This window comes from Petromyzon marinus, unplaced genomic scaffold, assembly GCF_048934315.1.
Source record: "Petromyzon marinus isolate PM22_M1 ecotype Great Lakes invasive population unplaced genomic scaffold, UKy_Petmar_22M1.pri1.0 PM_G_Scaffold_54, whole genome shotgun sequence".
In the NCBI taxonomy this organism is placed as follows: domain Eukaryota; kingdom Metazoa; phylum Chordata; class Hyperoartia; order Petromyzontiformes; family Petromyzontidae; genus Petromyzon; species Petromyzon marinus.
In genome coordinates this window covers 1,392,368-1,464,456 of record NW_027423007.1, presented here as the reverse complement: position 1 = coordinate 1,464,456, position 72,089 = coordinate 1,392,368, and the positions used below count along the sequence as shown (strand labels likewise).

The 72,089-nt window shown below is 45.1% G+C and overlaps 1 protein-coding gene and 2 long non-coding RNA genes across 3 annotated transcripts; all 3 read right to left on the bottom strand.

Moving 5' to 3' along the window:
- Positions 1-17,255: 17,255 nt before the first annotated feature.
- On the bottom strand, positions 17,256-24,282 carry LOC142917891 (uncharacterized). The gene is made up of 4 exons (XR_012937258.1): positions 24,004-24,282; positions 21,832-21,960; positions 19,453-19,503; positions 17,256-18,085 (listed from the first exon to the last, which is right to left on the bottom strand). It is a non-coding gene; the product is annotated as an uncharacterized LOC142917891 (long non-coding RNA).
- Positions 24,283-25,178: 896 nt separating this feature from the next.
- On the bottom strand, positions 25,179-41,763 carry LOC142917865 (uncharacterized). The gene is made up of 3 exons (XR_012937251.1): positions 41,641-41,763; positions 28,340-28,431; positions 25,179-25,297 (listed from the first exon to the last, which is right to left on the bottom strand). It is a non-coding gene; the product is annotated as an uncharacterized LOC142917865 (long non-coding RNA).
- Positions 41,764-60,781: 19,018 nt separating this feature from the next.
- LOC142917890 (beta-1,4-galactosyltransferase galt-1-like) lies at positions 60,782-64,650 on the bottom strand. Its single transcript, XM_076062234.1, has 2 exons — positions 64,125-64,650; positions 60,782-62,628 (listed from the first exon to the last, which is right to left on the bottom strand). The coding sequence occupies exon 2, from the start codon at positions 62,320-62,322 to the stop codon at positions 61,165-61,167; it is 1,158 nt and encodes a 385-aa protein (XP_075918349.1). The 5' UTR covers positions 62,323-62,628; positions 64,125-64,650; the 3' UTR covers positions 60,782-61,164.
- Positions 64,651-72,089: the final 7,439 nt, after the last annotated feature.

Genomic DNA, 72,089 nt, shown 5'->3' with positions numbered 1-72,089 from the left:
TTCCCGCTCACAGCCAACACCCAGTGACGATTCTTTAGGATATGTTTTTCAAACGAACGGTTGTTTGGGTTGCGTTGTGTTCATTAAAGTTACTTGCAATTCAAATACAGGTGTGTTGTTGGTGGTTGTGATGCCAGACGATAACATTGTGAGGAGCAATGCCTGAATCCTTACCCTTGGGGTTCCTCTAGAAATGGCAAAAAGCCACTGAGAGTGGCCACGTGGAGGAGAGGCTGCTACTCTGTACAGAGCTGGACCGGTACCACCTGGATCTCTGTGGCATTCAGGAGATCCAGTGGACCGGCTCTGACTCCATCATCATGAGGGGTGCAGAGTCCTCCACTCGGGGCAGGAGACTGCCAAACAACAAGGAGTGGCTCTTATTCTGAAAAAAAGAATGAAGGCGGCGTGGGAAGGTGGCGGCGAGGTGTGGGAAGCTGTATGCCCCAGGCTACTTTGGTCTCGCCTCCCCATCAACAGGAGGCAGAGAATGGTGGTGGTGGTGGCTGCTTACGCCCCCACCGAAGACGAACATCAGTGGAGGGATGCAGGCAAGCCCGTGGATTCAGATTCCTTCTATGACCTCCTGTAACAGGTGTTAGCTAAAAGTGGCCCCTCGGGATAGAGTCATCCTGTTGGGTGACTTCAATGCCCGAGTTGGTGATGATGCTGGCACCTGGTCTGGAGCGATTGGAAGGCATGGGCCAGATCAACTCAATAACAACGGTAGGAGGCTGTTAGACTTCTGCGCAGCCTGTGGGCTTGTCATTGCCAACACGCTGTTCTGGCATCTGTGCATCCAGACAACATCATGGATTCACGCCGGGTCCAAGCAAGAACATCCGCTGGACTATAGAGCAGTGGACCAGCGAATGCAGGCCCATGTCCTTGACACCAGAACCTACAGTGCTGCTGACCTCACTGACCATTAGCTTTTCATATGTAAGATTTGTGTGCTGGGTAAATCTGTGAGCAGGAGCGAGAGACAATTAAGCTCCCAAGCATTCACTACGTTATAAACAACATTTGCACTCACAAGTCGCTTGCCTAATTGCCTCAGCAACTCGGTGTTTCGTACCGAATCTCATCTCAAACAATGGAAGGGCGCCCCCTAAGTGGCAGCTGCCCCTGTGTGGCACAAGGTGGCCCTGCACCGGCCTGCACGTGGCATGAGTCTGTCGGTAGGGGGCGATCATTGACGCGTCATTTCCGTTGTAGAGTTTCCGGATAATGTTTTGGAATTAACCACAATTTTGACCGTGACACCAGCATGCAATGACCTGTGCGTTGTGAGTGACACAATACTCTGTTTGACATCCGCCGTGAAGCAGAACAGCGCATATTGTGGTGAATGTTACTGGGGTAGCCAGGTGTGCCTGTCGGGTTTGAACTTTGAACCTCTGCAACAAATAGAGAATGCGCTACCATATTCCTGGTTCTTTCGGTAAAGTCACGTAGATAGAAAAGAAAAAATAAACTAAATTAAAGATTAAAAAATACAAATAAATAAAAATAATACATTTTTTAAAATAAATTGATGATAAGATGCCATGGGTCGACTGACTGAGATGACTGGCCAATGCACCGCCTTTGTCCCCCATTACACACACACAGTGTACACACACTGTGTGTGTACGTACACACACACACAGTGTGTACACACACACACTGTACACACAATAATGTCCACGTTGTTGCTGAGTTCACGCACCCAAGGGAGGGGGCAATGGAAAATGAATCTAAATCAACTTAAACTCCATACCCGCTCAGTGACATCACCACTCAGCATGACCTCATCGGCATGAAGTGCCAGCGGGAGATGTACCTCGCTAGTGACGTCATGTCACCAGGGTATTGTATATATAGGTGTTATGAAAATTGATGAAAATAATGAAAATTAAATGAAATTTGAGATTCGCATAATTTTCCGAAATTATGTTAATCAGTGTAATTATGCGCATAAATTATGCTGAATCGAGAGATAATCGTATTAATGTATGCGAGTGGGCGTGGTTATGATAATGCAGGTTGTTATGGATTATCAGGTCGAGCCTCGGTGACGAGGATTGTGTTATGAATTGGAATAACGCAATTAATCGTATGCAGTGATACAGGCGTTGTGAGCGTGAATGAGAGAGAGAGTCGATTCGACTCTGCTCTTTAATTCCATATTATCGATAAGGATACGATTACTCTCGATTGAACATTATTAATTATGTGTGTTAAGGATTATGTGTGGTGATAGTGTGCTTATGATAGGTCCCCAGGATTCAGATCTCATATGCAGAACAATATTATGCAGAATTTCAGGAAGAATCACACACAAACCTTCTGCTTTGATTTATTTTCTAGCTAACTTTAATTTTTGGATAATATGAAACTCAATCTCGGGATTTTGGAATTTCAACACAGTGTTAACATGATACCATCACGATTGCGTTGTTTCACCTCGATAGCGGCACCTGTAGTTAATTCCCGACGCGTAACGCAATCGATCGGTTGTTGAGAGAGAGATTAAAAACAAGCGAACTATTCTATCAAAACCTTAACCTTATAATATGCAAACTCGTATTCTTGAATGATTACACAACACGGCACTCGGTCTTTGATTCGTATCCAATCCTTAACACATTCTGATATGCGAAATTATTATGCTTGAAATTGTCAGCACAGTACCACGGCGATGTTCGTTCATTGATTCATCAACGATTATGCAATTAAAGCGTTCGAATGAAATAATTCTGATTGCCTCATCAACGTAACTCAATGGGTGGCGATGTTTTTCGTTATCAGCTAATAGTTGACGCAGTTATCATGAGTCTTGTATGTTTAATGGGAGGGTTGTTGATTTCTTGCGTTGAGCAAAAGCCTAGGTTGATTTCCTTGTCAAAAAAATGTTTGTTCGTTGTGTAGCGGTGGGGGAGTGAGGAGGGAGTGTGGGGGAGGGGCATACGAACGGCTGCCAGTTTCTGTCCACCGCTGGCTGGATGAGTCAGCACGACGCTCGCCGTCATCGCGCCGATGGGTGTTGAGTGCGGGGCCGCTGCCCTCTCAGCGCTGGTGACGCGAAGTTGCGCGCTGTGGCACGCTGGTGGCACGCTGTTGGCACGCGCTGGTGCTGGTGGCACGCTGGTGGCGCGCTGTTGGCACGCGCTGGTGCTGATGCTGGTGCTGATGGCACGCTGGTGGCGCGCGCTCCCTCTCCTTGAAGATGCACGAACGCGCCCGTGCTGGTTCGCTGACAGCAGTTTCCTCCACTGCTGGATGAGCTGCGCCGGTGCGCGCTCTTTCCGCTGCTGTAGTATCTGACGCTGCGCTCGTGGGCGACAGGTCAAGTTTTTCTTCTGCTGTGTAAGCCGAGTATCACGCGCTCTCTTTGTTGAGGTTGTTGGCGGCTCTCTGACAGCAGGTTTCCTCCACTGCTGTATGACTCAAGTCGCACGCGCTTGGTCACTGGTTTGCTGAAGTTGTTGGCGGCTGCTCGTGCTTTTCCGCTGCTGGTCGAGCCACGTTGCACGTGCTTTCTTTGTGGAGATGCTCGAGCGCTCTCAGCGCTGATTCGCTGATACTTTGTTGGTGGCTGGCCAAGCTTTTTCTTCAGTTGAGTGAGTGGAGTCGCACGTGCTCTCTCTGTTGAAGTGCGCGAACGCGCCCGTGCTGGTTCGCTGACAGCAGGTTTCCTCCACTGCTGTATGACTCACTTTTGTTGATACATCGCGACTCGGCGATCCTCACTACTCAGCGAGGCTCGGAGCCAGCCACTCCATGCGACTGCTCGTCCTGTGGACGTCTTGACTCGCTGATCTGTCTTGACTCGCTGCTTCACTTCACTGACTGTTGAAAATACGGCTGACCGTTATATTCAAAGACAATTCTCTCTGCGCAGTGGAAAAGGGGGGGGGGGCGGGGTCTGTGTGTGTGAGTTCGTGTGTGTACAGATGGCTCCTGCGATAACGATCTGTTTGCCCTGGCGTGAAATTCCTCTCTCGCGCTCTTCGGGAGAGACAAAGGTGGTCGGGAGTACCTATCTCTTTATACTTTCGACTTTATATTTCTCAAATACAATTTAGTCCCATGTTCGCCAAGACTCGTGTTTGTAAGTACGTCCTCCCGACACCCCTCTCGGGTTACCGAGGTTCGCATTGATATGATGGAGTTATTAGAAAGAAAAATAATTTTCATCCTGAGTTTAAGAGGTCCGTTTCCAGATTGTTGGAATCCATATCCCTTGGTTCTGTAAGGTTCTATAATGGAATATCGTTTAAGGTTAACACGTTATTATTAATGTTATATTGCAATTTTCTTTAAAACTTTGTTTGCCTGGTTGCCGTGTGTGGGGTGGGGTGTGTCTCCTCATCAAACCCGGCTGGCTTTTCCAGATGGCCCCTTGTGATAAGGTGTAATTCCTGCTTCTCCGCGCTGTGAGAGAGACAAAGGTGGTCGGGGTTGCTTGGGATATTGTTTAAACTCTTTCGTAAGTTTGCCCGTTCGCCTCATTCCTTCTCGATAACCTTTGATGTGACTCGGTATTCCTGCTCCAAGCTTTGTTTTAACAGTAAAAGTATTAAAGGTGAAAATCATTTGATAGCGAATTAATTATTGGATAATAATTCACTGATGTATCTGGTGGCCTGGTCTTGATTGGAGTGAGCGCGAGGACCGCTAACTTTAGCTTATTCTTGTTATTGCATTTTAAATTTGAACCGTTGTTTTAATGACAAAGGAAAAAATATATATGGTTTAACTCGTGGGCGTCCTCGTTTCTGGCTTGCGGAGGGCTTCCCTCTGCGTGACCTCCCTTAGGGCACATCAAACTCTTGTTCATCTGGAGATCTTCGCAGATAGCTGCTAACATCCTCGCCTCGAGAGTTTTATTATTTCTTTATTTTTTACTGGTCTGTTTATGATCGACATCTGGTTTTTCGTGTGCCTGGCTTACGGGTTTCATTGATTATTTTTTTGTTTGTTAAAAAAAATATTTATAACGCAAATATTATTGTTAATATCAATTTTTGAAAAGGCTCATATACAACACCAGGCAGCGCTCACAAGAAATGCAAAGTTACATTGTTTCCTCATAGGTTTATGTCATAAAGTTTATAATAAAAACAACAATGATAATTATTACATAATGCATTGGATTGATCCTAACTCTTAACAGAGTTAGTCTGTTGGCAGCAGTCAGTGTCCAGTGCAGTCCTGGCATCTGCTGCTCAGTTTCCTTCCCCGGCTGCGGTCCCAGTGGCACCTCCATCACCCCAACTGTGCGGTCGACCGGCCGCAACCAAACAGCATCATGCTGCGGAAGAGCGCACGGATCGCGTTCGCCACACGAGCCGGGCCCTTTCGTTCCTGCACTACCACCGCCTCCTGCCACTCTGTCTCCTCCTCTGTCTCCTCCTCTGTCTCCTTCCCCGTCGCCTCCTCTGTCTCCTCCGTCTTCTCTTTCTCCGTCTTTTCGACCTCCTGCATCACCATCTCTTCCACCACCACCACCACCATCTTCTCCTTTTCCTCCTCCACAGCCATCTTCTCCTCCATCTCCTTGTCGTCCTCTTCGTCCTCCACCGCTATCTCCTCATTTGTCTTCTCCAACTCCCTCTCCACCTTCTCCATTTCCTCTTTCACCTCCTCCTTCACTTCCTCTTTAATCTTCTTCTCCACAACCTCTCTCTCCTCTTCAACGGCCTGCGAGGATTGCTGCGCTGGCTCCGCTCTGTGAAGAGACGCGCATGACACCGTTCAACCTTCCTGCTACGGCAGACATCGCAGTCGTCTCCTTGCAATCTGTAGGTGGACTGTGTGGCGGATTAATTCGAATTTAATGACCACACAAAACATCACAATCAGTGAGTACGCTTGGCATTGCAGTTGTCATTCTCTCGATGCAAGGCTAGCACGAAGAAAGGTGCTGCTGAATCTGACACAGACTGCTGTAGTTTCACAGTAGTGGCTGAGCATTGCTGTGTAAATCCAATCGAATTACTTGCAGTGACATTTGTATATGTGTATTATAATTGATCCCTGGCACACAATGGCATACTCATTTCCAATGACATCAGGGGAGATTTTTTACGTCTGCTACGAAGGGGAGGGTGTGCGTGTCTTTGTGGTTAACGCAGCAGCAGCAGTAATACCCAGGGCAGGACACCAGAGCTGAACTGTAAGCAGTGAGTGATGAACCTGCTATCGCTGGCCCGCTTCACGCATGCACGATTGTGGAAAAAAATATCTATGGTGATTCGTGGTCGACCGAGTTGCCCCCTTTGACTTTGATGGCATCTCAGAGCGCTTTACACGTGATGAGCCACTCACGTCTTGGAATTTCTCGTCTCAATGCATTTGAAAGGGGGCACCCCCCTCCTCCCAATGGCAGCTATCCTTGTGCAGCAAAAATACACTTGGTAGTTGGCCAGGAAAGGGGCATTAGTCTGGCAACAATATAGTGGATGTAGGGTTACATGGTGAATGTATGGCCGCATTGTTACGTGGTCTCACCCAGAAACCAATTATGGAGAACATTTCTATCGCCGAATGTACATGTGGGGTTTGCATTGTCTGTGTGTTTGTGCGGGTGGCAGAGCTGGAACATCTTTGCCTCATAACTAGAGGGATCTGGGTTCGATTCCCAACTTGGGCCACTTTCTCTGTGCGGAGTTTGTTCTCTCCCCCTGTTCTGGGTGGGCTCTGCAGCTTTCTCCCCATAACTGAACCCACATAAGCAAAGCAAATCACTCAATTGGGATCGCAAACAACAGTCATTTTTATATTATTAGTTCTTTCGGTAAAGTCACGTTGAAGGGAAACAACAACAAAATAATAAAATATATATGAAACAATACAAATTCTCACGACGTTTCGACCATAACACAAACGGTCGTCTTCAGGTGTGTTGGTTTACATAAATTTATTTGTAAACGGTGTATTTATTTATTTATAAAAAACGTTAGCGCCACGCGCAGCGATTTGGCAGTTTATTTAGGACTAGTCCATCTATATTCTGAAAAGAGGAGGGGGGAGACGATTTTTTAAATTATTTTATATATATTTTATTATTGTTCTGTTGTTTCCCTTCAACGTGACTTTACCGAAAGAACTAAGAATATGAATTACTGCAGTCACGAAAGCTTTAAATCAAAACGGTAATTTTGTTCTCGATTACTAACAAAACTTGGCAGGACCCTGCTGAAAAAAGGTCTTGAGACTCAGTGATGCTTATCCTGCGTAAACAATATTAATAAAAATAAATACACACAGGACACACGCAGAGTTGCTTACCCTGGCTCAGCGGCTCCTTCTCTAAAGACATCTTCTCCAATGTGCAGTGTGATTGGGCCCTGCACAGGAGTGGTAGTGGTGGTTGTAGCGGTAGCGGAGGAGGTGGCGGTGGTGCTGGTGGTGGTGCTGGCGGTGGTGCTGGCGGTGGTGCTGGCGGTGGTGCTGGCGGTGGTGTTCCGCAGGCAGTGGTGCTTCAATTTGGTGATGCGCTTCTCCTCCTCGAGACGTTTCACTTCCATGAAATGCTTTAACTGATCGAGGCGCTTCTCCATGAGGTGGTTCACATCTTTGAGGCGCTTTTCCACTAAGCGCTTCACTTCCTCGAGCCGCTGCTCTGCAAGCCGCTTCTCCTCTGCAAGGTGCTTCTCCTCTGCAAGCCGCTTCTCCTCTGCAAGGTGCTTCTCCTCTGCAAAGTGCTTCTCCTCTGCAAGGTGCTTCTCCTCTGCAAGGTGCTTCTCCTCTGCAAGGTGCTTCTCCTCTGCAAGCCGCTTCTCCTCTGCAAGGTGCTTCTCCTCTGCAAGGTGCTTCTCCTCTGCAAGCCGCTTCTCCTCTGCAAGGTGCTTCTCCTCTGCAAGGTGCTTCTCCTCTGCAAGCCGCTTCTCCTCTGCAAGGTGCTTCTCTTTCTCGAGACGCTTCACCTCGCCGAGGTTATTCACCTCCCGAATGCTCCTCTGGTTCTTGGGGCGCCTACACTTGAGCTGCTTCTATTCGTACATATGTGCAACGATAAGCACAGGAACATTCAGACATACACACACATGCACAAAATCATACCCACACGCACGCAAACATACATTTCCACCCATACACAAATGCATACTCACACACCTATGCATGGACGCAAACATGCATATTGACTCATCCAAATATTCTGAGCACACACATACATATACACAATCACCCGATGTTAAAACAAACCTTTACCAATCAGTACTTTTGAACACAGAATTAATGTAGCCCTAACCCCTAATTCACCTAAACCCTACAAACTAATGATACATGTTACACCCTCATATATTCCCACAGACACCTATCGACCCCACAGACCTCATGAACCTCATTGAGGCCTTGATCAACTGCGATAATTTAATGGCGATTGTTATCAACATTCATCATGGGCAATAGGTGCCAGAGAATGTTCCATTGTAAGGATCTAGCTGCCCATAAGCTAGAAAAATCTAAAAGCAGCGCTCATAGTGGGCAACTGGAATAGCACCTTCCAATGAGCTCACAGACTGAGGTCGCGTCACTGCCTGAAAAAAAGGCCGATTTATGTGCAAGCACAAGTGGAATATGGCATGACATGGTGGCAAGATGGGGTGATGTCAGGAGATGATGTGGTGGTATTTAGATGTGATGTGCTGGAATGTTATGGAGAGATGGTGTCATGTGATGGTGTAGACACATGGTGAGGTTCTATGATGGGTTATTGACTAGATGGTGGGGTGGTATGATGGGAAAGGTGGTGTGGAGAAATGGTTTGATGTGATGTGTAGTCATGTTGTCGTTTGATCGTGTGGTGGCATGGTGTGCTATTGTGTAGAGACGGTGTCTTTGACCCTCACCGACCATATACACACCTTTTGGTCGCCATTGTTGTCACCTTGGTTCGGGAAAGGGTCAACTCTGTCCATAATGTCCCCCCACGTGGTCGTTTGGAGCTGCGACTTCCGGGCTACGGAGCACAGACATTTCATTCAAAGGATGAGTAATGGATTAGAGAACGAAGCACATGGAGATTTCACAGAACTCATTCTGAGATCCCTCTAGTTACCTCTTATCACACTACAGGCCCTGCTATTGAGAAATATTCATCACATGGCATTAACACTTTACATGTCATATTTTTGTGAGCATGTTGAGATCATTCATTCCATAAACTTGAGACCCTAGTATAATTATAGGTTGCTGAAACCCAGAGCTTAATCAACGTTCTCTGCCATGCTGGATCAGTGTCTAATCCCTTACCCACCAAGCCAGTTCTACTGAATGTCATTATTAGGGAGTTCTCCTCTGCATTTCGTAGTAATTTGTGAAAAGTAAGTTTATAGCTCATCAGAATCCTCCAGAATATATAAATATTCTGATTCTAACAAACTATTTTATGTAGGTATATGTAACTTACTCTCATAGTGCTCCAAGATATCAGCCCACTTAAGTTGTCTGTCCATGGTGTCGGTGTTGTGTCTGTTTGATGGTGGTGGCCTGGAGGGGTTGGAACAAGGATCAAATTTATCAACTCAACGAATCACTCATCCCCTCAATTATTACCATTTCCCACTCACAGTACCAGTTCACTCACTCTTGTGCATGTTGATTTACAAGCCCCTTCATTTACTTGCTTACTGCCAACTCACTCACTTGTGCACCCGCTCACTCACTCATTCACTCACCCACTCACACATGTTTATTCCAATCCACTATTCCATTGAACATAATCGTCAGACTTAACCATGTTCATGTAGAACCCATTTGTATTAATCCACTTGTTGATAAAGGCCTCTCAATGCCTCATGGATGATGAGGGTTATGTAACCATACTTTAAAACGCTGGTCAGTGTGGGTTGGTGAAGGTCGGGGAGACTGCAAAAGAAAATATATTTCTGCACTGCCCTCCAATGCTCACAATGGCTATTATACCATTTATAACACGTGGTGGCCACCCAATGCTATCACATCCAATCACTCCCCAAGCTAGACCCTGCTTAGCTTCTGAGACCTGATGAAATCAGGAACATAACGGGTACTCTATTCATAGGTCAACCAATCATAGTTCATAGTTCATTTATTTGGTATAGCCCTGTGAGCCATTCGGCTCTTGAATCGGGTGCAACCGCAACAAACAAAAAACATGAACAAGAAAACATATTAAAGTGATTATGTGACTGTGCAAACAGAAAATACAGGAAAAAATATCAAAATATTCCTGAAATAGCACCGTACACCAACGCTGTGTGCAATCGAATAACCTGAGCAATATCCCTCACCCAAACATCAAAATACTGTTACTCAAGCATAACCCGAACACCTGATAGGCAACCCTAACCCGTCATACCGAACACTAACCCTTAATACACAAACCCTAATACACAACCGTAACTCTAACTCTTAAACCGTAACTGTATCACACTTGCCCGTATGGCAAACTCCAACCTCTAATTATAACTGTGAACTCTAACCCTTCACTCTATCCCCAAACACTAAAACTCAGCCTGTAGCCCATAACCACAACTTTTCACCCCTAATAATTAACAACAATCCCTGATCATTTTTAAAACGCCCGTGTCAGGCTCACTTTTCAGATGTGATGAAGACCAGGCTCACAACTGACGAGATTAACTTTACTTTTATCACCGGTTGTGCATCTTTTAAAAACTAGAATGTGAAATAATCGCGTCCAGTTGCACATTATTTAATTGTAAATGCATTTACATAATTTTGCTTTACAAACAATGTTTTCCATCAATAAAATAATTGTTGAATAACAAGACAAAATGCAGGAGCATCTGCATTATTATGAAAAAACTATCGTAACATTTACAATATAGAAATAAAAGAGAAAATAATCAATTGTGTCAAGCAGATGATCATACACTGCAACACATAAATTAACAATTGAGGATTGTTTAATGATTAATGTTCACTTTTTTTGCATGCCATTTCTATTTGAAACTAATTTTTACAACAATGTAAGAAATATCTACATCAATATTAATTCTACCATCAAGAATCCAAGAATCACAATATCCACGACATTGTAGTTTGATTTTCTGATAACATATGCTAAAATTGTATATGTAAAAGTATTTGTTACAGCACGTTACCATAAGCTGAGCTAAACCCCCAAACCCCTCATGCTCATGTAGTGAGTGAGACCCCCACACCCTTGAAAGCTTCAATAATAAACCCCATTAACACGCAAACAATCCTTAAACCACCCCTTTCAGGCTCACCGGTTAAATGATGTGCAGGCTGACAACTGCTGAGATTAATTTCAGTTTCATCAACAGTAGTGGAGGCTTTAATAACCACGAGGCTAAATAATATCACGCTTATTTTAGCTGAGACAAGAAACACAGCCACCAATAAACACAGCTCTTCCAATATGAATGACACGTGGTGCATGACGTCATAGACATCATGATGTCAAAGGTACCACCCACATGACTGTGACATCACAGACTGGAGTCAACTACGTCATCAGCCAGGATCTGAATGTAATGCAACTCCTATTATTTAGGGCACAATTGTCCCAGAAATAAGAAAACGATGATGGTGAAAATTGTATTCATATTCTAGATGACATAAACAAGCTAGTTAGCAAAAGTTTAAATGGATACACACTTGCGGTCTAAACAAAACATCAGGGAATATGCGAAGCAACGAAACTAATTGTAATTTGGTGGTAGAAAATCAAATTATCACAATATCATAACCATTATAGCCTAGTTTGTGGTGAAAATCTAATTATCACAATATCATAACCATTATAGCCTAGTTTGTGGTGAAAATCTAATTATCACAATATCATAACCATTATAGCCTAGTTTGTGGTGAAAATCTAATTATCACAATATCATAACCATTATAGCCTTGTTTGTGGTGAAAATCAAATTATCACAATATCATAACCATTGTAGCCTAGTTTGTGGTGAAAATCTAATTATCACAATATCATAACCATTATAGCCTAGTAAATGGTGAAAATCTAATTATCACAATATCATAACCATTATAGCCTAGTTTGTGGTGAAAATCTAATTATCACAATATCATAACCATTGTAGCCTTAAATTTTGATTTAAAGCTTTCGTGACTGCAGTAATTCATATTCTTAGTTTTTTCGGTAAAGTCACGTTGAAGAGAAACAGCAAAATAACAAAATATATATAAAACAATAAAAAATTCTCACGACGTTTCGACCGTTTGAGTTATGGTCGAAACGTCGTGAGAATTTTTTATTGTTTTATATATATTTTGTTATTTTGCTGTTTCTCTTCAACGTGACTTTACCGAAAAAACTAAGAATATACATTGTAGCCTTGTTTGTGGTGAAAATCTAATTATCACAATATCATAACCATTATAGCCTAGTTTGTGGTGAAAATCTAATTATCACAATATCATAACCATTATAGCCTAGTTTGTGGTGAAAATCTAATTATCACAATATCATAACCATTATAGCCTAGTTTGTGGTGAAAATAAAATTATCACAATATCATAACCATTATAGCCTAGTTTGTGGTGAAAATCTAATTATCACAATATCATAACCATTATAGCCTTGTTTGTGGTGAAAATCTAATTATCACAATATCATAACCATTATAGCCTAGTTTGTGGTGAAAATCTAATTATCACAATATCATAACCATTATAGCCTAGTTTGTGGTGAAAATCTAATTATCACAATATCATAACCATTATAGCCTAGTTTGTGGTGAAAATCAAATTATCACAATATCATAACCATTATAGCCTAGTTTGTGGTGAAAATCTAATTATCACAATATCATAACCATTGTAGCCTAGTTTGTGGTGAAAATCTCACATAATTTTTCTTCATTTTATTTTTATTGCACTACTGTAAAATGTACAATAATATAGAAATAAACGTGAGATCCTCAGAAATTGAGTCAAGCAGACAATCATACACTACAACACATAAATCAACAGTTGCGAATTGTTTCATAATTAACTGTAACCTTCTTTGCATGCCGTTTAATTTTGAACCTATTTTTTACATCAATAATCAGTGGCATAAAACGAGAATATAAAAAAATATTCGCAAAATTATTAATTCTACCGTCAATAATCCCAACAACACAATTTCCACGACATTGGAATTCGATTTTTTAAAAATAAAATATGCTAAAAAATAACCCGTACCCATGATCCAAGCCGAAACCTACAACCCCTCACTCTTCTGTACTGAGAGAGGCCTCCACTTCTTTGAAACCCTCAGCAACAGACCTCATAAACATCCATGAAATCATATTCTTTGGGTCTTTCGGTAAAGTCACGTAGATAGGTTGAAAGAAAATAATTTTAAAAAATATCAAAAAACTACGACATTTCGATCACAACACAAGCGATCGTCATCAGGAGGAGAAAAGAGGAAAGCTGCCGAGGCAAAACAGTCTGCGACAATTCTGTAAGCAGCCAGGGCCTTAAACGAAGGGCAGACCCCTTCCCAATGTTGAATGAAATGCAACTCGTATCATTTCGGGAACAATTATTTCGGAAATCAGAAAACGATGACTGTGGACATTTAATTCATATTCTAGATGTGAGTGGGGATCGGTGGCACAGCGGTGGAGATTGGTGGCGTAGTGGTTTGCACATTGTATGTGAGGGGGGAGTGGTGGCACCGCGGTTAGCACACCGAGTGAGTGGGGAGCGGTGGGCACAGTGGTTAGCTATAAATGCTCCGATACGTGTGGCATTGCCTTTGTACTGTTCGCCTTTTGGCGATCTCTGGTCTGACACTGGTGGTGAGACTGGGTCATAAAGAAGGCTGTCTCTGATGTAGGCTAATCAGTTTCAAAGACAATTAAAATATGATCAGAGCATGTTTGTTTGCATGTTCACCACAAGTCACGTGTGTGGTTAATGCAGTAACTTGATTCCTTGCAACAGGTTTCTATTTGGTGTTTGAACATCTTAACACAACTTCCAGCTTTACTGCCAGAAAGGGTAAAACCTTTTATTATTTTTCATACTTTGATTCTGGAAAAAGGTCCCATGATACAGCTTGTTTGGCTGCATGGGGCTAAATGGATGTGTCATAGGCTAGAACAGAGATGGAATTATGTGGTACAGAAGGATGTGGATGGAGCTAATTGGACTTTGATGACTTGTACCAACAGTGTCAAAATCGGCCTCTGTGGAGGAGGTTTTCATATAAAGTCTTATAACTTTTTTCACAAGATCCCTAATCTCAAGCAAAAGCCACCCAGAAACGAACATGTGACACATTTCAATGTTTATTCAACCGATTGCAACTGAGCATGCATCAATTTCCAATTGCAGTCGACAGACACATTATGGTTTGATGTGGAAAATAGATTGTTGCAGAGTGTGAATACGATCTTCAAAAAATATGTATTTTTGAAAGCAGCTTACAGTCTTTTACATGATGAAGGATCATTGCCATTTATCATCCCAACGAGTAAACCATCTTAACCAATCAAATATGCTAAATATGATTTTTGGAATACCATGAAACACTATTAACGTGTTCATTTTTGTACATATTTTCATGAAATGTTTCCAATAGATGTTTATATAGTTTTCTTACACACGTCATGTAGTTCACTATGCTAATAATGGTTTTGATATCACGCCATTTGCACAGGGGCGTCTCAAATAAGGGGCGTCTCAGATAAGTGCCATGCATCACATTTCATGAGGTTTTCTAAATTAATTTTTTTGCAGGCTCCTTGTGCAAGCCAGTCTTGTTTTCATGTTGTTAGTAAAGCAAAACTCACAAACTCACATTTACTGTGTTGACCGGGGGAGGTGAAGGTAATCACCAATAACCTTGCCATGGACATACTCTAAGACAGGGGTCGGGAACCTTTTTGACTAAGAGAGCCATGAAAGCAAAAAATTTGGAAATTTATTTCAGTGAGAGCCATATAATATATTTTAAAAGTGAATTCAACTAAATGTCAGTATAATAAGCCTCTGAATTTATTCTTTTAAATAATGTTGTTATAACACTCACCATTAATGCGACTTCTGGTGCTGCATGGATTTGCTGATGTCTTTGTAGTCGGGTTGGTACTTTGTAGTCGGGTTGGTACTTGGTGAGGTTAAGCTTCATGCAAGCGTTGAGGCTTTCATCCGTTAAACGTGATCGTAGGTTGGACTTGATGTTTTTAAGATGTGAGAATGACTGCTCACATGCATACGTAGATCCAAACATGGTCAATACAGCAATACTCACACGCTGCAGTGTGTGGTATGTGACAGGAAGCGCGTTCCAAGTTTTGAGAATCAGCTGGTCTTCGGGTTGGAGTTTTTTCTTTTCTGTCCACATGTGCTTGCTCGCCAACTCCGCTTTCTGTCGTGTGATTCTTTCCAAATCTTCATTCAGTGACTTGAACTTATTCACCCACATGTCTGAGGCCTTCAGGTCAGCCACTTCTGCTTCAAAATCTCTGACGGAGACACCAGGGATGTAATTCAGGTCGGCTGTGTTCAGTGAACACTCGTTTGGATGGGTGATGAACTTAAAAAGACGAGTGTGCTCACGAAATTCTCCAAAGCGTGCTTTGAAGGACTGTAGGAGACTGGATGTGCAGCCAGCTAGCTGGTGGAGATCAAGGTTTTGAATGGGCTCACTTGCTGTGCATGCATCTTTAAATTGGCTCAGTTTTTCAAAATGTAGTAAACGACCTGTTTCAAGATCCGTGATGAAAAGCTCCAGCTTGTTTTCAAAAGCAAATACAGCTTGTTGAAGGGATAACACTGTATTTCCAATGCCTTGCATTTTCACGTTGAGCTGGTTCAGATGTTCAGTCAGATCTACGAGATAGTAAAACTTGAGGAGCCACTCGGTGTCGGCTAGCTCAGGATGCCCGACGCCTTTCATTTCAAGGAAAGTCCGGATTTCGTTCAGGCAAGCCGCAAAACGGCTAAGCACCTTCCCTCTTGACAACCAACGCACATTGCTGTGCAAAAGCAGACCAGGATAGTTATTTACAACTTCATCCAGCAGTGTTTTAAACTGGCGATCATTTAAGGCTCGGGCAACAATAAAGTTGATCACACGAATGACCAGCGACATCACTTCGCCAAACTGCCTGTCACACATCTGAGCACAAAGTGCCTCCTGGTGTATAATGCAATGGAAACTTAGGATGGGTCTATTTTCATGTTCACGGAGAAGCGCCACAAATCCTTTGTTTTTCCCCACCATACACGGAGCACCATCAGTACACACTGAGAGAAGTTTATCCATAGGTAGACTTTTTTCTTGAGCAAACTCCATGAAAGACTTGAATAAATCCTCACCTCTTGTGGACCCTTTTAATGGCAGAACAGCAAGACTTTCTTCGCGCAGTGTGTCACCAACAGCATATCTTGCAATCACGCTGAACTGCGACAAATGGATCACGTCTGTTGACTCATCCAAAGCCAGAGAAAAGAACGGCGCTGCATTTATGTCCTTCACTTGCGTTTCCTCCACTTTGTTTGCCATCACGATGGTACGATCATGAACAGTTCTTGCCGACAGAGGCATGTCTTGTATCCGTTTGATTATCTTGTCTTTGTTCGGAAGATCATCAAAAAGTTCATTGGCTACATCCAGCATGAACGTTTTAGCATACTCGCCATCTGTGAATGGTTTTCCGTTCCTCACTATTGCTAAAGAACCAGCAAAGCTAGCCGAATTATAGTCACCTTGCCGGGTCCATACGCGGAGTTGCTGCTGGCTAGCTTGCACCCTGCTCAGAAGCTCTTGGCACGCTTTCTTTCTGCTGTCTCCCGCAGGGTATTTTGATGCAAAGGTAGCGTGGCGCGTGTCGAAGTGCCGCTTTACATTCGACCGTTTCAACGATGTAATTTTGTCATTGCAAATTAGACACACCGCAGAACCCGCTCTCTCCACAAAGGCGAATTCTTCGGTCCATTCGTCCTGAAATGTACGATACTCGTCGTCTTTTTTTCTTTTCGCCATCTTCTTCGTCGAAGGGTTAGCTTTGAGCTAATGACCGAGCAGACGCAGTCTCAGACTGATTCAAAAGGGGGCGTTTACCTGTTTTACCCAGCAACGGCAAACGTAGGCCAGTATCATCCAATTAAAATAATGGACAATTGCTCCTGCAGCCCTGAACAGGACATGCGCAGTGAAAAATCGATGGATGGATTAAAACAAGTGAGAATATTTTGTTTTATCTGCGAGCCATATGCAATCATCAAAAGAGCCACATCTGGCTCGCGAGCCATAGGTTCCCGACCCCTGCTCTAAGACAACCTCTGTGAAGGACGTTCTCCCTGTGGAACCCATCATCCCTTCTGGATGCCCCGATCATTGCAGTGGTCCCCTAGAAGGCCAATAGACCCCCTCCGAGTACCCCTACTGCTCAACATCCATGGCAATTAATGTATGGGAGATGCGAGTTGATGACCCAGGTCAAAATATAACAAGAATATAAATGTATCATACATAGTTTGGACAACACGCACTTTGCTATCATGTATAACCAAGTTGGGCCAAATATTTAGACAGTGCATTCATTGTCCATTGTGTCAGTTTTGAAAGAATTAAGCAACATTGAAAAATATCAAGCTCTGTCTTCATCTCCTGCCAATGCCAACATCATGCTCATGTTTGCTTTGCCAGGCCCGTTGACATGTGTGGCAAACCCAAAAGATAAAAACGCTATTGACAATGCATGTAAAAAAATACTTTTCTGATTTGACCCAAAATCCGTGTTCACTTGGAAATCTTTTTTGCATTATGGTGCAGTTAAAATATAGTATTCAGCTCATTAAATTAACCTTTTAACATTAACTTTAAATCAGTTTTTGAAAAATAGATTTATTGCCTTAATTAATTATTTTGATGTATAGTTCCCATAATATTTATATCCCTGATCTATAGTATTCTGCTTGTGCAGAAATGTGTAAGAGACTACTGCATGTTCTGGTGAATCCAGTCCATGAACTTGGCGACTGTGCGTTAGACACCTGGCTGGTAAGCCCGTGCACAGCCAACGCCCCAGCTGGTGATTCCAGAAAGGAACCAGCGGCCGTTTGAGTCCTGGCAAACAAAGGGCCCCCCAGAGTATCCCTGCAACAGACACACACGACACCAATGTTAGAAGTTTACTGACTGACAAGGAGGCATGATGGAGCGATGATTACAATGAGCCAGTATAGGAAATGGCATGTCATGATACCAAAGAAGGCATATCAGAAGGCCCAATAAGTAGGTTTAAATGTTCAGTGCAAAGAGCAGTAGAACTGAGAGGCAGGCTTGAAATGTTGTGGGACTGGGATCCTGAATGAGGACTTTGTTGTGGAAGGCCCATTCAGGACATGGCATTAAAACTCCGCTCTCCTCTTACTTAAAAACAAACAAATTTCACAAAGGGTGATTAATGCACTCAGCAGTGACTTATCTGTGTGCTCCAGTTTCCTTCCACATATATACACACTCACTAATTGGCTGGCAACATCTGAACATATATAGAAATGCAGGGCAATTGTTGGCGCAGGCTCACCTCCCTTGCAATATTCCAGCTTGGTCTTTGGCTCCTCAGCAATTCTGAGATGCAACTATCATGAACGACGCTATATAAAATGAATCGCTATATATTTTTTAAATAGCATAGCAAATGTGCTAAATTATCAGTGACAATTTGCTTCATTCGGAAAAGCCACATAGATCAGAAGGCTGGCAATGCGTTCACGTCGTGCTGAACAGGGAGCTGTGCGAGTGACTCGAAGCGTGGCTGCCCCTGTGGCGCCCAGCTGATGCCCGCATCGCTCGTGCCACTCTCCTGGACCACCGAGTCGTGGAACTACCCGCGGGACCCTGAGTCGATGCGACTCGTGTCATTGAGGGAGTGGCCGCAGGGCAAGTGAATGTCGGGTGCCCACAACTTAATCGGCATTATTTTCTATTGGCGAGCTTTAGGCAACCCTGTGATGAATTTGTATGTTTGTCTATAGGATACATTCATCATAGTAACAGGACCTTTCTTACCAAAATCTGTTCGTCAATAACAATGACCTTAAAATTAAATAAATATGGAAAAATGTAGACTTTTGGGCAATGGCCCTTTTTCATTGTACAAACGGGAGACGGACCATGGCCCGAAACGTTGCATGTAATGTCGTGTCTATTGAGGCCACAACATTACTGACTAATGTGTTGAGCTTTTTAGTTAATTGTTCTTGGGCACCACTGCCAACGCAGCAACAGCATTGCCAAATAATAATGTATCATCGGGTTAACTTATTAGTACTCCACACTGCTCAGTATCAGCGAAGCATTGAACCAGTTCAGATTTTGCTTTCCACTGATACTAGGCATGACTGGTTATCAAACTCATGTGGCTGGCTTCCACAGCAGGGCACGCTGAACAACACTGCCATTGCCGTGAATATTACATGTTTATATTATTCTTATAACATACGATACTTGTTTCGTACCACGTGTGTTGATTTCGATTTAAAGCTTTCGTGACTGCAGGGATTCATCTTCTTGGTTTTTTTCGGTAAAGTCACGTAAAAGGGAAATAATAAAATAACAATAAAACATAATACAATAAAATTATCACGACGTTTTGGCCACAACACAAGCAGCCGTCCTCAGGTGAAGAAACAGAGCTGTCGGAAAGACGGCGCTCCAATGAACACTGCTAAGCTTGGCAGCGTATTTTAAGCTGGGTGGGAGGAGCAGAGCGCCTTGACAAAGGAGTTTACATATCAACAGAAGGATTTAGCATTGAAGTAGCTATGTTAATGTGAGAGATTAGCAGGATGTTAAAGTCAGAAATTAGCATTAAACTGGGAGATTAGCATAATGTTAATGTGACGAATTAGCATGTAACTGGTCACGGAAGTGGCTATGTTAAAGTCACAGTTTACATATCAACAGAAGAATTTAGCATACATTGAGGGAAAAAAGTATTTGATCCCCTGCTGATTTTGTACGTTTGCCCACTGACAAAAAAATTATCAGTCTATAATTTTAATGGTAGGTTTTTTTGAACAGTGAGAGACAGAATAACAACAACAAAAATCCAGAAAAACGCATGTCAAAAATGTTATATATTTGACCCCCTCTCAATCAGAAAGATTTCTGGCTCCCAGGTTTCTTTTATACAGGTAACGAGCTGAGATTAGGAGCACACTCTTAAAGGGAGTGCTCCTAATCTCAACTTGTTACCTGTATAAAAGACACCTGTCCACAGATGCAATCAATCAATCAGATTCCAAACTCTCCACCATGGCCAAGACCAAAGAGCTCTCCAAGGAAGTCAGGGACAAGATTGTAGACCTACACAAGGCTGGAATGGGCTACAATACCATTGCCAAGCAGCTTGGTGAGAAGGTGACAACAGTTAGTTTGATTATTCACAAATGGAAGAAACACAAAAGAACTGTCAATCTCCTTCGGCCTGGGGCTCCATGCAAGATCTCACCTCGTGGAGTTGCAATGATCATGAGAACGGTGAGGAATCAGCCCAGAACTACACAGGAGGATCTTGTCAATGATCTCAAGGCAGCTGGGACTACAGTCACCAAGAAAACAATTGGTAACACACTACGCCGTGAAGGACTGAAATCCTGCAACGCCCGCAAGGTCCCCCTGCTCAAGAAAGCACATATACATGCCCGTCTGAAGTTTGCCAATGAACATCTGAATGATTCAACTCGCCGTGTTTGGAGGAGGAGGAATGCTGCCTATGACCCCAAGAACACCATCCCCACCGTCAAACATGGAGGTGGAAACATAATGCTTTGGGGGTGTTTTTCTGCTAAGGGGACAGGACAACTTCACCGCATCAAAGGGACGATGGACAGAGCCATGTACCGTCAAATCTTGGGTGAGAACCTCCTTCTCTCAGCCAGGGCATTGAAAATGGGTCGGTCATGGATGGGTATTCCAGCATGACAATGACCCAAAACACATGGCCAAGGCAACAAAGGGGTGGCTCAAGAAGAAGCCCATTAAGGTCCTGGCGTGGCCTAGCCAGTCTCCAGACCTTAATTCCATAGAAAATCTGTGGAGGGAGCTGAAGGTTCGAGTTGCCAAACGTCAGCCTCGAAACCTTAATGACTTGGAGAAGATCTGCAAAGAGGAGTGGGACAAAATCCCACCTGAGATGTGTGCAAACTTGGTGGCCAACTACAAGAAACGTTTGACCTCTGTGATTGCCAACAAAGGTTTTGCCACCAAGTACTAAGTCATGTTTTGCAGAGGGGTCATATACTTTTTTCCCTCATTAAAATGCAAATCAATTTATAACATTATTTACATGCGTTTTTCTGGATTTTGTTGTTGTTATTGTCTCTCACTGTTCAAATAAACCTACCATTAAAATTATAGACTGATAATTTCTTTGTCAGTGGGCAAACGTACAAAATCAGCAGGGGATCAAATACTTTTTTCCCTCACTGTATATATAAATAAATAGTGCATATTTAGTGTATCATTGAGTGCATGTTTACGTGCTCTAACCCAAAAATCTCGATTATGGACTCAAAAAACCACTGGGAGACTTCTCACTCAGACCCGTAGCAGGACAATATCGCCCCAATATTCAAATTGTTCAAATATCCACCGAACGAGTCCAGGATCAATTTAAAGATCATACTCGGCATTCTGAAGGTCCTCCGTGGTCTGACAATGATCACGTTGCCATGTTTACGCTTCTTACAAATATTTTTGCCCCATTGAATCGATCGCCAAACCCAAGTGACGGTAATGTTACCGTAAAAAAAAAACTCAGTGGGTGACCTCTGGGCACAGCATGACCTTGCAAACAGACGACCAATCGAGTGAAATAAACATGGGAAACGCACCTCGATGAACAGGCTGACTTCCCTGTGTGTTCGGACAAACTCATTCGTCGCAGGCAAAACGAACATGTCCCGAATGCCCACTTCCTGCAGGAACTGCATCTGGAGGTGTTGGCACACCAATTGCATCACCTAGCAAAAGAGGAAAACAGCAGGAACGACGCGAATACATCATCGCCATGCAGCAGTCTACGCCCGTCAATTTCTCACAGCGGTGGTAAGGTCCTTAGGTGTCTGGGAGCACAAGGCAGGTGCGGGTGGGCGAGTCATAATTTCCTTCCCTTACGCCAAAACTTATTTCAGGCTGTGCAAGAGATAATGACACGGGTTAATTGTCACACAAGCCAATTAGAAAGCTGCCATGCTGTTAATGGTTAGTAAACTGAACTCACAGGCCAGAGGTCGCTAAATGGGCACACCACAGTTAGCTGATCGGCAAGTCACGTGCGATGCAGCAAAGTGTGGCTTTCAGCCGGCTCTTCCAACACATCTGGCCAATGTGGAAAAGTAGAATATGGGACCTTCCTGGTGTGGACTAATCAGTTTTCAAAGAATGTTCACCACAAGTACGTGTGGTTAATGCAGACAGGATTCCTTGAATAAGGATTCTGTTTGGTGTTTTAACATCTTGACACCTGTTGTATTGCCAGAAAGGGTAAAACCTATTGTTATATGGAAAAGCAGACCAAATACTCGTAAAGAGTTCGCTCTCATGAAGGTCTTTTCACCAGCGGTGGTGTGACCAAGCAATTGCAGAGCTGCACTTTTATATAAGTCGGGTCAGAGCCAGATACACATTGGAGGATAAACATCCCACGGTGGCTGGGCAACTGTTGTGCAATAATGTCAGGTCAAGCTTACTTAGGATATTTACAGGCGCGTTTTATTCATGCCGTATATATTAATGCACACATTGTGTAGTGGTATTATTACTATTAAACTCACCTTTAATGACGATGACCATAAACATGTTCTTAGTTCTTTCGGTAAAGTCACGTTGAAGGGAAACAACGTGACTTTACCAAAAGAACTAAGAATATGAATTACTGCAGTCACGAAAGCTTTAAATCAAGACCATAAACATGATTAAGAGTGTGACTACTAATGAATGTGCGACTGTACGATGTGGACGTAGCGGAGGGGCCCCCCACAGCGTTGACTCTCAGCTGTTGCTTGTGTAGAGGGGGTCAGATTGTCCAGACATTCGGTTGATACTAATAGGGTTTATTTGCCAGTATTGTAGACTATTTGAATTACATTTGTTTGGGCGTCAGGGTGGTGCAGTGGTCACGCCCGTGCATGGCATCTTCTGAAGGAGTGCCTGGCTTCGCTTTCCTAATTCTGGTCCCTTTCTCTGCATGGGTTTACTCCCATAGCAAAACAACAACAAAAACATACACTGTAACTGGTACTAGTCAAACATCTGGGATTGTTTTTGTTATGCTGCATTGCCCAAAATGGCATTTGGTGATAAAAACTATTAGGCAGGAATTGATGCACTAATGCAATTTGAACTCTTATATATTTTTACTTCATGACTTGCTTAGCGTTCATATTCTTGGTAAAGTCACGTAAATAAAGTCACGTAAATAGAAAACAAGAAATAAAATTCAAATTAAAAAAAAAACAAATAAAAAATAAATTGAAAATAATAAAAGCAAAAAACCCAGGACGTTTCAATCGCAACACAAGCGGTCTTTATTTGATTGTTTTTGTTTGTTGTTTTCTATTTACGTGACTTTACCGAAAGAACCAAGAATATGAATTCCTGCAGTCACGAAAGTTAAGTCAAAATTTGCTTTGCGTTCCTTTACTTTGCCCTCCCATCTGTTTGTACTGTTGTTTGTTGTTGTAACTTTCTGACTCGCCCCGACTGGACATCTGTGAAAAAAGAGCTTAATAGCTCATCAGATTCGTCCAGCCTAATTAAAGATTCTGATTCGGACATTAACTGACCCAGTTTTCGCGTGGATATCGCGGCCAGGATGCGGAACAAAGGGACCCCCGGTCACACTCACGTGGAATGCCTAGGGCATTGCACAGCATTTAAATGGACTAGTTTTGTGAGATTTAGGGGTGGCTTAGGGAAGGCCTTTATTCAACAATGTATATCATGCATATCATGGCCGATAAGAATTTTTATAGTCATACACCATAGCCCACGATTTCCTGCACCGTTCATTCACTTGAGGAGACTGCGCATGGTGGAGATGGATGACCCTCGGTATCCTGTCCCAAAGTGATTCCAGTGGTTCAGGTAGTGGAAGAGTTGCTAGAGCTTCTGGCTCTTGCCGTAGCCTTGTGACTTTGGGATGAGAGCGTGGTAGGATGAGTGAAGCGTGGAGCTAAAGCTCCTGGAACATCCTGTACCCAAACAACACCAAACATTCAAAATCTTACAATGCTGCTGTTCCAGCACGAACAACATAACAATGAACAACATTTTCACAAATTCAACGTAATGCAGGTAATTGAGTGGCTCGAGGTTAATTTCAATGTCAGAGTACCGAGCCAATGCCATTGAGGTCCTCCATTCAAAATTCAGTGAGCCATCTATCAACAAACGTTCCTGCGAATTGAGGGCAGGAATGCTGTGGTCTCAACTTGGTCAGAACGCTTCTGGCAATTGCTTGATGATGCTGGTTGTAATCACCAGCGAAAGGTCGTACTCGTTTGAAAATGTTCTGCGTTTCCTCTCTAACACACCAGAGTGCCGAAGCAATAACATAAATGGCACGTTCTGTTCATGTCAGAAGCATTACTAATGGGCTGTGTTGGGTGGATGTGGGTGTACGACGCATTTACACTGACACGATCTAAGCCAAAAAAAACTTGATCATGAATAATATTGGTCGCGAAAGCCTGCGTGTGAAACACCACTTTACCTTTAAAGTCGCCTCGAAAACCCACTGCGATCAAATGGGTTTCCCATATGGCTGTGCACATGATGAGCTACACTGCTGCATGTATTAACTCTTTCCTGCTCCGAGATGACTGCAAGTTGCGGGGTGCATCCCGTTCACCGCTGAATCTCGTGTACGTCATCGGAACGTAATAGGAAGTAAATATTAAATAACTTTATCGGTACCGAGGATCCCACAAGGCCGTGCGGGAAGGTGTGTAGCACAGTTTGCTACCAGCTATAATAGAGTGCTGTCATGTCGCTACGGTGCTCTGCGGCGAGTACAATGTCTTTAAAAACAACGGCGCTATGCCTCTCTAAATAAAATTACCGCTGAACCGCTTGCGCGTTCCGAGATTCGGTGGTGAACGAGACCCATCCTGAAATGAGCAGTCGTCTCGGAACGGGAAAGGGTTAAGGGCGAGAGCGAAACGGCTTACGAACCTCAAGCCGAGACCAGAGCTCGCGGGTTTCCCGTACACCGTAGTCCTTCTCCATCGTGTCCAGCTGAAGCTGCAGTCGCTGCCGTGAGAAGAACGTCACCCAGTCCTCCTGCCACTCATTCGGCTGGTGGCATTAATATAGTTTTATTACGGACATTTAAAAACATAAGTTAATAATACCTACTTTATTTGGCCAATCCTTGACCTAAAACAGTGATATTCACTCATTTTCGGAAGGGGGCCACTTTCGCACATAAGACATTATCAGTGAAAGAGCCACCTCACATTTGAAACCATTGGGGGGTTTGACAGCATGATGGGGGTGTTTTCACTTGTGTGTATTGTCCGGGGCTTGCACGTCAAGGGCCGCAGTAAAAAGGACACCAGGGACTGCCACCGCCCCACGGGCCTTGCAATGAAGAACACGGACTTAAGATGTCACCCAGAAACGTTGAATTTTTACGTACAAATGGCTGGGTAATTCTTAAGATGTAATTCGACACTCATGCTATGTACCGATTATCATGCTGTAGTCTTTGAACATCTCATTTTAGCCACCAATTGATATCCTCATAAAAAAATTACAACAGCATTGATCCTAACGATAGGTTCTGCGCTTAATTCCCGCACCTCCGTTTAGCACGGTCGGCTCTGTACGGTGGAAAGGAAGTTCAACATACATTCATACAAGTCTGTCAAACCCGGCTCTGAGTGTAATTGGTAATTAGCGAAAACATAACTGATTATGTGAACACTGGTTATGCAAGATCGATCTCTGAGGAAACTTGAGTGGCATCTGGTGATGTCAGTTGTAACTGTGTGCCCTGTTATCAATGGTACAACTGGGTGCAATGAAAGAAAATATATGCATTTTTTAATCAAATATATTGTTTTATAAATTTGTGTACTTATGCAAGATAAAATGTACGCCAATCTAGTTCTTCTTAAAATGTAACCTTAAACCAATGTTACCATCATCAGTGGTTAATAGACTATTACACAAAGGACTCTCATATTTCTACGATGTAATACTAATTAGACTGACATCTGAACAACAGCTGATTTCACCGCTCCATGATAAAACTAATTTAATCAAGTAAACATTATTGCCGTTCCTATAAAACTTTGGTCACCCAGGCTGTCCTTCAACAAAAGGGTATATTAAATCTATAATATAGTTTTTTTCTGGGTTAGATCGCATAAAAATAAATGAGCCGTTAAACCTACCACCACCTAACAGCCAATTAGTAAGGTTGTCACGTAAACGAAACATGCCAATCCGCTACTTGTACAGCAAACCGAAGTGTTGGAGAGAAAATCCACAACATTTACAATCTGAGTATGACGTTTTGCCAGTAATTACCACTATCATCATTAGGTGGACAGCCAAATTCGTAGATAAATCCTCCTGTTTCATTCCTTGGAGGGATAGATGTGATGACGTCACTTGTGAGCCCTTCACGAATTGGAATGTTCTGTTTACGTGACAAACCTTACGAATTGGCTGTGTCGGTGGTGGCGGGTTTAACGACAAATTTATATTTCAACGATCTAACCCAAAAAAAACGATATTATGGATGATATTGGCCGCGAAAGCCTACGTGTTAAACGGGTATATTAAAATTTAAATGGGCTACAACCAGTTTCATGACTTTAAAGCGGAGATCACATGTGGGATGTAACCACGGCATATAGCCGTATGAAACCCACATACTCCACATCCTCCTGCCCAGGGTCCATATCTGTTGGGAGAAATTCAAGACTGAAATGTTTTATCAAAATCTGTAAAGCACATGAGAACCTTAATTTAGCAGTCCCAAACTGACTGGGACCCCTGTCGTGACGGAGCAGCTGAACATTGCACAAAATCATCAACGCATATACAGATATATACCAAGGGTGACCAACTTTCCTGACCTTACCAGCAGCATACCATAATCTTCAGATGGCCGCGGGAGCCACAAGAGATCAAGATCAGCCATACAGAAGTTGACTCGTGTGGACTGGCTGTGGAATTTTGAGTTTAGAAATCTGAGTGCCCTGGGAGTACTCATGGCCTGCCTCCGATACCAGATTGTTCTCACTTCATATAAAGTTAAATTGAAGAGTTACAAATTAGCAGCGCCTCTGCAGAGCCACACTTGAACTGCCCAGGAGCCACATGCAGATGCCGAGCGATGGTCTGGCCAACCATGGTATTTTCTGTACATTATAGACTTGTAAATCTAGCGTATATAAAAAAATTAGCAGGAAACATTTATTTGAGCATTTACTCTATTGCCCTTTAATGAATGAATAGCAAAACTACATGAACTCTCTCCTAAAGCCTTCTTTTGGCTAGCAGACCTTGACATTTATCTCCTGAACGTATCGCGATTATATTCTTGGTTCTTTCGGCAAAGTCACGTAGAAGGGAAATAATACAAATAAAACATAATATAATAAAATTCCCAGTGTTCACTGCCCAGTGTTCATTAAGACGCTGTCTTTCCGACAGCTCTGTTTCTTCATCTGAGGACGTCTGCTTGCGTTGTGGCCGAAACTTCGTGAAAATTTTATTATATAATGTTTTATTTGTATTATTTTATTATTTCCCTTCTACGTGGTGACTTTACCGAAAGAACCAAGAATATGAATCCCTGCAGTCACGAAAGCTTTAAATCGAAAAATATTGCGATTAGCAAAAATATAAAGGGACACAATGTTGAATGCTCTAAGTCTCCTTTGCAGAAGAGTTTGCCCTGATGGACTTAAATACAGATACTTTTAATAGCCATAATTCATATATTACCGAACATAATTCATATTCTGAAAAGTACATTGCACACACATGAACAATACAGTTCCCTTCATCACAAAGATGGCTAAAACAAAGAGATGAATGTGATTAGGTGTGGAAAATCATGACCGCTGGCTGGCTAGTTGTGTTCATGTATGAAATAATGACATTATGTGTCTATCTCATTCACTAGCTCAATCGCTTGATTTTTACGATTAATAAACAGCTGTATGAAATGTGTGTTTGTTTACACATATTCATTAGATCCGATTAGCATGCCTACTCTCAGTGCGAAGGAATGTCAACATAATACATAGTTGACATGATGCTAGGGTTGGATCGGTGGGCCTAGTTTTCCACATGTTTTACATTTTCATGATTCAATACCGATAGTTTTCTCTTCCTTGTGAAGCCTCTCTCCAATCTTCCTGTTGTGAAGGTGCATTTCAGCCAGATGCTGCCCCAACAAGCCTGAGCCCCTGTCAGAGTGTACAACACAATAGACCTGTCAAAGAAAACATTAACTTTATCATGTCAACAAACCCCAAGCAATAATTCATATGCAAACTAAACTACATCATATTTATTCTTAGTTTTTTCGGTAAAGTCACGTTGAAGAGAAACAACAAAATAATAAAATATATATAAAACAATAAACAATTCTCACGACGTTTCGACCATAACTCAAACGGTCATCTTCAGGTGTGTTGGTTTGCATAAATGTATCTTTAAACGGCGCATTTATTTATTTTAATAAAACGTTGGCGCCACGCGCAGCGATTTGACAGTTTACCCAGGACTAGTCCATCTATATTCTGAAAAGAGGAGGGGGGAGACGAAATTTTTTATAATGTATGCTGTCTGAAAGCCACTGTAAGCGTGAACAATCAATTAAGAACTGAAATGGTTTATCAAATCTTTCCAATGATTGCTAAGATAGAATCCATCTTCTCGGTTGAAATTGTCTCTGTGCTTGTATATGTGGATAGCCTCATGAACGAATCTCTCATGGAAGCCAGATGGCTTACAAAGAACCTCTGTCTTGGAAAAGTCAATGGCATGTGAGCCTACTGAATTAGAACAATGATCTGCTACGGCCGAGGTGTTGGTCCTACCGTGTTTAAGGTCTGCTTTGTGTTCACGAATGCGGTCCGAGACATGGCGTTTGGTTTCTCCAATGTAACTACTACCACAGAGGCAACTTAGTTTGTAGACACCAGGGTATTGTATGTCCGGAATCACATCTTTTACAGACGGAACCAAATTACGGATTTTATGTAATGTGATCCCAGCAATGTTACCCTACATTGCTGGGATCACAAAAAAGATCTCCAAAATCTTGAATAAACACAAGATCCAGGTCCATTTCAACACATTACATAAAATCCGTGATTTGGTTCCGTCTGTAAAAGATGTGATTCCGGACATACAATACCCTGGTGTCTACAAACTAAGTTGCCTCTGTGGTAGTAGTTACATTGGAGAAACCAAACGCCATGTCTCGGACCGCATTCGTGAACACAAAGCAGACCTTAAACACGGTAGGACCAACACCTCGGCCGTAGCAGATCATTGTTCTAATTCAGTAGGCTCACATGCCATTGACTTTTCCAAGACAGAGGTTCTTTGTAAGCCATCTGGCTTCCATGAGAGATTCGTTCATGAGGCTATCCACATATACAAGCACAGAGACAATTTCAACCGAGAAGATGGATTCTATCTTAGCAATCATTGGAAAGATTTGATAAACCATTTCAGTTCTTAATTGATTGTTCACGCTTACAGTGGCTTTCAGACAGCATACATTATAAAAAATTTCGTCTCCCCCCTCCTCTTTTCAGAATATAGACGGACTAGTCCTGGGTAAACTGCTAAATCGCTGCGCGTGGCGCCAACGTTTTTTTAAAATAAATAAATAAATGCGCCGTTTAAAAATACATTTATGCAAACCAACACACCTGAAGATGACCGTTTGAGTTATGGTCGAAACGTCGTGAGAATTTTTTATTGTTTTATATATATTTTATTATTTTGTTGTTTCTCTTCAACGTGACTTTACCGAAAAAACTAAGAATATGAATTACTGCAGTCACGAAAGCTTTAAATCAAAATTTACATCATATTTGTCCAGGTGGTCTGTGGCCGAGAACCTCGCTTGAAAATACGAATATATCAGTTCACATTCTGGTTTGGGTGACTCAAAACAATATTCTTCTAGGGGTTTATACAATGTGTGTTACTTCCTGGGAAGTCAATCCTATGTAGACTATAAATGAAACCATTTTTTATTTTACCAGAGCTATTTTTCAGAACCGACCTGGCCACAAATGATAGCCTAACGAAGTGGCTTATCACATAGAAATTTATAGCAGCCAAATGCTCAAAATACTCATGTTTCTAAATGTGCAGGGAAAAACTGGAGAAACTGGAGAAAAACCTGCACGACCACGGGGAAAACATGCAAACTTCAAATATACAGCAGGCGTCAAGGTCGGGATCGAACCTACGAAGTTCAATATACCAGGCGAGGTAGTTAACATCTCCTAGCCACCATGGCGCCGCATTCTCTGACTTATCCACCCACCCACTCGTAAAGCCACCCACCCACTCACTCACCCTGCCACGTACTGAATCTCTAAACCAACAACTCAACCACCCACCCACTCACTCACCCTGCCACGTACTGAATCTCTAAACCAACAACTCAACCACCCACCCACTCATCCAACCTCTCACTTACTAAACCAGCCACTCACCAACCCACCGACCCACTCATCCACCTATTCACTTAAATAGTTCAACTACAATTGAATTATTTGAAATTCACCAGGTAAGGACCACTGAGCTATACAGATCCTTGTCGGAAACGACGTGGCAAACAAATGATAGCTCAAAGAAGTGGCTTATCACGTGGACATTTATAGCAGCCAAAGCCTCTAAATGTATATTTCTAAATATGCATGAAAAACTCGGAGTTCCCAGAGAAAAATCCATGCAACCACAGGGAGAACATGCAAACTCCAAATATACAGGCGTCACGATCGGGATCGAACCCACGATGTCCTATACAAATGGCGAGGGAGTTAACATTCCGCTACCCTGGCGCTCCACTCTGACTCAGCCTCCCACCCACCCACTCAAACACCCAGCCAAGCACTCATGAACCCAATCACCCTGGCACCCACTCAATCGCGAAACCCACTCACTCATCAACACACCCAGCCACTCACTTAACCACTTACCTACGAACCCACCTGCATACCCCCCCACTCACTAACTCAACGACCCACTCACTCAACACTCCACTAACCCACCCACTCACCTATTCATGCCCCAAATCACACACTGACCCATCCACCCACTTAATCTATAACTCATGCACTCACCCACCCACCTGCTCACCAGCCACTTATCTACTCACCCACCCACTCATCCTGCCACCTACTCAACCTCTAACCCACCCACGCAGCGAACTACCCACCTACGCACCGAACTACCCACCTACCCAATCACCCATCCAATAAACTACAACTAAACTATTTTGTATTTTACCAGGTAAGCCCCACAGAGCTATATAAAACATTTTAGAAGTGATCTGGTTACAACTGATACGTGAACGAAGTGGCTTATCACGCTGACATTTAGTGCAGCCAAATCTTCTAAACAAATCTTGACTCTAAATGCGGAGGGATAAATCTGGAGGACCCGGTGAAAAATCCACGAGGCCACAGGCAAAACATTAAAACTCATAATATACAGGCAGCAGGGTCAGAATCGAATACACGATTTCCTGTATACTCAGTGAGGTAGTTAATATCTCACCATAGTGGCACCCCTCTCTCTGACCCACTCACCCAATAACACACTAACTCACCCACTCAACCTCCCACATTAACTTACCCACCCACCAGTCACTCCCCCATTCACCCAACCACCCCCTCACTCACCCAACCACGCACCAACTCACCTACCCACTAACTCACCCGCCCATCTTCTCCCGCACTCAGCCAGCCACCCGCTCAATCACATGCCGACTAACTTACTCACACACTCACCGACTAATACACCCATTCACCCACTCACTTACCCACCCACAATCTCACTACCCAAGCCAACCACTCAGCCCCTCACTCACCCACTTATTCAATCACCCACTACCCCACACACTCACCCAACCACTTGCTCACTTACCCATACGCTAACCCAACCACTCACTCACCGACTCACCCACCCACTAACTCATCAAAATTAATTCTCAACCACTCACCCATCCACCCACGCAATCTCATACCCACTAACTCACTCACCTACCCATTTATGCACTCACGCACCCACTTACTCACTCACGCACCCACCAACCAACCCACCTACCCATCTCTTCACTCACTCATCCACCCACACAGTCAATCACTCACCTACATACCTACCCACTAATACTCACCCACTCATCCAACAACGAACTCACCAACCCACCCGCCGACTCACTCACTCAGGTACTAACCCACTCAACTTCTAACCCACACACTAACCACCTAACCACCTACCCACACACTCACTCACTCACTCACCCACACACTCACTCACTCATCCACCCACCCAAACATCCACTCACCCACCTCACCTTCTCACCAAGTACTTACACATCAACTGACCCTGCCACCCACTCAATTTCTAACCCACCCACTCACCCAACCAGCTGCCCACTCCCTCAGCCACTCACCTACTTACCCACCCCACTTACACATCCACTTACCCTGCATTCCACTCAATTTCTAATCCCCCACTCACCCAACCACCCGCCCACTCATCTACTCACCCATTACCACGGAATTATTCACCCACCCATCAGTCAACCACCCAATAATTCAACCACTCGCAAACTAAATCACCTATTAATTAAACCACCCACTACCTCACCCACCCACTAACTTAACCACCGAGCCACTCACCCACTCAGCAAGCCACCCACTACTATATATCTAACCCAATATCTCACTCACCCACCACCCACTCACCTACACACGTATGCACTCACTCACACACCGCTCACTCACCTACACACTAAATTATGTTTATTTTACCAGGTGAGGCCCAATGAGCTACATAGCTCGTTTTCAAATCAACCTTCACCACAAATAAACCGACCATTAAAATTATAGACTGATCATTTCTTCGTCAGTGGGCAAACGTACAAAATCAGCAGAGGATCAAATACTTTTTTCCCTCACTGTACATTGCGGGGGTCACAAAAATATCTCCAAAATCCTGAATAAACACAAGATCCAGGTCCGATTCAACACAGTACAAAAAATCCGTGATCTGGTTCCATCTGTAAAGGATGTGGTTCCAGACATACTGTACCCGGGCGTTTACAAACTAAAGTGCCTCTGTGGTAGCAGCTACATTGGAGAAACCATACGACATATATCGGACCCCATCCGCGAACATAAAGCAGACTTGAAACACGGTAGGATGAACTCCTCTGCCGTGGCAGATCACTGTTATAATTCAGTGGGCTCACATGACATTGACTTCTCCAAGACGGAGGTTCTTTGCAAGCAAACCGGCTACCATGAGAGATTCGTTCATGAGGCGATCCACATATACAAGCACAGAGACAATTTCAACCGAGAAGATGGATTCTGGCTTAGTAACCATTGGAAAGATGTTTTAAACCATTTCGGTTCTTAATTGATTGTATTTTACGGTGACCTTCAGACCGCAGCCCTTTCGCTGGCACTGCCTCTTAATACTTCTCACACCACGGTCAATGGTATGGTTTATAACAAGTAGTATAATAATTAATAGTATAACATTGTAATGTTTAACATAACTCATAAGGCAATATATAGCATCGTAATTGCATAATTAATATACATCAGTGTGGTATATAGTTGGGTTCATAGAATAAGACATAGTGTAATATCACAAGTCTAATAGTTTATAATCTAAAGTATAGGGTAGTGTAAAGTAACGCATTGTATAATTCAAAAGTGGAATTTGTCTATGATATGATATTATACCATGTAGTTTAGATTGGAAGGTATAATATTGTATTATATAGTAGTCCAGTTTACAGCATAGTCATAAGGCAACTCAGGACACAACAGCGCACCTTGGCTGTTGCACTTGCCCCTTTTCTTGTTTCCTCTCTGCCTGTGTTCCCAGACCCCTCCCTCCTCCTCTCCGGAGGTGATGCTGGTAACATGCACATTCATATTTTAACTCCACCCACACAGCTTAATAGACGCGGTCCTTGAATGTCAGCGTTCATTCAAGCTCTGTCTTCCGGACAGACCTGTCTCTTCACTTGAAGAAGGCCACTTGTGTTGTGGCCAAAACGTCGTGAGAATTTTATTGTCCTATTTTATTTTATTATTTTATTCCCATTCTACGTGACTTTACCAAAAGAACCAAGAAGATGAATCCTTGCAGTAATGAAAGCTTTAAACCGAAATTAACTTTTTATTTCACCAGGCAAGGCCCATTGAGCTATATAGATCCTTTTCAGAATAGACCTGGCTACAAATGATAGATATACGAGTGGCTTATCACAGATACATTTATTGCAGCCAAATCCTCTAAACGCATGTTGCTTCTAAATGCAGAGGGAAAACCCTTGAGGATCTAGAACAAAATCCAGGCGACCACGGGTGAGAACTTATAAACTCCAAATATACAGGCGACAGGGTCGGGATCGAATCCACCACCTCCTGTATACTAGGCAAAATAGTGAACATCTCACCACCTTGGCGCCTGACTCAACCATCCACTCACTTACACGCTAACTTACCCACTCAACTTCCCATGTTAAATTACCCACCCAGCCGTCACTCACCCATTCACTCACTCACCCAACCCATCACTCACCCCTCCGCTCACCCACCCACTCACTCATTAACTTGCCCACCTATCTTCTCAACCACTCACCCAGCATCCCACTCAATCTCATACCAAACTAATCTACACACACCCACACACCCACTCACTGACCCACTCACTTATGCACTCGCCCAACCACCCACTTACTCCCTCATGCACTCACCAACCCACCCACCCATCTCCTCACTCACACACCCACCCCATAAATCACCCACCCACTAACTAACACCCACACACTCACCTACTCACCCACTCACCGACCCCGCACTCACTCACCGAGCCACTCAATCGCTAACCCACCCACTCACCCACCCACCTGCCCACTCACTCACCCAGTCACTAACGCACTCACTCAATGTATAACCCACCCACTACCCACCTAACCTCCTTCCCACACACTCATTCACCCAACCACATACCCACCCACACTCACCCATACACTCACCTACTCGCCCAGCTGCTCAATTATTTACCGAGCCACTCAACTAATTACCCAGTCACTCACCTACTCACTCACCCACTTACACATCCACTCACCCTGCCACCCACTCCATTTCTAACCCACACACTCACCCAACCACCTCCCACTCCCTCAGCCACTCACCGACTCACCAAATCACCCACTACCCAAATAACTAATCATCCACCCACCCATCACTCAACCAAACAATAATAAAGCCACCCAATAATTAAACGACCCATTAACTCAACCACCCACTAACTCAACCAGGTTTATTTTACCAGGTAAGGCCCACTGAGTTATAAATATTGTTTTCAGAAGCACCATCACCAAAAATTATAGCTCAAAAAAGTGGCTTATCATGTACTCCTCTAAATACATGTTTCTAAATGTGGAGGGAAATATACAGGCATTAGGGTCAGGATCGAACCCACAACCTTCTGTATACGAGGCGAGGTAGTTAACATATCGCCACTGTGGCCCCCCACTATATGACTCTCCCACCCACTAACCCACACAGTCACTCACTCACTTAAACACCCACCGTCACATGCATCCAGGCACTGACTCACCCAGCCACTCAGTACCCATAAACCCACCCAGGCACTCACCCATGCACTTGCCCACTCACCCACCCATCCAATTATCCACACACTAAACTAAATTTTAAATATTTTTTTTTATTTTACCAGGTCAGGCCCACAGCAAAATAGATATTTTTCAGAAGCCACGTGACCACAAATAACAGTTCAATGAAGTGGCATTTCACGTAGAAGCTAAATTCTATAAATGCATGTGTCTAAATGCAGCAGGACAACCCGGAGAACTCTGATTAAATGTCACGCGACCACAGGAACAACATGCACACTCCAAATTTCCAGGCGTCAGGTTCGGGATTGAACTCACAACCTCCTGCATAAAATACGAGGAAGTTAACATCTCGCCACAATGGCACTCCACTATTTGACGTAGCCACCCACTCACCCACCCACTCACAACAAACCCACTCAACCCTGACAACTACTCAATCTCTAACCCACCAACCCAAGCACACAACAACCCACCTACCCATTCACCAACCCAGCCAATAAACTAAACTAATTTTATTTTACCAGGTAAGGGTCACAGAGCTATATACTGTACATCGTTTTCAGTAGTGACCTGGTTACAAATGATAGGGCAACGAAGTGGCTTATCACGTAGACATTTATTGCAGCCAAATCCTATAAATGCATGTTGATTTTATATGCGGAGAGAAAACCCGGAGGACATGGAGAAAAATCCATGCGACCAAGGGGAGAACATGCAAACTCCAAATATACAGGCAGAAGGGTCGAGATCAAAACCACAACCTCCTGTTTTCCAGGTGAAGTGGTTCGCATCTCACCACAATGGCGCTCCATTCTCCGACTCTCCCATCCATGAACCCACACACCCACCCACTAAAATACCCACCCATTAACTCAACAACCCATGAACTCAACCACCTACTAACTCAACCAGCCACTTACTCAACCAGCTACTTACTCAACCACCCATAAACTCAACCACCGAGCCACTCACACACTCACCAAGCCACTCTCTCAATCTCTAACTCACACTCATGCATCCAGCTACTCACCCATCCACTCATCCACCCACCCACACACCAACCCACTCACCCACGCACCCAGCCAATCATTAAAAAAAAACACTGAACAAAAACGATTTTTTTCCAGGTAAGGCCCACAGCTATATAAATCTTTATCAGAAGCAATCTGCCCACAAATAACAGCTCAATGAAGTGGCTTTCACGTAGAACGTTATAGCAGCCAAATTCTATAAATGCATGTTTCTAAATACGGAGGGGCAACCCGGAGAACCCGGAGAAAATTCCACCCGACCATGGGGAGAAGATGCAAACTCCAAATGTATACAGGCTTTAGGGTTGGGGGGACCTACGAACTCCAATATACCAGGCGAGGGAGTTAACATCTCGCCACTGTGGCGCCTCATTATCTGACTCACCCACCAACTCAACTACTAAAGCCACCCACACACTCACTCACCCACTCACAAACCCACTCACTCACTAACCCACTGACTCATCAACACACCAAGCCACTCACTCAAGAACTTACCTATGCACCCACCTACACACCCACTCACTCTAAAAAGACGTCAGGGTCGGGATCGAACCCATGACCTCGTTTATAAAAGACGAGGCAGTTAACATCTCGCCACCATGGCACTCCACTCTCCGACTTAGCCACCTACTCACCCACCCACTCACAAACCCACCCACTGGATCTCAAACACACTCACTCACTCACCAATTTACCCACCCACTCACCCTGACACCCACTCAATCTTCAACTGACCCACCCACGCACTCAAAATCCCACCTACCCAATCAACCATCCAATAAACTGAAACTAAACAATTTTTTTATTTTATTTTACCAGGTAAGGCCAACAGAGGTATATCAAGTGACCTGGTTACAAATAATAGGTCGACGAAGTGGCTTATCATGTAAACATTTATTGCATTCAAATCCTTTAAACGCATGTTGATTTGAAATGCGGAGGGAAAACCCGGCTATTTTAATGCACACAGTGGACCGGAAGGACAAGTGCATAATGTACGTTGATTCATTAATCTCCCCCCCCCTCCCCACTTTGCATCAAGAGCGCCAAAGTGTGGTCACCACATCTATGCCTCTTTATAAGGAACGAAACAGACTAACTTCTCCACAAATCTGGCTGTCGCCTGATGAAGCTGGTTGTAACTACTGGCGAAACGTTGTACTCAGATTGTACATGTTGTGGCTTGACTCTCCAACACACCGGTGTGCTGTACTAGTGATAAATTGGCATGTGCTGATTACGTGACAACCCTTACTAGTTGGCTGTGTCGGGTGGTGGTGGGTTTTACCGACACAACATTTATATATTTACGCGATCTAACCCAAAAAAAAACCTCTATTATGGATAATATTGGTCGCGAAAGCCTACGTGTAAAACAAACCCCAAGGAATCAAAAAAATCGACGCGACCACGGAAGAAGATGAAAACTCCAAATATACAGGCTTCAGGGTCGGGATCGAATTGATTACATCCTGTATTCTGGGCGAGGGAGTTAACATCTCGCCACTGCGGCGCCTCATTATCTGACTCACCCACCCGTTCAACTACTAAAGCCACCCACACACTCACTCACCCACTCACAAACCCACTCACTCACTAACCCACTAACTCATCAACACACCAAGCCACTCACTCAAGAACTTACCTATGCACCCACCTACACACCCACTCTAAATATACAGGCTTCAGGGTCGGGATCGAATTGATTACATCCTGTATTCTGGGCGAGGGAGTTAACATCTCGCCACTGCGGCGCCTCATTATCCGACTCACCCACCCGCTCAACTACTAAAGCCACCCACACACTCACTCGCCCACTCACAAACCCACTCACCCTGCCACCCACCCGCTCATACAAATCGGGCATCAATACCGTTGCTTTGTATGACCTGTGAAACGCAGAATATTGCAGATAAAATCGGACATTTTGAGCTTGCTGCCGGATCGATTGAGTGGAATCAATACAATTAGTCTCGATTCACGATCAACAAAGACCATATATAGGAAAATCTCTGATCGGTGATTTTGATTGCATCATATTGCAGCACCCCTTTGATGATGTTATAAAGCACTTGCCCCAACAGTCTGTTAAAGGCTACACGCGGGATCTTTGTGTGCGAGTAGCTCACAGATCCTTGAGAGATCTGGACACTGTCCGATCATCAGCGAGCTCCTCCGGCAGGCGAGGCTGAGTTGGCTGTTGTCTGTGCATTAAGAGGTGTTAAATATCCCACACAGAAGAGTCTGCTTACAGGACAGATAAGAGGTTCTTCACGTACCGTGCCCCGTGTCACCTGAACGTTAAATGGGGCCCCGGTAATTCAGTGTCCACCGCTGAATCATCTTTCACCATCACCACTCGTCCATGAAGGCCAATGCGACGACGGCGCGTTATAACGGAGGGGGGGGGGGGGGGGGTGGGACCAGGAGAAACGTCGTACTACGTGACATCACAACACCCTGCACACAACCGTAGTGGCAGATTAGGGTGCGCATCGTTCACGAATATGTGGTGTAAGTGGTTGAGAGTAGATGTGCGGGCACGCCATGGGCTGGAGTGGAGATGGAGTGATGCGGTACAGGAGGATGTGGAGCTGAGTGGGCTTTGCCGACGACTGGTACCAGCGGTGTCGGGATCGGCCTCTGCGGGGGAGGCTCGTGAAGGACGCTTCTAACTGGGCAGTTGGAGACAGTCGCCCTCCACCAACAACGGAGGAGTGACGCTCACAACAACGAGCGGAACACCGGATGATAAATATGCAGCAATTTGGCACAGTACGGGGTACAGGTGGTGCATCTGCCAGTCATCTCAGTCAGCCAACCCATGGCACCTGGGTCTGTTCCAGGACCTCCGGTCAGCGAGCCTTCGACACTTCACGTGGCTTCAAAGTGCACCGGGCCTGGCACAGGCGCCGTGGTGACGTCAATGTCACTTATTGGCGAATGGCGACGGTCGATAACGCGGCGGTGGTTGTGAGAAATGCCATTTTGGGGGGGGGGGGGGGGGGGGCTGTAAACCTCACGTCGCCTCGCAGCCACACAGTGGCAACAGGGAGTTCTGGATGGGTGCAAGGGGCTGGTAACCCCCCTCCACCTTCAACTAAATAACCACACACGCGAGCCCTTGGGTCTCTCTGTGAGTCGATGGATCTGTGTGTGGTGAGTCTATGGGTCTCTGTGAGAGTCCGTGGGTCTCTGTGTGGTGAGTTTATGTGTCTCTGTTTTATGAGTCTATAGGGCTCTGTGCGAGTCTGTTTGATTCGGTGGTTCTCTGTGTGATGAGTCTATGCGTTTTTGTATGACTCTATGGGTCTCTATGTGGTGATTCTATGGGTCTGTTTGGTGAGTCTATGGGTCTCTCTCTGAGTCTATGGGTCTCTGTGGGGTGAGTCTATTTGTCTTTGTGGGGTGAGTCTATGCGTCTCTGTCTGATGTGTCTATGGGTCTCTGTGGTGAGTCTATGGGTCTCTGTGGTGAGTCTATGGGTCTCTGTGTGAGTATGGGTACGATTGAGTCTATGGGTATCTGTCTGGTGAGTCTATGTCTCTGTTTGGTGAGTCTATAGGGCTCTGTGCGAGTCTGTGGATCTATTTGAGTCTGTGGTTCTCTGTCTGATGACTCTATGGGTCTCTGTGGTGAGTCTATGGTTCTCTGTGCAAGTCTAAGGGTATGTGCGTGGTGAGTGTATAGGTCTATGTGTGATGACTCTATGGGTCTCTATGTGATGGATATCTGTGGTGCACATATCCTGGCACAAGCGCCGTGGTGTCGTCACCACCACTAAGTGGAGAATGCTCCTACCCCTGCTCCTGCTTGTTCTTGTGCTCGGGAAGGAGAGAGAAAACTAGACTAAGGTCCACTGAGCTAAACATCTCTTCTTCAGAAGCGACTTGGCACCAATGATAGCTCTACGAAGTGGCTCATCATCACAGTCACGAAAGTTTTAAGTCAAAACTTTAAACGAATGTTTCTAAATGTGGAGGGAAAAACCGGAGGACCCGGAGAAAAAGTCCACACGACCACGGGGAGAGACAGAGACACGCAAACTCCAAATATACAGCAGGCATCAGGGTCGGGGTCGAACCCACAACCTCCTGTACACCAGGCGAGGTAGTTAGGGGGGAAAGCAGAGACAGCGAGGGGGAGGAGAATTAGTCAAACTCACACTCAGTATTACTCACTAACCATGATACACTCACCATGATACTCACCATCATACTCACGCATTCACCATCATACTCACACACAAGCCCATACACATCAACAGTCGCCATTCACCACTACGTGGCGGTGATGTCCCCACAATAACTCAGGTGCCAAGGTTTGACGGCTGTGCCAGGCTAAGTGCAGGAGGAGGCCACGGGCCAGACTCAGGTGCCATGGGTTGACTGCTCTGCCAGGCTGGGTACAAGAGGGCTAGACCCTGGTGCTATGGGTTAACTCGTGTGCCACCACCTGCACAACCACCACAATAACCACACAACAATAACCACGACCAACAACTGTAACCACAACTATAATTTAACCACAACTATAATTCCAATCAGCCACACAGCCGTCTGGGAGTGCCTCTCAACAGCAGCAGCAGGGCCGAGCTCTGCTTGAAGAGCGCCGTGAACTCAGCAGAACGTGACGGCTGTGGGCCAGGCGCCTCCTCTGTCTCCCCCCACCGCCGCCGCCGCCGCCACTGCTGATGTGTGCACACTGCGCGAGGTTCTCACCTTCAGGCTGAGTCGACGTAGAGGAGGCCCAGTGAGCCGCCGCTTCAGAAGCTTTCGCGAGCCACTGACGGTGGCCGGGAGCGGGAATCCAAATCAGCCGCTCGCCACCCACAATCCACTCGGCCCCGGCCTAAGCGGAAGTAGCAGCGGGGGAGGGGGGCGGGGCATGGGGGGTGAGGGGGGGGGTCGTGAGGGGGAGGGGGGTGGGGCATGGGGGGTGAGGGGGCGGGTCGCGAGGGGGGGGCATGGGGGGTTGTGAGGGGGCATGGGGGGTTGCGAATGTGGAGGGGCGGGGGAGGGGGGTCACGAGGAGGGGCAGGGGGGGCAGCGAGGGGGAGGGAAATGGCGGACCATGGGGCGTGGTCGCGAGGGGGGGCAGGGGGGGAGGAGCTCAGGTGTGAGGGGGAGGAGCTCATGGCTCTGACGTCACGGGGGGCGTGGTTTCAAGTTTTCAAGTTTCATTTATTTAGGTATAGCCCTGTGAGCCATGCGGCTCTTAAGTCGGGTGCAACCGCAACAAACAAAATTTGAACACAGAACATCTTAAAGCGACAACGCGCAACAGAAACATCCTGGAATAAACCAGCAAATATTCCACACACAAATTTTTTTTATTAAAACGCTGTGTGCAAAAATCACAATGTGGTGCAAGCCAACAACAACAACTATAAGACAATTTAGATTTACCATATGTTTTTGAATCACCAAAATAAAGCTATAAAAAACAATGTAACAACAGTAATCATAGGAACTGTAATTTTAAATGTAACAATAAACGATATACATAATACTTACGACAAAAACCTGCAGCCATAACTGGCAGCACGGCACTCCCAGTGTATGATGTGTGAGTGAGTCAGCAGCAGCGTGAGTGAGTGTATGATGTGCGAGTCACTGTATGATGATTGAGTCCGTATTAGGTTGAGTGAGTGTATGATGTGTGAGTCAGCGTACGATGTGTTAGTCAGCACATGATGAGTCAGTGTATGATGTGCGAGTCAGTGTATGATGAGTGAGTCAGTGTATGATGTGTGAGTGAGTCAGCAGCAGCGTGAGTGTATGATGTGTGAGTCAGCGCACGATGTGTTAGTCAGCGCACGGTGAGTGAGTCAGTGTATGATGTGTGAGTGAGTCAGCAGCAGTGTGAGTGAGTGTGTTAGTCAGCGCATGATGTGAGTCAGTGTATGATGTGTGAGTGAGTCAGCGGCAGTGTGAGTCAGTGCATGATGAGTGAGTGAGCCAGCACACGATGAGTGAACCTGCGTATGATGAGTGAATGGGTCAGTGGTTGTGCGAGTGTATGATGTGTGAGTGAGTAAGCGCATGATGAGCGAGTCAGTGCATGATGTGTGAGTTAGTGTACGATGTATGAGAAAGTCAGTGTCGGCTCCCTCTGCTCGCGCGTCGCCCCCCCCCCTCCCCCCCCCTCCGGCTCCGTCGCCCCCCTCCCCCAGCTCCGTCGGCCCTCCCTTGGCTCCGTCGGCCCCCCCCCCCGGCTCCGTCGCGCCCCCCCGGCTCCGTCGCCCCCGCCCCCGTCGGCCCCCCCCCGGCCCCCTCAGCTCCATCGGCTCCTTCTGTCGGCTCCCTCGGCCCCCTCACTAACGGCCCCGCCAGCTGCTGCTCGGAACGCGGCCCGGGAACGCCCCGGGAGCGCACGCGCGCCTCAGGCGGCCATCTTGGATTCGTCTTCTTGGTCTTTGTCGTCGAGGATGGGTTGGATAGTGATGGTAAGGGGTGGGGCGAAAAGCGATTGTTGTGGGTGGGGAAGATTGTGATGGTGGGGGGGATGGGCATATAGTAATAGTTGGGCGTGTGGCGGATCGTGATGGTGCAGGTTCAGGTGGATAGTGATGGTGAGGGGTGGGTGGATTGTGATGGGGGAGATTGAGGGTAGTGATGGTGAAGGGTGAGGCGGATAGGAATGGTAAGGGGTGGGGCTAATAGTGATTGTGGTGGGTGGGGCAGATCGTGATGGCGGTGGGATGGGCGTATAGTAATGACGGTGGGTGGGGCAGATTGTGATGGTGGGGGGTTGGGTGGATCGTGATGTTGCGGCGTTTGTTGGATGGTGATTGTGGGGTTTGGGGTGGATAGTGATGGTAGGGGGTCGGGCGGATTGTGATGGTAGTGGCTGGGTTGGATAGTGATGGTGAGGGGTGGTGAATAGTGATGTTAGGGGGGGGGGGCGGATAGTGATGGTGAGGGGTGAGGCGGATCGTGATGGGGAAGGGTGAGGCGGATTGTATTGGTAAGGGGTGGGGCTAATAGTGATTGTAGTGGGTCGGGCAGATCGTGATGGTGGGGGGATGGGCGTATAGTAATGGTGGTGGGGGGGGATAGTGGGGATGAGGCGTTCGTTGATGGTGGTGGATGGGGCAGATTGTGATGGTGGGGGGTTGGGTGGATAGTGATGTTGCGGGGCTGGTTGGATGGTGATTGTGGGGTTTGTGGCGGATAGTGATGGTGGAGGGCACACCGAATAGTGATGATGGGGGTTGGGGCTTACTGTGAAGGTGGGGGGTGAGTGGATGGTGATGGTGGAGGGTGGTTTGGAGAGTGATGGTGGGGGGGTGAGATGGTCGGGCAGGATGGAGGGGAGGCGGGGAGAAGATTTTCAGACGAAAATCTTCTCCCCGTGGCAGCGCCTCTTCTTGCTGAGTGAAGGCCTCCCGCAAAAGTCATTATAATATGAGAGGTTGACTCTCAGGTGGCCTCCCACTTCGTAGCCCTGCTCCTCGGCCACGAAGGAGGGGCAAGTCCTCTGTGCCCGCGTCATCACCCCCACCGGAGCTCGGGGACGCTTTGTGGGACGAGCCAAGCGGCTGCTGCTGTTGGGTCCAGCTGCTCTTTTCCGCCGGCGTCGTTGAGGTGGCTTCATGGCTGCTTCCATCGCGAGCCAGATGTCCTTGAGAGCCGCCGCATCCCAGAACCCGACTGTAGGAACTGGCGCAGGGTCGACCTGAGATAACTGAGGCCCGCACAGGCCCAGGCAGCAACACGCAGCTGCACAGCTGTTCATACCCGAGCAGGGGCTTCTCGGCTGTCAGGAGGCAGGCGTCGTGGAGGAGGTGGTGGTACTCCGTTGACTCCGCTCCTTCACAGGATTCTGGGGGATGAGTGAGACCTAGGGCACAGTGGGGGGATGTCATCAGCACTAGGCAGTACCTGGACCGCACCCTTAATCATCATCATGCAAGCACTCACATTCGTCATTCAGTCATCCACGTCAACATTCTACGATCATTGTACTTAAACGTCGGCTGCACCCTCAGAATTGCATGGAAAGCTTGTGGGAGGAGCACACGGACCTTGGAATATGTACGACCCAAAGACATCATTGCGAGGGTGACCTTGGCTAGGCAACGCATCTAGATGGCCATGTCATCAATGTTTTTATTGTAATTATATACTAATTATATTTTATGTCAAAGTAATTGTGGTGTAAATTTTGATTTAAAGCTTTCGTGACTGCAGTAATTCATATTCTTAGCACTTTCGGTAAAGTCATATTGAAGGAAAACAATAAAATAATAAAATATATATAAAACAATAAAAAAATTCATGACGTTTCGACCATAACACAAATGGTCATCATCAGGTGTGAAAAACCAACGGCAAGAAACATTTGAAAGAAGTGGCGGTTTGCATTTATGTATTTATTTTTAAACGGTGTATTTATTTATAAAAAAAACACGTTAGCACCACGGGCAGCGATTTGGCAGTTTATTTAGAACTAGTCCATCTATGTTCTGAAAAGAGGAGGGGGGAGACGAAAAATTAATGAGCTGTCTGAAAGCCACCATAAGTGTGAACAATCAATTAAGACCTGAAATGGTTTATCAAATTCTTCCAATGATTGCTAAGCCAGAATCCATCTTCTCAGTTGAAATTGTCTCTGTGCTTGTATATGTGGTTAGCCTCATGAACGAATCTCTCATGGTAGCCAGATGGCTTACAAAGAACCTCTGTCTTGGAGAAGTCAATGTCATGTGAGCCTACTGAATTATAACAATGATCTGCCACGGCCGAGGTGTTGGTCCTACCGTGTTTAAGGTCTGCTTTGTGTTCACGAATGCGGTCCGAGACGTGGCGTTTGGTTTCTCTCATCTAGCCACATGGCCGGCCTGCTCTAGACGAATTCTTCGACCACATCAATTCCATACACCCAGCCATCAGATTTACTATGGAAGTCGAAAAAGATGGCAAGCTACCTTTTTTGGATGTCCTAATAAAAAAGAGACCTGATGGTTCAATGAGCCACTCTGTCTACAGGAAAGCTACCCATACGGATGCTTATCTGAAACCGGATTCCCACCACCATCCATCACAGAAGAATTCTCTCATCAAGACTCTGTATCATAGAGCCCAATGCATATCCGACCAGGAACACATAGGCAGTGAACTCAAGCACGTACACCAAGCTCTTAAGGCTAATGGTTACTCTGGCTATACAATCCGCAAAGCTATCACTCAAACCATGAAGAAGGACCCTCTTGAGGAGCCTTTTAAAACCATCACTTTACCCTACATTGCGGGGATAACAAAAAAGATCTCCAAAATCTTGAATAAACACAAGATCCAGGTCCGTTTCAACACATTACATAAAATCCGTGATCTGGTTCCATCTGTAAAAGATCTGATTCCGGACATACAGTACCCTGGTGTCTACAAACTAAGTTGGCTCTGTGGTAGTAGTTACATTGGAGAAACCAAACGCTATGTCTCGGACCGCATTCGTGAACACAAAGCAGACCTTAAACACGGTAGGACCAACACCTCGGCCATGGCAGATCATTGTTATAATTCAGTAGGCTCACATGACATTGACTTCTCCAAGACAGAGGTTCTTTGTAAGCCATCTGGCTACCATGAGAGATTCGTTCATAAGGCTATCCACATATACAAGCACAGAGACAATTTCAACCGAGAAGATGGATTCTGGTTTAGCAATCATTGGAAGGATTTGATTAACCATTTCAGGTCTTAATTGATTGTTCACGCTTACGGTGGCTTTCAGACAGCATACATTAATTTTTCGTCTCCCCCCTCCTCTTTTCAGAATATAGATGGACTCGTCCTTCTAAATAAACTGCCAAATCGCTGCCCGTGGTGCTAACGTTTTTTTTTTTAATAAATAAACCGTTTAAAAATAAATACATAAATGCAAACCGCCACTTCTTTCAAATGTTTCTTGCCGTTGTTTTTTCACACCTGATGACCATTTGTGTTATGGTCGAAACGTCGTGAGAATTTTTATTGTTTTATATATATTGTATTATTTTATTGTTTCCCTTCAACGTGACTTTACCGAAAGAGCTAAGAATATAATTGTATTCATATTCTTAGTTCTTTCGGTAAAGTCACGTTGAAGGGAAGCAACAAAATAATAAAATATATAAAACAATAAAAATTCTCACGACGTTTCGACCATAACACAAACGGTCGTCTTCAGGTGTGTCGGTTTGCATAAATGTATTTATATTAAAACGGCGCATTTATTTATTTATTTTAAAAAACGTTTGCGCCATGCGCAGCGATTTGGCACTTTATTTAGGACTAGTCCATCTATGTTCTGAAAAGAGCAGGGGGGAGACTAATTTTTTTGTATGCTGTCTGAAAGCCACTGTAAGCGTGAACAATCAATTAAGACCTGAAATGGTTTATCAAATCTTTCCAATGATTGCTAAGCCAGAATCCATCTTCTCGGTTGAAATTGTCTCTGTGCTTGTATATGTGGATAGCCTCATGAACGGATCTCTCATGGTAGCCAGATGGCTTACAAAGAACCTCTGTCTTGGAAAAGTCAATGTCATGTGAGCCTACTGAATTATAACAATGATCTGCCACGGCCGAGGTGTTGGTCCTACCGTGTTTAAGGTCTGCTTTGTGTTCACGAATGCGGACCGAGACATGGCGTTTGGTTTCTCCAATGTAACTGCTACCACAGAGGCAACTTAGTTTGTAGACACCAGGGTATTGTATGTCCGGAATCACATCTTTTACAGACGGAACCAGATCACGGATTTTATGTAATGTGTTGAAACGGACCTGGATCTTGTGTTTATTCAAGATTTTGGAGATCTTTTTTGTGATCCCCGCAATGTAGGGTAAAGTGATGGTTTTGAAAGGCTCCTCAAGAGGGTCCTTCTTCATGGTTTGAGTGATAGCTTTGCGGATTGTATAGTCGGAGTAACCATTAGCCTTAAGAGCTTGGTGTACGTGCTTGAGTTCACTGCCTATGTGTTCCTGGTCGGATATGCATTGGGCTCTATGATACAGAGTCTTGATGAGAGAATTCTTCTGTGATGGATGGTGGTGGGAATCCGGTTTCAGATAAGCATCCGTATGGGTAGCTTTCCTGTAGACAGAGTGGCTCATTGAACCATCAGGTCTCTTTTTAATTAGGACATCCAAAAAAGGTAGCTTGCCATCTATTTCGACTTCCATGGTAAATCTGATGGCTGGGTGTATGGAATTGATGTGGTCGAAGAATTGGTCTAGAGCAGGCCGGCCATGTGGCCAGATGACAAAAGTGTCATCCACGTACCTCTTCCATAAGGTTGGGCACAGAGTGGCAGTCTGGATGGCGTCAGTCTCAAATTTCTCCATGAAAATGTTAGCTATAACCGGAGATAGGGGGGAGCCCATTGGGGTGCCCTCAGTTTGTTTGTAGAAAGTTCCATTCCAAGTGAAGTATGTATTGGTTAAACAGTGTCTCACCAGGGGGGGTACCTCAGTGTTTAGTCCTTGATGAACCAAGTCTTCAATGATTGCAATGGTGTCAGGTACAGGAACCTTGGTGAATAAGGAAACTACATCAAAACTGACAAGCAGGTCGTCTGGGGACAGGGAAATACCCTTGATTGTCGATACCAGGTGAGTAGAATTTTGTACCGCAGAAGTGGTTTTTCCAGTGAAAGAACGCAGGATTTCAGACAAAAAACGAGCCAGTTTGTAGGTGGGGGAGTTGATAGTAGAGACGATGGGACGAAGTAGTGTTCTACGATGGGGGCGGAGCCTGCAGAAGACGGGGGCGGGGCCACATAGGCCGTGGCAGTGACATCACCAGAGGGCGGGGCTCGAGGCCTGGACCGTTGGCGACAGTTGGAGCGGGGAGGCAGTTGCCATGGCTACCCGGGTTAGTTGTTGCCCACCCACATCGCTATAATAAAGACTTTACTTGTTTGCTTTGCGCTCGTTTATCATTGATTTACTTATTTATCGTTACCGAGACTATCCTTATGACTTAATTACTTGTTAAATAGATAGCAACTCATCACGTTCTTTAGAAGGAAAACCAAAGAGGCAAATTTACACATAAGTGCTTCTGGCAGATGTGGCCACAGGCCAAAGAGACACGCACATTGATGTACTCATCGTCGGTATTAAATTATTGTTTACTATCAATCAAGGACGGGCATGTCAAAGTTATTTGAGGAAAGTGAGTGGTGGTGTTGATTGGTACTCGCTATGATCACGACCTTTAAGCTGTGTTTCACTCCAGCGCTGTCCTACCAGACAGTCTCGTCCCTTCACCTGATGAAGGCCGCTTGTGTTGTGGCCGAAACGTCGTGAGAATATTATTGTGTTATTTTATTTTATCAATTTATTATTTTATTCTCCTTCTACGTGACTTTACCGAAAGAACCAAAGAAGATGAATCCTTGCAGTCACGAAAGCTTTAAATCGAAATTTAACCGCCTCTACGGGGAGGGATTTCACACATCCTTAAGATCATTCAACAGACTCCGGGATAAGAAGGCTCAACTAATCGAGTCTCTCACCTTTCTGAAGAGATGCCGCGACTCTAAGGTAATACCAACCGCATTTACACTAACCTCTGCTGTTGCAACTTCTCTCAATGCAAAACGAATTCTAGCTAGAACTAGCTTCGCTCTTATCTCGGAAAAAATCAGACTTACACGCACCGAACTCGATCAGTTAGACAAGACACTCTACAAATCACACTTAACATTGACAGCAACAATGTCTACATTGGATTGGGAACATGTAGACAATATGACTACCTCTTCGGCTGCCACTGTCGACCAAATGTAGGGACAATTTGATTTCCAAATTCAATCACCTCTCCAGCAAAAAATCGGACCCACACACCGAAAAGATAGATGTCAACAAAGTCGTATTAATCGCAGTAACAGTTCCATTTCTGATGGCCTGAAATCCGTTTAAGCTAAAGGTCTAAACTTTGCTGTCACACCGAGACACATCCCAGTTAATGATATCATTGCCCATGTAGACGTTGCACTCAAGGGCTTGAGTCACATCTCTGCAGACGTAGCAAGATCTGAAATCGCTGCAACCCTCAAAAACGCTAAGATGCCACCAAGCAACATCAGCAAAGATGAACGCTTTGAATAATCTCAATTAAAAAAGAGAGATGATATTGTCATCCTCTCAGCCGACAAGGGCAATGTCACTGTCATCATGGACAAAATTCAAGACTGCATACTGATGTACCCCCCTGGTGAGACATTGCTTAACCAACACATACTTCACCTGGAATGGAACTTTCTACAGACTGAGGGCACCCCAATGGGCTCCCCCCTGTCTCCGGTTGTAGCCAACGTATTCATGTAAAAATTTGAAGCTGACGCCATCCAGACTGCCACTCTACGCCCGACCTTATGGAAGAGGTACGTGGATGACACTTTTGTCATCTGGCCACATGGCCAGCCTGCTCTAGACCAATTCCGCGACCACATCAATTCCATACACCCAGCCATCAGATTTACCATGGAGGTCAAAAAAGATGGCAAGCTACCATTTTGGATGTCTTAATTAAAAGGAGACCTGATGGTTCAATGAGCCACTCTGTCTACAGAAAAGCTACCCATACAGATGCTTACTTGAAACCGGATTCCCACCACCATCCATCCCAGAAGAACTCCCTCATCAAGACTCTATACCATAGAGCCCAATGCATTTCCAACCAGGAACACATTGCCAGTAAACTTAAGCACGTACACCAGGCTCTCAGGGCTAATGGTTACTCCGACTACACAATCCGCAAAGCCATCACTCCAGTCATGAAGAAGGATCCTGAGGAGCCACTCAAAACCATCACCTTACCCTACATTGCAGGAGATTACTAAAAAGATATCCAAAATCCTGAATAAACACAAGATCCAGGTTCGATTCAACACAGTACATAAAATCCGTGATCTGGTTCCATGTGTAAAAGATGCTGTTCCAGACATACAGTACCCGGGTGTTTACAAACTAAAGTGCCTCTGTGGTAGCAGCTACATCGGAGAAACCAAACGACATATCTCGGACCGCATCCGCGAATATAAAGCAGACTTGAAACACGGTAGGACGAACTCCTCTTCCGTGGCAGATCACTGTTATAATTCAGTGGGCTCACATGACATTGACTTCTCCAAGACGGAGGTTCTTTGCAAGCCAACCGGCTACCATGAGAGATTCGTTCATGAGGCCATCCACATACACAAGCACAGAGATAATTTCTCCCCCCTCCTCCGTTCCGAGCATGGATGGACTCGTCCGTCTGAACGGGGCTCGTAGCTATCCGTGGTGCTAAAGTTGAGGGTAAGATTCCACCCATTTTTTCGCCATATGGCATTGTGATATATAACGACTTATTGTTGGTGGCTCAGCTGATTGGAGAGTATATAGAGTTTATTGAAAACATTGAGGTAGTTTATATTTTAGTTTTTTTATTGGTTCACTATATGGTATTCATTATATAGTGTAGTGTATACCAAGTTGCTTTGTGTTAATAGCTCACCTTATTGTTAGAATATATTGAGTACATTTATTATATTGATGTAATTTAGACTTAGTTTTTTCACATCGGTTTACTGTATGATAGTTGGGTAGTTGTAGCCCTTTAGCGTCCATATACTAAATGCCTCTGTTGATATGTAAACTTTGACTTTAACATAGCTATTTCTGCGACCAGTCACAAGCTAATCCCTCAGCTATTTCAATGCTAAATTACCCTGTTTGATATGCAAACTCCTTTGTCAAGGCGCTTCACTTCTCCCACCTAGCTTAAAAGACGCTACGAATCTTAGCGTTCATTGAAGCGCTGGCGTCCCGACAGTTCTGTTCCTTCACCTGACGAAGGCTACTTGTGTTGTGGCTGAAACGTCGTGAGAATTTTATTTTATTACGTTTCATTTTTATTTGCATTACTTTATTCCATTCTACGTGGTGACTTTACCGAAAGAACCATGAAGATGAATCCCTGCAGTCACGAAAGCTTTAAATCGAAAGCCTCACCTTGTGTTGTTGTTGTGGGCAGGTCGTTTCTGAAAACAAGAGCGGTATAGCAGCTCAAGCGGGCTTGGCCTGGTAAAATACAAAATAAAAAACTGCGTGAATATTTACAATAAAACAAAGTTACAAAGTGGCGAGCCGGGTGAAGACAAATTAAACTTAAGCGAGATAATTAAAGTGAATGCAATCAGGCGAGGGCAGGAGGCAAGTCCCCGCGTGGCTAGGCCCTGCGTTGTAAAGTTCCAACCTGGACATCGATTCCCATGCTCGCTGCTACTCAATTGACATCCCTACGAGAGAGAGAGGCTCTACGTTGGTAAACAACAACAACCACCACAACAACAACCACCACAACAACAACAACCACCACCACCACGACAACCGCGATGCGAATTTCTCACCTCAGATGCCAGTGCACGGGCGGAGGCAACTCCCTGTTACCTCTCGACGTCACGCGGCAGCAGGTGACATGACGTCACTTCCGGGAGACAATACTATCCTCCCACAATGAGTCTCTACAACTGAATAAATTATGCTAATTAGCTTGGTCCATTTGTCGAGGATGTTAATGATCCGCCAGTCACTGAGCGTAGCTTTACCCAAATAAGGATTGTACCGGAACAGATATCGGCAGTGACCAAGCGGAGGTGACGTCACGCTCAAGAGCGCGGTGGACGGGGGTGGGGTGAATACCTCGGTGACATGACGAAGGACACCGTCGCCTGGCGTTTCACGCCGATGAAGTAATGCTGAGTGGTGACGTCACAGAGCGGAGTTCGAGTTTAAGTTGATTTATATTAATTTGCCATTGCTCCCTCTCTTGAACAGAGACCCCTTGGGGGCGTAAGCTCAACAAGAACGTGAATATTATTTTGTGTACACTGTGTGTGTACAAACTGTGTGTGTACAAACTGTGTATGTGTACAGTGCGTGTGTACAAACTGTGTATGTGTACACTGTGTGTGTGTACACTGTGTATGGGTGTACAAACTGTTTATACAATGTGTGTGTACACTGTGTGTGTACAAACTGTGTGTGTGTACACTGTGTGTGTGTACAAACTGTGTGTGTGTACACTGTGTGTGTGTACAAACTGTGTGTGTGTACAAACTGTGTGTACAAACTGTGTGTGTACAAACTGTGTGTGTACAAACTGTGTGTGTGTGTACACTGTGTGTGTACACTGTGTGTACAAACTGTGTATGTGTGCACTGTGTGTGTACAAACTGTATGTATGTACACTGTGTGTGTGTACACTGTCTGTGTGTACACTGTCTGTGTGTACAAACTGTGTGTGTGTACAAACTGTGTATGTGTGCACTGTGTGTGTACAAACTGTATGTGTGTACACTGTGTGTGTGTACACTGTGTGTGTGTACAAACTGTATGTGTGTACACTGTGTGTGTACAAACTGCGTGTGTGTACACTGTGTGTGTACACTGTGTGTGTGTACAAACTGTGTGTGTGTACACTGTGTGTGTGTACAAACTGTGTGTGTGTACAAACTGTGTGTACAAACTGTGTGTGTACACTGTGTGTACAAACTGTGTGTGTGTACAAACTGTGTGTGTACACTGTGTGTGTGTACAAACTGTGTGTGTACACTGTATGTGTGTGTGTACAAACTGTGTGTGTGTACAAACTGTGTGTGTGTAATAAAGGTTTTTGGGTTAGATCGCGTTTATTTATAAATGTGTCGTAACCCTCCACCACCCGACACGGCCAATCAGCAAAAAAAAGTGTCACGTTGACAAAAGACAAATAATTCACTACTCCAGCCCACCGGTGTGTTGAAGAGTTAATCCACATTTACAGTTTGAGTACGACGTTTCGCTGGTAAATACATCCAGCATCATCAAGCAATTCGCCAGAATGGTAAAGCCCTCGCTTGCTCCCGGTTTTTATATAGAGCAGCAGGGTGACGTCATCACTTAACTCATATCAGGTGCAATGATTAGAGGCGGAGGGGGGGGTATTGTAATTATATAATCGATTAGTAATCAGTCATTGGTTATGATTAGTAATGAGTTGTAGAATAGTAATTCTTTAAATCAAAATGTAATGTGTATTATTTAATAATACGCTTCCAGGCCGCACTAACCCGGTAGCTGTCAGAGCGATTAAAGTTTTCTTGTTCCTCTCAATTTCAATGGATTCTCTAATTAGTCTTTGCCAGTAATAATTAGTTTTACACACCACTGCAACATTGTCAAAATCAATTGAGTGTCCTTGTTGAAAAGCATGTTCTGCCACTGCCGGCAGTTGTGTTTGAGATAATTTAATATTTCTATGATGTTCTTTTAGTCTTACGCTGATGTTACGTCCCGTCTGCCCAATGTAGCAGCTGCCACATGAACAATTAATCCGATATACACCTTCTGTTGATAGTTTAGGTAATGCATCTTTAGTGCAAGATACTAGTTTTTGAATTTTGTGTACTGTACCAAATCTTACTGTAATGTTTTGCTTTTGCAGAACACGGGCTAATTTGTCAGTTATTCCTGAGATAAATGGAATTTTTATTGTTTTAACAATCTGGTCCCTTTCAGTAGTATTGCTTTGCGATCGTGATTTGGCATTCAGTGCTCTGTTAATTTGAGCATTATTGTAGCCATTCTGTCGTAGTGCGTCTTTAACGTGTTTAATCTCTCTCACTAGACTCTCACCATCTGACACTGTTTTGGCCTGATGTACGAGCATCTTGATAAGAGAGGATTTCTGAGCTGGATGATGATGTGATTCTGCATTCAGATAGGCATCAGTGTGCGTTTGCTTTCTGTAAACGCTGTGTGTTATTTTACCGTTTAGGCCATGTCCAAGCAAAATATCTAGGAATGGGAGTGTGTTAATCACCTCCATTTCCATGGTGAACTGGATGGCCGGGTTTTGTGCATTGAGATGATTTAGAAAATCATTAAGTGTATCTTTACCATGTGGCCAGACAACCAAAGTGTCATCCACATACCTAAACCAAAAGGAAGGTTTTAATGTGCTCGAGGCAAGTGCTCTTATTTCAAAGTTTTCCATGTACAAATTTGCTATAGCAGGGGATAAAGGAGAACCCATTGCTGCTCCTTCCTTTTGTTTAAAGAAATCCCCTCTCCATAAGAAGTAAGTGTTATTTAAACAATGGCCAGCAAGTTTCGGAATATCTTTTTGTAAACCGGTATTCTTTACTAGTGTATCAAGTAATTTAAGCGATTCGTCCACTGGAACCTTAGTGAATAGAGAAATCACATCAAAACTTACCAGAATATCATCAGGAGTAAGTTTAATATCTTTAATCACATTCACAAGATGTTCTGAATTTTTTATGAATGAAGATGTCTTACCGATGTAGGGCTGTATTTGTTTGGTTATATATTTGGCTAATTGATATGTGGCAGAGCCAATTGTACTGACTATGGGTCGTAATGGGATGCCGATTTTATGAATCTTTGGTAGCCCATAGAGTCTAGGTGGTTTTGAGGCCCTTGGCTTAATTAGGTATTGTTCATTTTTAGGGTTTAATGAATTTGCAATTATTGCAGTGGTCTTACGTTCTAAAGTATTAGTTGGATCTCGTTTAATTTTAATGTAGGTACTTTCCTCTAGTAAATTTCTAATTTTATTATCATAATCGGCTCGTGACATCCCTACAGTAGTGCGGCCTTTATCAGCTGCTAGGATTTGGATATCCTTATTTACACGCAGCTCTCTTAAGGCTTTTGCCTCGTTAGAGCTAATATTTACTTTTGGAACTTTGCTATTCTCAATTATTTTAGCAACCTCATGTCTAGTCATCTCTGCCTCATTATGTGGAAGGAGTCTAACTGCTGATTCTACCTCAGCAATTATCTCATCCACTGGAATTGTGCGTGGGGTAACGGCAAAGTTAAGGCCTTTAGAAAGGATAGAGACTATGTCACCGGTTAATACAGTGTTGGTCAAGTTCAGTACAGTTTTGTTTCTACATTTTTGGTTTTCAGTAGGGATTTGTTTATTATGTAGTCTAGAAAATTTATTAATTTGGTTAGTTTTTGTTAGTTTAAACACATTATCAGCCGATTGTTGTGTTATGTTATCGATTATATTCCAATAATGCATAGATACACTATTGCTTATATCTAAGTGTAACTGCTTTAGCGATTCCGAAATGTAAGATAATTCACTCCTATTGTGCTGTATTCTCTCTATTATTAATAATTCGCTAGCTTTGTGTAGTATTTGGTTAGCTTTAGAAGACTTTATGTGATGTATTATTTTAACTGCGTTTGGTATTACCTTTGAATCTCTGCACCTTTTGAGGAACGCCAGTGAAGATATCAATTTCATCCGCTTAATGCGAAGCTTCTCCAATTTTCTGGTTTTAAGAAAAGTATCCTCCCCATAGAGGTTAGTCAGTTTAACACGTAAGCTTTCGCGACCAATATGAATAATATTGGTCGCGAAAGCCTACGTGTTAAACTGTGTGTGTGTACACTGTATGTTTGTGTGTGTACACTGTGTGTGTGTACAAACTGTTTGTGTACACTGTTTGTGTGTACAAACTGTGTGTGTACACTGTGTGTGTGTGTACAAACTGTGTGTGTGTACACTGTGTGTGTACAAACTGTGTGTACACTGTGTGTGTGTACAAACTGTGTGTGTACACTGTGGGTGTACAAACTGTGTGTGTGTACACTGTGTACAAACTGTGTGTGTGTACACTGTGTGTACAAACTGTGTGTGTGTACAAACTGTGTGTGTTCAAACTGTGTGTACAAACTGTGTGTGTGTACACTGTGTGTACAAACTGTGTGTGTGTACACTGTGTTTGTACAAACTGTGTGTGTGTACACTGTATGTGTGTGTGTACAAACTGTGTGTGTGTACACTGTGTGTGTGTACAAACTGTGTGTGTGTACACTGTGTGTGTGTACAAACTGTATGTGTGTGTGCACACTGTGTGTGTGTACAAACTGTGTGTGTGTACACTGTGTGTGTGTGTGTACAAACTGTGTGTGTGTGTGTGTACAAACTGTGTGTGTGTACAACTGTGTGTGTGTACAAACTGTGTGTACAAACTGTGTGTGTGTACAAACTGTGTATGTGGTGTGTACAGTGCGTGTGTACAAACTGTGTATGTGTACACTGTGTGTGTACACTGTACACTGTGTATGGGTGTACAAACTGTGTGTGTGTACACTGTGTGTATACACTGTGTGTGTACACTGTGTGTGTACAAACTGTGTGTGTGTTCAAACTGTGTGTGTGTACACTGTGTGTGTGTACACTGTGTGTGTAAACTGTGTGTGTGTACAAACTGTGTGTGTTCAAACTGTGTGTGTGTGTACACTGTGTGTGTGTACACTGTGTGTGTACAAACTGTGTGTGTGTACAAACTGTGTATGTGTGCACTGTGTGTACAAACTCTGTGTGTGTACACTGTGTGTGTGTGTGTGTGCAAACTGTGTGTGTGTACAAACTGTGTGTGTGTACAAACTGTGTGTGTACACTCTGTGTGTGTGTACACTCTGTGTGTGTTTACAAACTGTGTGTGTGTACACTGTGTGTGTGTGTACAAACTGTGTGTGTGTGTACACTGCAGGGGGCACAGGTGGTGTATTGGCCAGTCATCTCAGTTGTGGTGCCACGACCACGGAGCAACTCCGCAAACACCACAATCCCCTCCCGGCCCCCGACTAAGCACACAACCCACACACAGCACACCCCCCTAGTAGTGTCCTGACGGGAGGTTTTCTGGCACATCGGGTTTTAATCTAAAGGGCGCCTAGAGGGAGAGTCCCACAGTTTCCCGGTTGCAGGAGATTGGCCGACCCCCACAGGACAGGTTACATTGCGGTGCCCCTAAATTGGCTGAAGATTTTATGGGCGCAGAAGGGAATGGTTCACTGGACCAACTGCGGTGAGTTACTCACGACCTTGGGATAGGCGGAGTGTGGAATAATGGGCCAGAAGAGCAGACCAGTGGGTTAGAATTAATGAGCACGGGAGGACAATGGGTGAGCGGCAGCAGACCCCGTGGCCCTCCATTTAGACGGCGCAGGTTAAGCGCGCGATTGGCCGCGCGGTACAATTCCACCCCGGGCCTTTTAAGTTTAGAGAATGAAGGTGGGAGCCCCGGGACGATTGGGGCAGTTGTCTTCAACCTTCGGGCAATCCAGAGCCACTGCCTGCCGTCCTGCCTCCTCGAGCCGCTCGCAGCGTCCATGTGATGCCAGCGAGTGCTGCTATGAGGCAGCGATAGGCAAGGGTTTCGCTCGTCCTTCTCCCTCTGACTCTCATAGCGTCCGTGCGATGCCGTGAGTACAGCTACGAGGTACATGGTAGGACGTTTGTGTAACTGGGGGCATAGGCAGAGTTAGGCTAGGCTCTCCTCACGAAATATTCCCCCTCCAGGTAGCGGGTTTTGTGCCGTTGATAAACTTTAGTTCATTTCTGTGTGTGTGGGTAGAGCCTCGGCGTGGAGTCTGTGATTTTTGTGGGGAGGCGGTGTGCATGAGAGGGTGTGCATGAGAGGGTGTGCGCGGGGCTGCAGGGTTTCGGCGTGGGGCCCGCTTGCTGGCACTCGCGCGCACTTACACAGCATGTGCATAGTAAAAACAGCCTTAGCGGCGAGGCGTGCACCCAGAGTCCTGCCGCAGCCATCCCTTTTTCGTTATCATTAGCATTGGTACACAGCGGATTAGGGCCTCGCCACGGTACATTCTAAATCCACTCACACGCTCACTCACCCTCATGCAGAACAAGGGGAGTACATTCCAACTCCACTCACTCACACGCTCACTCACCCTCATGCAGAACAAGGGGAGTGCATTCCAACTCCACTCACTCACACGCTCACTCACCCTCATGCAGAACAAGGGGAGTGCATTCCAACTCCACTCACACGCTCACTCACCCTCATGCAGAACAAGGGGAGTACATTCCTACTCCACTCACTCACATGCTCACTCACCCTCATGCAGAACATGGGGAGTACATTCCAACTCCACTCACTCACACGCTCACTCACCCTCATGCAGAACAAGGGGAGTACATGCCAACTCCACTCACATGCTCAATCACCCTCATGCAGAACAAGGGGAGTACATTCCTACTCCACTCATTCACATGCTCACTCACCCTCATGCAGAACAAGGGGAGTACATTCCTACTCCACTCACTCACACGCTCACTCACCCTCATGCAGAACAAGGGGAGTACATTCCTACTCCACTCACTCACACGCTCACTCACCCTCATGCAGAACAAGGGGAGTACATGCCAACCCCACCCAAAAAAGCACACGAGTCTGGAATCGATCCCAGACCCATTCTGGTGCACCACTCTGCCCCCCAATAGAGCATGAAAGGATATATTGTTACATGACAATACATAAGGTTTTGAATACGACTAGTTGCATGTTTTATTAACATCCACTTATCAATATGTAATCAGCATCCCCGACATGGGTTAAACTTCAGTTGTATTTATTCTCAAGTTGCAGTACAGCACGTGTCTCCCTTCGCGGCTGGCTTCTCTTTTGCTCTCGGGACGGCGGCGCACGCTTTGCCTCCCGCCGCAGTGGCACTCGCTCTCTCTCCGCCTCGCCGCTGGCTGACGGCGTGTCGGAGAGAGGGGAGGCTCAGCTGGTGGAGCCCGCCACGTGGCCGATGGGTGGTAGCGCAGGCGGTGACGACGTTCGGACCCGGGCTCTTCACACCGACGACCCAGAGTCCTCTGCTGCTTCTGCTTATATCCCTCTCGGCGGGGCTAAGCTCCGCCTCTAGCCACGCCCCTCTCGGAACATTCTAGAGGGCTCTCGAGGCTTCCCGCTAGCTCTACCCATTTACCTTTCACCCAGATGGGATCCCCCTTACTGATTGGATGTGAGACAACATAGCACGTGTCTGCAATAACCCCCCGGTCGTCCTGTAGGTGGCGCACTCTCATTACAAATACATAAGTGCCATGATATCTGGGTTAAGCATATAAACTTGTTAACGATTTATGGAAGTTTTGTATTGAAGTATTCTACCAAAGGATCATCCCTAAGATAAACACGTACAAATTACATAAATTCTCCACTCTCACTCACTCTTCTCCTCACCATCCTCCTGTCACTCACCCTTCTCCTCACGCTCACTCACCCTTCTCCTGTCACTCTTCTCCTGTCACTCACCCTTCTCACTCTCCCCCTTCTCCTCACTCTCACTCACCTTCCCCTCACTCTCACTCACCCTTCTCCTGTCACTCACCTGTCTCCTCACCCATCTCCCTCGGGGCAGCAGCGGCCCGAGCACGGCTCTGCCTCAGGGCAGCATCGGGGGGCATACATGTTTGGGGGGGGCTTGCTCGGGGTCACATGACGCACTTAAACCAATCCGGGGGCGTTAATCACAGTCACAGAATGACAGGACAGATCTGTGATATTATATATGTAGATAAAGAATAGTAATAGCATTTTGCTGTATATGTTTAAAACTGGTTTGCAAGATTGATAATACGTGATAATGATGATTTCTGCTAAATAATCCATCGTGAAACTATCTAATGCAACAATTCAGAAATGTCAACTCCATGTATTGTTTAGGAATACATTAACACGGCTTTATAATTTAAAATGAGCTGTGTGTATCAACAGCTGGTGTTGTTACATATTCAAATATACAACTATATACATTTGGATGTATAAATATATTCCTACTGAATCTATTGTAATGTTTAATGTGAGTCTTTACTAGCTCATTTGGCCCAAAACACTAAAATTATCACTCAAATTCAAAGTTTAATATCGTATGTACATTTTTTTTATCACCACAGGATTTACTTTTTAAAATCCTGACACTCTGGGATTTGACTATCCTCCGTGGACATGAGTCATGAAAACAATAAGCTCATTAGAGACTGGTAGAACATGCACACTGAACATTTATTTGAATAAATTTGTGCCACATTTTAAATGTTTTAACCTGAAAACATTTCGAGTGGTACTCCCAAAAGCAATAGAAATAATTAGGATTGGTTTAAAATAAACCAATGTTAACTTCCCTAGCTTCCATAAGACATACCAATACAAACCCTATTGTGCCCTGGTGGATTAAAATGCAGAAAAAAATGAAGATAACAAATTTTAACTGTAAACGCAATCATAAGATTAGCAAATAAATGTCCCATACATTGACCACATTCGCAAACGGAAAACTCACAAACACCGGTGTTTAACTTAAATTGCAAGACCGCAAAAAACCCAAGACGACAATCAACGCCGCCGCCGCCACCGCCGCCCGTTGTGCCTACTCATTCCAGAAGACCCTAGTGAGGACCTTGTTGACATTTCTGATCAGAGTGGCATTGTATCTCCACAGCGTGAGGTCCACGACCAGCGAGTCGAGCGGCAGGTTGGGCTGCTTGGGCGATCGGTAGTGGTGCATGATCGCGATGTCTCCGGGCACCATCTGCGAGATGCCCAGCGCGTTGAGCGTACTGTGCACCGACGTCTGCAGCACCGCGCGTGGGTTCAGGATCATCTTGGTCGGGTTGAAGACCTCCGGCAGGTTTGGCTCCCGTCTAATGTGGCGCATGATGTTGACGCCCGGGATGGCGTTCCACGCCTGGAACTTCGACCCAAACTCTTCCGATACCGTGTAGGGAAACACGTGGTTTTCGAATGTGTAAATGTCGGCGCCGTACTTGTCGTTCAAGTACCGCATGAGGTCCTTCCAGTTTGTGTGCTTCAAAGGGATGATCACTTCGTCGATGTCCGTGAGGACCAGGTAGCGCGTGCTGTACATGTGCCGATACACGCAGTCGTTCAGCGCCGCTATCTGGCCATAGTAGTGCAGCTCGCCTGGGTGCTCGGGGTAGTGCCACCCTCTGGACACCCGCACGTAGTCCGTGATGGGCCACTGAACGACCTCGACGAGGCCGGTCTTGATGTAGTAGAGGAGCACTTTGTTCAGCTCAGAGCTGCAACTTGTGTTGTATACCGTCACGCGGCCCGCACCCAAGATGCGGTACATTTCAATCGCCTGCACGAACTGCAGGACGTTGCCGTAGTTCCCGAAGAGCGTGGAGATGCAGACGCTGAATTCCTGTGTGAAGGTGGGGGGCATGTAGAGCCGATTTCGCACGGGCATGAAGACCCACTCGGCCTCCTCCTCGTCCGGTATTGTGCGCATGCGCTGGACGGACACGTGTCCCGGCTCGCAGTCCAGTGGCTCCGTGCACAGGAAGTCGGCCGTGCCGTACGGGAAGTCAAAGTGATCCGAGTGGACGTAGGCGCTGGCGGTGACCGTCAGGATCTCCGAGTGCCCTTGGCAGCAGAAGTGGCAGGAGAGCACGTCCGGCTCATACCGGTTGGCGATGCCGATGATGCGTGTGCTCTGACCGGCCTCGCGCTGGTCGTGGTACGCCGACACCAAGAATATCTTGGTGTCGCGCACGCGCATCATCGACGTGTTCTGCAGCGCTCACCGTTGCCCGCACAGCGTCACGTGGTTGATCTTATCGGAAGCAGACCCCGGCTTTGGCCTGAAGACGGACGAGTTGCCGAGTGCATCGAGGTCGCGAACGAGGAAGCCCGTCCAGCTGTACATGTACCAGACGCTCAGCAGCAATGAGACGCTGAGCAGCAGCAGCGAGAGGAACAGGACCGGGAGGCGTAGCTTCATCATCTTTCGAGGCGTGCAAGGAGACAAGACGTCTGGATCAAATCTCTAGACCGCCGTCTCAGGACGAAAAGTCTGATATCGCTCGGCCTGTGATTACATTTACGTAAAAACACACACACAGAGAGCTTCGCGTTAAAAATGCACAACACTTTACACAATTCCATTTCAGGTAAACCTCACAGAAAAACAAAAGCTCTCCAAAATCAAAAGACTGTATTGGCTTCAGGGCGGATATGTACAGGTACAACTCTCTGCAAGTGAATGCAATATTTGACGCTTGTGTTGCGCCCGAAACGTCATGATTTAATTTAGTTGTTTTTATTTTTGTTTTATTTTATTTTTACATACGTGACTTTACCGAAAGAACCAAAGAGTAACCATACGATAACCTGGATATAAGCATGCATTAAATGTATTACTAAACAATACGCTCCCTGCAGCACTGAGCCTGCAGCTGTCAGAACGGTGAAATTGTTTTTTATTTCTCTCAATTTCAACAGATGATCTAAATAGTCGTGGCCAATAATAATTCGTTTTACGCAAACGTCAACATATTTCTTTGGTGTTATTTTAGTCTTAATACTGGCCAATACTAATTATAAAATCTATTGAAATTGAGAGAAATACAAAATATTGTCAGCTAATTACACAGCCACCTCCACAACCAGAGCCGCAACCACCACCACAGCCACCACCACCACCACAACCAGAGCCACCACCACCACAGCCACCACCACAGCCACCACCACAGCCACCAACACAGCCACCACAACCACCACAGCTACCACCATCACAACCAGAGCCACAACCACCACCACCACAGCCACCACAACCAGAGTTACAACCACCACCACCACAGCCACCACCACCACAACCACCACAACCACCACCATAGCCTCCACAACCACCACCACAACCACCACCACAACCACAGCCACTACAACCACCACCATAGCCACCACAACCACTACAACCACCACTACCACAACCACCACCATAGCCACCACAACCACCACCACTACAACCACCACCACAACCACCACTACCACAACCACCACCACAGCCACCACCACAGCCACCACAACCACCACTACCACAGCCACCACCACAGCCACCACCACAACCACCACCACAGCCACCACCACAGCCACCAACACAGCCACCACAACCACCACAGCTACCACCATCACAACCAGAGCCACAACCACCACCACCACAGCCACCACAACCACCACCACCACAGCCACCACCACAGCCACCACAACCACCACAGCCACCACAACCAGAGTCACAACCACCACCACCACAGCCACCACCACCACAACCACCACAACCACCACCATAGCCTCCACAACCACCACCACTACAACCACCACCACAACCACAGCCACCACAACCACCACCATAGCCACCACAACCACTACAACCACCACTACCACAACCACCACCATAGCCACCACAACCACCACCACTACAACCACCACCACAACCACCACTACCACAACCACCACCACAACCACTACAACCACCACAACCACCACCATAGCCACCACTAACACGACCCCAGGCCGCCACCACCGCACCTGCCAGTCGAGGGCGCTGTGCTCCTGCTGCTGCTGTTTCTCTCCGTAGAAGCGCCGCTTCGCGTCGCCCTTCGGCTCGCACGCGAAGCTCAATGCAGCCCGCGGGCACCGGCGGCAGCAGCAGCACAGAGGGCAGCAGCAGTAGCAGAGGGCAGCAGTAGCAGAGGGCAGCAGTACAGAGGGCAGCAGCAGCAGAGGGCAGCAACAGTAGCAGCAGCAACAGAGGGCAGCAGCAGTAGCAGCAGACGGCAGCAGCAGCAGTAGCAGCAGCAGAGGGCAGCAGCAGCAGTAGCAGCAGCAGCAGAGGGCAGCAGCAGTAGCAGCAGAGGGCAGCAGAGGGCAGCAGCAGCAGCAGAGGGCAGCAGCAGCAGCAGAGGGCAGCAGCAGCAGAGGACAGCAGCAGCAGAGGACAGCAGCAGCAGAGGGAAGGGCCGCACCCGATTCAAGAGCTGAATGGCTCACAGGGTTATACCAAATACATGCAACTGAACTGAGGCCGCGTTGCCGCCAGCACCACGTGCTTCCTGCTGACCTCTGACCCCGCCGCGCGCTTCCTGCCGACCTCTGACCCCGCGCTTGAACCACGACCCCGCTGATTTATGGCTGATTGTGTTACGTTATATAAAACATATAAATATACCATATACACTTCGTATTCACAATGTACAGCTAAAGTTGACAGTGTAAATGTATTACAATATTCTTGGTTCTTTGCGGTAAAGTCACGAAGATAGAAAATAAAAATAATAAAATAACATAAATTTCGATTTAAAGCTTTCGTGACTGCAATGATTCATCTTCTTTGGTTCTTTCGGTAAAGTCACGTAGAATGAGAATAAAATAATAAATTGATCAAATAAAATAACACAATAATATTCTCACGACGTTTCGGCCACAACACAAGCGGCCTTCATCAGGTGAAGGGGGCGAGACTGTCTGGTAGGACAGCGCTGGAGTGAGAGAGCCACGTTCAGATCACGGCTTTTAAGCTGTGTGAGAGGAACAAAGAGCCTTGACGAAGGAATTAGCATAAAATTTAGCATTGAAATGGCTGAATGATTAGCTTGTGACTAGTCACAGAAATAGCTATGTTAAAAGTTAAAGCATACACATCCGCAGAGGCACCCATTGTTAAAAGGAATTAGCATAGAATTTAGCATTGAAATAGCTAAGTTAAGGCATACACATCCGCAGAGGCACCCCTTGACAATGGGATTAGCATAGAATTTAGCATTGAAAAGGCTGAGTGATTCGCTTGTAACTGCTACAGAAATAGTTACGTTGAAGTCAGAGCATACACATTCACCGAGGCACTTAGTACAAATCAAACAGGAGAATTTAGCATTGAAATAACTAGGCGAATTTAGCATTGAAATAACTGGGTGATTTGCTAGTGACTGGTCACAGAAATGACTACACATCTGAGCTATTCACAGTACTATATAGTGAACCAATAAAAACTAAAATATAAATTACCTTCATGTTATCAATAAACTCTATATTCTCCAATCAGCTAAGCTACCAACCATAAGTCGTTATATATCACAATGCTATATGGCGAAAAAATGGGTGGATTCTTACCCTCAAATTTCCGTACCACGGATAGCTACGGGCCCCGTTCAGACGGACGAGTTCGTCCATGGTCGGAACAGAGGAGGGGGAGAGAGACAGCTGCGAAGCCCTAGTATACTCCATGTTGTAAACCATACCATTAACCGTGGTGTGAGAGGTATTAAGAGGCAATGCTGGCGAAAGAGCTGCGGTCTGAAGGTCATCGTAAAATTACAATTAATTAAGAACAGAAATGATTTAACACATCTTTCCAGTGGTTACTAAGCCTGAATCCATCTTCTCGGTTGAAATTGTCTCTGTGCTTGTATATGTGAATGGCCTCATGAACGAATCTCTCATGGTAGCCAGTTGGTTTGCAAAGAACCTCCGTCTTGGAGAAGTCAATGTCATGTGAGCCCACTGAATTGTAACAGTGATCTGCCACGGCAGAGGAGTTCGTCTTACCGTGTTTCAAGTCTGCTTTATGTTCGCGGATGCGGTCCGAGATATGTCTTTTGGTTTCTCCAATGTAGCTACTACCACAGAGGCACTTTAGTTTGTAAACGCCCGGGTACTGTATGTCTGGAAGAGCATCTTTTACAGATGGAACTAAATCACGGATTTTGTGTACTGTGTTGAATCGGACCTGGATCTTGTGTTTATTCAGGATTTTGGAGATCTTTTTAGTGACCCCTGCAATGTAGGGTAAGGTGATGGTTTTGAGTGGCTCCACAAGAGGATCCTTCTTCATGACTGGAGTGATGGCTTTGCGGATTGTGTAGTCGGAGTAGCCATTAGCCCTGAGAGCCTGGTGTACGTGCTTGAGTTCACTGGTAATGTGTTCCTGGTCGGAAATGCATTGGGCTCTATGGTATAGAGTCTTGATGAGGCAGTTCTTCTGGGATGGATGGTGGTGGGAATCCGGTTTCAAGTAAGCATCTGTATGGGTAGCTTTCCTGTAGACAGAGTGGCTCATTGAACCATCATGTCTCCTTTTAATTAAGACATCCAGAAAGGGTAGTTTGCCATCTTTTTCGACCTCCATGGTAAATCTGATGGCTGGGTGTATGGAATTGATGTGGTCGCGGAATTGGTCTAGAGCAGGCTGGCCATGTGGCCAGATGACAAAGGTGTCATCAACGTACCTCTTCCATAAGGTCGGGCGTAGAGTGGCAGTCTGGATGGCGTCAGTTTCAATTTTTTCCATGAATACGTTGGCTACAACCGGAGATAGGGGGGAGCCCATTGGGGTTCCCTCAGTTTGTTTGTAGAAAGTTCCATTCCAGGTGAAGTATGTGTCGGTTAAGCAATGTCTCACCAGGGGGGGTACATCAGTATGCAGTCCTTGATGAACCAGGTCTTCAATGATAGCGATGGTGTCAGGTACCGGGACTTTGGTGAACAAGGACACCACATCAAAACTGACAAGCAGGTCGTTTGGGGACAGGGAAATGTCTTTGATTGTCGATACCAGGTGAGTAGAATTTAGTACCGCAGAGGTGGTTTTTCCAGTGAAAGGTCGCAGTATATCAGCCAGAAAACGTGCCAGTTTGTAGGTGGGGGAGCTGATAGTAGAGACGATGGGACGAAGGGGTGTATCTTCTTTGTGTATCTTTGGAAGGCCATATAATCTTGGTGGTCTGGCAGCAGAGGGTTTCAACGAGAACTGTTTGTTCTCATCAATTAATGCTGTTGAATCAGAGATAATTTTGTTCGTTTTGGTGACCAGGCTGTTGGTGGGATCTCTTTTTATTTTTGTATAGCTGCCATCGTTGAGTAGTTCTTGAATTTTGTTGTTATATTCTGTTTTGTCCATGATGACAGTGGCATTGCCTTTGTCGGCTGAGAGAACGACAATATCATCCCTCTTTTTTAATTGAGATAATTCAAAACGTTCGTCTTTGCTGATGTTGCTAGGTGGCAACTTAGCGTTTTTGAGGGTTGCAGCGATTTCAGATCTTGCTACGTCTGCAGAGATGTGACTCAAGCCCTTGAGTGCAACGTCGACATGGGCAATGATATCATTAACCGGTAAGTGTCTCGGTGTGACAGCAAAGTTTAGACCTTTAGCTAAAACGGATTTCAGACCATCAGAAATGGAACTGTTACTGCGATTAATTACGACTTTGTTGACGTCTATCTTTTCGGTGTGTGGATCCGATTTTTTGCTGGAGAGGTGATTGAATTTGGAAATCAAATATTTGTGAGAATATTATAAAATAACACAATAATATTTGTGAGAATATTATTGTGTTATTTTATTTTATCAATTTATTATTTTATTCTCATTCTACGTGACTTTACCGAAAGAACCAAAGAAGATGAATCATTGCAGTCACGAAAGCTTTAAATCGAAATTTAACCGCCTCTACGGGGAGGGATGCCACACATCCTTAAGATCATTCAACAGACTTCGGGATAAGAAGGCTCAACTAATCGAGTCTCTCACCTTTCTGAAGAGATGCCGCGACTCTAAGGTAATACCAACCGCATTTACACTAACCTCTGCTGTTGCAACTTCTCTCAATGCAAAACGAATTCTAGCTAGAACTAGCTTCGCTCTTATCTCGGAAAAAATCAGACTTACACGCACCGAAATCGATCAGTTAGACAAGACACTCTACAAATCACACTTAAAATTGACAGCAACAATGTCTACATCGGATTGGGAACATGTAGACAATATGACTACCTCTTCGGCTGCCACTATGTCGAACAAATGTAGGGACAATTTGATTTCCAAATTCAATCACCTCTCCAGCAAAAAATCGGATCCACACACCGAAAAGATAGACGTCAACAAAGTCGTAATTAATCGCAGTAACAGTTCCATTTCTGATGGTCTGAAATCCGTTTTAGCTAAAGGTCTAAACTTTGCTGTCACACCGAGACACTTACCGGTTAATGATATCATTGCCCATGTCGACGTTGCACTCAAGGGCTTGAGTCACATCTCTGCAGACGTAGCAAGATCTGAAATCGCTGCAACCCTCAAAAACGCTAAGTTGCCACCTAGCAACATCAGCAAAGACGAACGTTTTGAATTATCTCAATTAAAAAAGAGGGATGATATTGTCGTTCTCTCAGCCGACAAAGGCAATGCCACTGTCATCATGGACAAAACAGAATATAACAACAAAATTCAAGAACTACTCAACGATGGCAGCTATACAAAAATAAAAAGAGATCCCACCAACAGCCTGGTCACCAAAACGAACAAAATTATCTCTGATTCAACAGCATTAATTGATGAGAACAAACAGTTCTCGTTGAAACCCTCTGCTGCCAGACCACCATGATTATATGGCCTTCCAAAGATACACAAAGAAGATACACCCCTTCGTCCCATCGTCTCTACTATCAGCTCCCCCACCTACAAACTGGCACGTTTTCTGGCTGATATACTGCGACCTTTCACTGGAAAAACCACCTCTGCGGTACTAAATTCTACTCACCTGGTATCGACAATCAAAGACATTTCCCTGTCCCCAAACGACCTGCTTGTCAGTTTTGATGTGGTGTGCTTGTTCACCAAAGTCCCGGTACCTGACACCATCGCTATCATTGAAGACCTGGTTCATCAAGGACTGCATACTGATGTACCCCCCCTGGTGAGACATTGCTTAACCAACACATACTTCACCTGGAATGGAACTTTCTACAAACAAACTGAGGGCACCCCAATGGGCTCCCCCCTATCTCCGGTGGTAGCCAACGTATTCATGGAAAAATTTGAAACTGACGCCATCCAGACTGCCACTCTACGCCCGACCTTATGGAAGAGGTACGTTGATGACACCTTTGTCATCTGGCCACATGGCCAGCCTGCTCTAGACCAATTCCGCGACCACATCAATTCCATACACCCAGCCATCAGATTTACCATGGAGGTCGAAAAAGATGGCAAACTACCCTTTCTGGATGTCTTAATTAAAAGGAGACATGATGGTTCAATGAGCCACTCTGTCTACAGGAAAGCTACCCATACAGATGCTTACTTGAAACCGGATTCCCACCACCATCCATCCCAGAAGAACTGCCTCATCAAGACTCTATACCATAGAGCCCAATGCATTTCCGACCAGGAACACATTACCAGTGAACTCAAGCACGTACACCAGGCTCTCAGGGCTAATGGCTACTCCGACTACACAATCCGCAAAGCCATCACTCCAGTCATGAAGAAGGATCCTCTTGTGGAGCCACTCAAAACCATCACCTTACCCTACATTGCAGGGGTCACTAAAAAGATCTCCAAAATCCTGAATAAACACAAGATCCAGGTCCGATTCAACACAGTACACAAAATCCGTGATTTAGTTCCATCTGTAAAAGATGCTCTTCCAGACATACAGTACCCGGGCGTTTACAAACTAAAGTGCCTCTGTGGTAGTAGCTACATTGGAGAAACCAAAAGACATATCTCGGACCGCATCCGCGAACATAAAGCAGACTTGAAACACGGTAAGACGAACTCCTCTGCCGTGGCAGATCACTGTTACAATTCAGTGGGCTCACATGACATTGACTTCTCCAAGACGGAGGTTCTTTGCAAACCAACTGGCTACCATGAGAGATTCGTTCATGAGGCCATTCACATATACAAGCACAGAGACAATTTCAACCGAGAAGATGGATTCAGGCTTAGTAACCACTGGAAAGATGTGTTAAATCATTTCTGTTCTTAATTAATTGTAATTTTACGATGACCTTCAGACCGCAGCTCTTTCGCCAGCATTGCCTCTTAATACCTCTCACACCACGGTTAATGGTATGGTTTACAACATGGAGTATACTAGGGCTTCGCAGCTGTCTCTCTCCCCCTCCTCTGTTCCGACCATGGACGAACTCGTCCGTCTGAACGGGGCCCGTAGCTATCCGTGGTACGGAAATTTGAGGGTAAGAATCCACCCATTTTTTCGCCATATAGCATTGTGATATATAACGACTTATGGTTGGTAGCTTAGCTGATTGGAGAATATAGAGTTTATTGATAACATGAAGGTAATTTATATTTTAGTTTTTATTGGTTCACTATATAGTACTGTGAATAGCTCAGATGTGTAGTCATTTCTGTGACCAGTCACTAGCAAATCACCCAGTTATTTCAATGCTAAATTCGCCTAGTTATTTCAATGCTAAATTCTCCTGTTTGATTTGTACTAAGTGCCTCGGTGAATGTGTATGCTCTGACTTCAACGTAACTATTTCTGTAGCAGTTACAAGCGAATCACTCAGCCTTTTCAATGCTAAATTCTATGCTAATCCCATTGTCAAGGGGTGCCTCTGCGGATGTGTATGCCTTAACTTAGCTATTTCAATGCTAAATTCTATGCTAATTCCTTTTAACAATGGGTGCCTCTGCGGATGTGTATGCTTTAACTTTTAACATAGCTATTTCTGTGACTAGTCACAAGCTAATCATTCAGCCATTTCAATGCTAAATTTTATGCTAATTCCTTCGTCAAGGCTCTTTGTTCCTCTCACACAGCTTAAAAGCCGTGATCTGAACGTGGCTCTCTCACTCCAGCGCTGTCCTACCAGACAGTCTCGCCCCCTTCACCTGATGAAGGCCGCTTGTGTTGTGGCCGAAACGTCGTGAGAATATTATTGTGTTATTTTATTTGATCAATTTATTATTTTATTCTCATTCTACGTGACTTTACCGAAAGAACCAAAGAAGAAAAAAATAAAATAACATTTCAAATAAAAATAATAAATTGAACATTAAAAATAATAAAATCATAAAAGCGATGGTTTCTGCCTGTGAATGTTGCGTGCAAACAGTTGCTGAGTAGAGGCCCAACGCGCGAGGCGGCCAGGCACAAACAGCACTCTGATGGGAGCTGTGGTTGATGGGAGTGGAACGCGGTTCTTGATCTGAGCCAGAGTCATGATTTGTTGTACGTGCACGTGTGACATTCAAGGCAGGGGTAAGCCTGTGGTCACAATCCTGCCTTGTGCTCAAAATGTCAATGAGCCAGCAACAAACAGTGCACTAGAAGATGCAAAAAAGAAGCGTCAACACACTTCCTGCAATAAGCAAGGTAATAAGAACTTAAGAAAAGTGACGAGGGGTATTTTATGTTTATATTTGGTGTTTGCAGTTTCTCCCCGTGGTCCGGTTTTCCCTCCGCATTTTTGAAACATGCATTTGGAATATTTGGCTGCTATAAATGTCCACCACACACAACATAAGCACACTTCGCTGAGCTATAATGTGTGGCCAGGTTGCTCGCTTCTGACAAAAATATCTGCCTGTGTGTAGCTCAGTGGGGCCTTTCCTGGTGAAATGAAAAATAGTTCAGAGTTTCGTTTTTAGTTTATTTCAAAGTCGAGCAGTGGGAGGAAAGAAGGAGAGAAAGAGAGCACTGCAAAAATTGGCTGACTGTGATGACTTGTGGGGCTCAACAT

Bases quoted from the DNA above. Each gene is read 5' to 3' on its own strand.
- LOC142917890 (XM_076062234.1), bottom strand. From the start codon at position 62,322: ATGATGCGCGTGCGCGACACCAAGATATTCTTGGTGTCGGCGTACCAC.